The sequence below is a fragment of the Uloborus diversus genome, chromosome 8 (genome assembly GCF_026930045.1).
Source record: "Uloborus diversus isolate 005 chromosome 8, Udiv.v.3.1, whole genome shotgun sequence".
NCBI classification, from domain to species: domain Eukaryota; kingdom Metazoa; phylum Arthropoda; class Arachnida; order Araneae; family Uloboridae; genus Uloborus; species Uloborus diversus.
The window spans coordinates 24,358,582-24,419,529 of record NC_072738.1 but is presented as its reverse complement, the minus strand read 5'-3'; the positions used below and the strand labels follow the sequence as shown (position 1 = coordinate 24,419,529).

The following is a 60,948-nucleotide window of genomic DNA, read 5'->3' as shown; positions in this document are numbered from 1 at the left end:
AAACCGCAAATTTTGCTTATACGTACATTTAATTTTTTATCAAATTCTTCATAATGTCAAAATTTAAAAAATAAAACAGGAGCTTTTTACTTTTGCCTCACTCCTAGATTTTTATTAAATTTGCAACCTCTATTATAACACTCCAATATTTAATTTTAATTATTCTTATTTGTGAGTTGTTGCAAGTGTGTGAGACATAGCATTTTAAATGATACATGAGCAATCAAAAATGTTGGAAGCCTCTTTTATTTTTTTACAGATGAGCTTTATACACAATTTTGATAATATATTACAGTCTATTTCTAAACACAATTTGAATCGCAGGTTTGTGCTTTTTTTTTACAGCACACAATGCTTGCTACATTTTCGAAAAGATGTGTCATGATCTTGGCTTCTAAAAATCTGCTTCTTCAGCTGCAAAACAAACAAAATATATTCGCAAAAGTTATGGCAAACAAAATAACATTGCAAACATCACATTTTCATGTTACCTAATAGAGGGTTTTTTTTTTTTTTTTTTTTTTTTTTTTGATGTACCAGATTTTTCTTTTTTTTATTTATTTATTTATTTTTTCTAATTTAGGGAAAGGTAGCTTAGTGGAATGACACTTTTTTAACAGAGTACAAAGTGTATTTATTTAATCATTTCTTTAAAAGAGTGAAAATTTTGCATGCTAACAAAAAACTATTTGCATCTGCTTGAAGGAAAACATTTAGTTTAACTTTCATACAAAAATGTATATCATTAGGGCTACCTTTACAAGGAGCATCAAAAATTCATTTTCACTCACATCCAGATGGCTAAACAGAGATATATATATGTGTATGTGTGTTTAAATATTTTCATCTTTTATCATAGAAAAATTAAGAGCTTGTTCCATATATATTTAATATTTTTGTAGGGAAAGTGCAGTCTATGTCTGATACAGCAATGGTGTAGAAAAGAAACGTTCCTTTTAACTTTGATCATGACATACCGATACTTTGAAACATTAAATAATCTTGATAGGTAATATTACAATTACAGGTTTTTCAGTGTTTTTATTCCAATTTTAAGCCCATTTTCTGCAGAAATTTGATAATGAGGGGAAGAAAAATTTCATTCACATTTTTAGGTTTTAAGTCATTGGAAATCTTGGAATTTTCTGCATGAGAAGAAGTTTTAAGCTCGAGAATAAAACCAAAAATTAAAGATGGAAATTCTTTTTGAAACGGAAAATAAATTTGTATGGTACCCATAATTATGTCTTTTGTACCTTTTGATTGTTTTGTTTGTTTCTCTTTTTTTTTTTAGCATTTTCAAAAGCGTGCTTATTTTGGTGATCAATCCTTTTCTTCCTTTATTAAAAAGGATTTAAATTAAAGTATTTTAATTGTTAAGAAACAGTCATTTGCTTTTATTTTCTTAGTTTTTATGGAATTACATTCAATAAATTAAAATGTTAAGTTACATTCTTCTCTCTAGAGAGTTTAATTTTGGAAAAATGTCTTTGTTTTATGTTTTAAATAAGGAGAGGAAACTTTCTTCCTCTTTTAAAATATTTCTAAGGCTTTTGTTGGTTTCTGTTAAGCTACATGCTAAGTTTTCAAATCTTCCAAAAAAATATGAAGAGATCTCAAAAAGGAAAAAAGTTAACACATCTTAGACATTAACTGTAAACATACAGGCTAACCAAAAGACCTTTTAGTACTCTACTATGGGCAAAGCCGTGTGTGTACCGCTAATATTACAATAAGTGATATATGAATTTAAAGAGAAATATATCAAGTTTTTATTCAGTTACAGATGCTCGAAAGACCTGTTACATGCCGTGTGTCGAATCTGCAATCCAGTTGGTCCCATACGCTGTGAATTTCATATCATAGAATTGTTTCAAAGACATAATTTACCTACCATTTATGCCAAAAATGCTAAAAAAAACTTTAAAAATGTATTAAGACCGCACTACGAATCATTGATAGGTGTATTTGCATTGGTACCCATTGACATCGATTCTGCACAATGATACTGTTCAATGAGTACCAGTGTGTGATACTCATTGACCACACACATTTGTGCTGACAAAAAATATGTGTGGTTCAAAAAGTGCCAATGCATTTATTTATAGTAGGGAGTACCAGTATATATTACTTAGTGGGTGTTTTCCCCCACTAAGATAATAGAAAAAACTTGAAACTTTATTTTTTATCAAAATCACTACAAAGCAATGTACTTGAAAATTAAAATATCATGTTTTTTGTACAATGTAAGGCAATTATATTACCTAACTAGTTGTGCTGTATTCCACGGAATACATCTTCGCATCTTTCACCTGCTCATTTTGTTGCCTCGTTTTCTTCAGGACTAGGGGGACTCCTGTCAAAAGGAAACACCCATTAGTATGTCACATGGCTTTTTGAAAAGAACAAAACTTAAAAGACTTAATGTATAGCCTCAAGCAAAGAAGAATCAGGGGGGTCATGATTCAGTTGTTGAAATTTATCAAAATGAAAGTTGTTAATGGGTTAAATTTTTGCACGGGAAGCAGGACAAGAGGTCATTGTTTTAAATTCAAATCTCAGGCTAACCTGGAAAATACGAAAAATTACTACCCTAGTAGGGTTGTGGGCACTTGGAACAGCTTACCGGAAGAGACTGTAATGCGCAAGGGGGGGGGGGGGGTCTGCTTTAACAGGGACATTGATCTTCATTTGGGACTAATAAACTGACTAGGATCAGCCTAGCTGGTCCCAGGGCCTGTTGCTGGTCATCACATTTGTATTTGTATTTCAACTTAAAGAACTGAGATTCAGCTATAAGATTTCCTTGCTCTAATATACTTTTACGATTTGTGGTTTTATTTTAATAACAGAGGATGTTTATTACTAGTAAATATTATCTGTCTGACTCAAGCAAAATAATTATGATAAACTTTCGATCTGATGTAGTACTAGGTAATAATTAGAAATGTGTAGAGGGAAAAGTGTAATTAAGTATATCTGAAAAAATTCCATTTCAACTCATCTGAATTTTAAGACCGCTCCCCTTCATTATGAAAGAAAGGAACGCTTTTGCAATGCCAAAACAATCGTAAACGATATTTAATTAAAGTCTCATTCTTTCTCTTTTCATAAAAAGTTGTGAAATTGCCTAATAAAGAGTTTCTGGTAGTAAGAGAACTTTGAAAAATCACTCCAAGAAAAAAGAGAAATTCGCACTAACTATGTCAAAAGTCACCCAAAACTCTTGAAACTCATTTCCACGAAATCCTCAGCTATTTTTATTTTGAAATGTTAGTTATTATGCATACCATAGCTGACAGTTTTTAAACACAACCGGTATGTATAATTTGACTGTAATTCTGCATCAAGATACCTTTAACGGTACAATAAGTATGTTAAATTATATATTTTGTCAATGCACCTCCAAAACCCACTTTCTGCAGTCATTCTCATTTTTCGTTTTTTCATTGATTCAGGGATAATTTCGCATTTAAGGATTGGTCTCGAAATCGGTCGCTGTATATTGGTTCTATGACCAAAAAATTCAAATTCTGCTATGCACATATTTTCAAAGGAATATGTGTCTCTTAGCCCCCTATGTGAAAATTAATGTGTGGAAATAACTGTCAAAGCCACTAGTGCAGCCAGAAATACCTTTTGGAGGAGGGTTTTTCATCGGAAATAACTTCTGGAGGGGTTTTTGATCAAAAATACCTTCTGGGGGGTGTTTTTTGATTGAAAATACCTTTTGAAGGGGGTTTTTAGATTGAAAATAACTTCTGGAGGGGGGTTTTTTGATTGAAAATACCTTCTGGAGCGTGTTTTTTTTATTGAAAATACCTTCTGGAGGTGGTTTTTCGATCAAAGCACCCTTAAGTATGTTTTAACTACTGCATTAGAATTTGCATTTATATTTAAACCAATGCCTCTGGGGCCACCGGTCAAAGCTAATTCATATCATGAAACACTATAAAACTGCAAAGACTAATAATAAATTAAAATTTTTTAAAAATCCTGACAGTCGAACTCATATTACGATGAATCTCGTGAGTTAGAACCATCGAATGAGGTGACCTTGTGCTAGCATGGGGTGATATTGTGCAATTTCCACATCATATGTACCAACATCAATATAGGGAAACCTTGTTGAAACGAACTCCAAAAAACCTTTGAGATCAATTCATCTCAGTGGCGCAGCAAAAGGGGATGGGGTAAAGTACCCCCCAGAGGCATTGGTTTTAATTTAAATGCATGTTATAATACAGTAAAAACATTTAAAAGGATTGTTTTGCAAGAAGGTATTTTTGATCAAAAAAAAAAAAAAACGCCTCCAGATGGTATTTTTGATCCCAAAAAAAACCCTCTAGAAGGTATTTTTGATCAAAAAACAAAAACCTCCAGAAGGTATTTGTGATCAAAAAACCTCCTCCAGAAGGTTTTCCTAGCTGTGCAGATATTCGTCTTAACCGTAGTTAGTCTTATCGAAACAACAGTAAACAACAAACAATTAAGACTGGGGATCGGAAATGTAGTTCGTCTTAGCAGTAATTCGTTTTAAGCTTGTCGAATTTATGAGTTTCGACTGTAGGAAGAGGTTAAGTAATGTCACGCGAGAGATAAAAAGCAGAGTGCAGCACATTTCAAACATTTTTTTTTTTTAACAGCATCCTATCTCTTATGATTATGCCAAATAGAAAATGACAGCAGTTAAAACTTTCTAGTCACTGAGCTTTCTCTCCTTGAATGCGAACAATGAAATCGTTACTAATGGCGTGAATAACCGCTTTGAATGGTATTTAAAATGTCTATAAAAAAAAGGTTACATTTCGCCTTTTACATAACTTGTAAGTTCCAAACAAATTTCATCATGAGCACAAAAATTGGTTCTTTCCGTTGGTACTAAAATTTTAAATGTAAGAAAAAACGCTCTTGATCAAGTCGCCATCGAAATAATTATTGCCCTCTTGTTTTTTGCGTCAGGGGTCAAAATGTGAAACCAAAGCTTCAAAACGCATAACGTTTCTTCTTCCTGAACTGAACGAATGCACAAACACAGAGCAGATTTGTGGGATGTGCAAAGACGATTTCTTACTTGATTTCAACGGGGATTTCCTTGCAAAGCAGCATTTCTTTGGACCGTCTGTCAGTCATCGTGAAGCGAACTGAGAGCTTGATCTGCAAAAGAATTGTGGAGTGAGAAATGAGTTAATACCTATATGTGCAACAAGTTACCATAAAACAACATGATCCAAGCACAAGTATTGCAAGAAGTTACAACTACTTGAAATATTTTTGCTTGGGTTGATAAAATGAATCATAGGTGTATGGAAGGGATTGGCTATCTTTAATAAGACCCTGAACTGAAAATGTAATATTGTGTATGGGCCCACCTCGCCTCCAAGAATTTAGAATGCGACCTTTGAGTGAAAAAGGTCAGTGACTCCTGGTCTATACTGTTGCATTGCAGACAATCTCGAAGCCAAGGGTTTTAGGAGTTGATTAATACCGTTATTAAAAAAAACGATACAATCAACTTCATTGTATCGTAAAAGCGAACTTACCGTAAACCGGGGCTACTTGAACCACGGAGAAACAAGTGTTTAGGTACTTTCTCCCCCTGACAGGTAGCAGTACTAGGCTGTTTTACAGCCTTTTCTAATGGATTCTCCCCGTTGGACCAAGAAGCACCAGCGTGGGGTTACTTGAACCCAATTTTTAAAAATAGAAAAAATACATAAAATGTTAAAATTGTTGTTTAAAAAAGGCTTAAGGTAGTAGCAGGAAATCTGAAAAGTTGTAAAAACAAGGTTATCAGTGCACATTATAGTTTTAATCAAAAAACCAGTGTAAAACTCGCAAAAATAGGAAATTTCGGGGCCAAGTTGCCCTAGTTTAAGGTACAATAAAGTCTCGAAAATTCGAGGTAATTGGGGCTCGCGCCACCTCGGATTACTGAAAACTCGGATTATCCGAAAAATTCTTAGGGCTACATAAGAACATGCACTGTTTACTTTTTACGCTATGAAAAGGAAATACTGTCTGAATACTGTCGAAATATATTTATCACTCAAAGTTTAAGATAAATTTATGTTTTAATGACCCTAAACGAATTTTGATTTTTTTTTCTTTATGTCTGCACGTGCTTATGTGTAAATTTGCCGGCAACCGAAAAGTGCCCTTTGATCGTTCTCGAATAAATTTTGATAAGTTTAGTCGTGACATTTGTGTCTATGTGTGAGCGTGCGTATGTACCTCACATAATACAAAAACGTTAATCATAGAAGAAGAAAATTTCATAGATACGAATCGTACAGCGCCAAGTTTTGCACTTCCTTTTTTAATTGCAATCGGTTATTCTAAAAGAGATGTTTGTTTGTTCTTGGAGGCAGTACAATGTTTTAATTTCAAATTAATTTGTGTATCAACCAACTTCTTACTTTCTCCAAGGCATTTCTTAATCCATCTCTAACAATCAATAAATATTTCTTGGCGACTATTATTGACATAAACCTTTCAATATCATGTTATTACCTTATTGTATATGTTGTTAGCAGGGACGTAACTAGAGGGGGGCAGACGGGGCTCGTGCCCCGGGCGCCAGATTTTGGGGGCGCTAAACTGACTTAATAAATGATTAAATTTAATTTTTAAAAAAAGGACAAGTTATTATAAGCCACCCCCCCCCTGGGAAAAAAAACACGCTGTGCAGGCGCTCGCAGAAAGTTTGCACGGTTTAATGTGGAGAAAGAGTGGGAAAGAGATAGACAGAGAGAGAGAGAGTAGGAGGGTGCAGTAAATAGCATGAATGTGTTTTCTCAGAGTGACCAATACTTGTTATATCTTATCTTATCTAAGAATTTTCCTCTCGGAGGAGGAAAATGGGAGCTAAGCTGAGGGAAGTACACACCAATACAAAACAGCGGAAATGCTCAAATGTCCTTTTTGCACAATTAAACATCATAAAGCTGTCAACGTGATGTCTTTCTCTCAGCTTTTACAATGACGAGAACTTGTCTACCCCACCCCAAGGACTAAGGGAAAATAGTTGCACTGTTCCCTTGGCCATAGCCCATGACTTAGGAATTGGAGCCACTATCTTTGTCCAACAGAACCATTCTCTAAAGAGTATCTTCTCCAGTTCGTACCACGAACTTTTTTTCTGCTTTTTACTCCGTTCTCAGGATATTTTTTACTCATCTTGCATAGTTTTAAATCAATTTTAAGATAGGTCGAAAAAACTATTTGAAGTTGAATTCAGAAAGAGAGCGAAAGACCGCGAAAAAGAGGCCCCTAACAATCTTCATCTTATCATCGTGGTTAACTGCTAAAGACGTTAGGAGAGTAGCTAAGGCATTGTTTATATAATTTGAATGATGTAATACAAATTTGTTGAATTTTATAATTTTTCTCATTCTTGGAAAAAAATTTCGCACTATAATAATGGAGATTCAATTTAAAGTTCGGGAGGCTGCCAATTTTCCTTTAGAAAATACTAGGGTTATTTTGAACTAAAACAATAAATTTTCGACTTAGTTTCAATACATTTTTTTCTACCCACACAATGTTTTAAACAATGCTTAAATCATCAACGTCAATCAATGTGTCAGAAATCAGCTATTTTTTACGACTCTAAACTTATTGAACTTTGATGCATAGTTATAATTACAGTAGAACCTCGTTTATCTTGCTCCCGTTTTTCCAGATTTCCGGCTTATCCAGATCAAATTTTTAAAGTTAAAAAATATATTCACTGAAATGATATAATTCTAAATTATGATAGCCGGAACGAAACTGTCAATGTACCAAATATTTGCTCTTTATTTTGATTAAATACACAACTCCTGCATAGGACGTGCAATAAATTATTGTCATCTTATAAACAACATGGCATATTTGGAGTGTCATTCCTACACCAACACAGCCCACAGCAGCTGAACTATAAATGATTAAGCGTTTGCGAGTAACAATCCTATGTAACTTTAGTTCCCGTAATTTTGCTACAGCGTTTTTTGCAGTTATAAAAGATAAGTCTGCTTATTTACGAATTTGTTTTACAAATTACCCGGATTTTCGTTATCCGAATTGCCTTTGTCCGCGCTAGTTCGGAAAAATGAAGTTGCACTGTAAATGAAAATAACTTGAACGGAAGCGCACTGTAAACATATAAGAGTTTTGATCTCAAGTACATTAGGTTTCTGTTTCTCTATTAACTGTTTCTCAGATGTCGCATTTATAAGACTCATATCATTACAGGCAGTGGACTCCTTTATCACTGCCTAATTCAAATAAGGCATCCGGTGAAACGGTTCAAAAATGATACCAAATGGAATGTTATTTATCTATTTGTTCTACTGGTTAAAGAGTACTCCATCACGGTGTAACGAAAAGTTACATTACAAGACATGTATAAATTGCAAATGCATTTTGTGTAAAATTCGTCCTTGGCTCATATGACTCAGTGAGAAGCAGAGGGATGCAAGTGGACATTTTCAAGTTTTGAGTAAAACGCGTATAGCCTAGGTATAGGCTTTCATTGATTTTTTTTCTAAATCATGCTATACAGCAGCACCAACCAGGGCTACTAGTACTATCTCTTGCCCCAAGACAGAAGAGGGGGTTCCCCTATCATTTGCACTAGTTATCTCCAAATTTTTAATTTTCATTTTTAATTTTCACTCAAAACATTTTCAAGTTTAGAGTAAAACGCGTATAGCCTACGTAGGCTTTCATTGATTTTTTTTCTAAATCATGCTGTACAGCAGCACCAACCAGGGCTACTAGTACTATCTCTTGCCCCAAGACAGAAGAGGGGGTTCCCCTACCATTTGCACTGGTTATCTCCAAATTTTTAATTTTGCCATAGTGTTGACATTATGAAGTCTCTCGGGGATTTTTTTTTTTTTGCTTTGTTTGTTTTGTATGGGGGGGGGGGGGGCGCCGAAACGAGGTCTTGCCCTTGTTCGAAAATGACCTAGTTACGTCCCTGGTTGTTAGGAAAGTTCTACAGAGCAAAATTTTTCGATTTCAGATTAAAGTATTTTTTGTTTGTAAAAAGATACCCTAAAATTATCAACCAATCACCTCGAATTAAGCGAAACCTCTCGGACTTTTGGGACTTGGATTTTCGAGACTCTACTGTACTTTAAATTGAACGCAATAAAACTTTTGGCGATTTAGAAAATTGAGGAAATTGCTGTGGAAAATAAACGCTTCCGCAGCAAGGTATCTTACCTTGGGGTAGGTTTTGGCGACGGAAAAGATGGATTCATGACGGTACTGCTTTCCCGTGACGAAACCTCCGAGCTCTGTGCAAGTTGTTCCATCCACCACGGCTCGACTGGGCTCGCAGGCGTCGGCCTTGCCTTTGTATGGCACGCTGAATTTAGGGAACAGTCCGTAAACACGGAAGTCTGTCTTATTCAAGAACGGACGGGTGGGCTCTGGAAAATTAAAATATATTTAGCCTGATGAATTTAATTTATCTTCTCCTCGCACTCAGCCTTTTTTTAAAGCTCCCATTTCAAGAAGCGATTTTTTTAGTTTCAAAATATCCAGAAGCCCCCAAAGGAGGGAGGGGGAGGTGTACTCTTAATTCCCCTTTTTTCGGAAAATAACAAAAATCACGTCCACTTTTAAGTGAATGTTTGACTTTTCAAAGTCGGGGGGAGGGGGGGGGGGGCTTTAATCACCCGTTGAAGCTCCTTAAATACGAGCCTATCTACATATCTATACGATCTATGCATATCTACCTCTGATAGTAACTAACAATCTTTTTCTTTATGCAAAAACCGCGCCCTTTATTTACTTAATTAAAATAGTACAAAAACTAGTATGTTGTGGCCATTACGAAACTTTCTTCTATATTTTTCTTCTTTTTTTCTGATCCCTCCTCATGCTTGACGAGGAAGCAATATTCCCAACAAAAACAAAATTACATATGCAAAAACTTGACGACCATCTCAATGTCTGAATTATTGCAAAATCAAAGCAAAAAGCGAAAATTGAAAGTTATTTTAAAAGCCTTGCTTGAATTAATTACAAATATTTTATTTGTTAACAAACATAAGATGGCAACAGTTAAAAATTTTAAATCATTGAGATAATGTTTCCGATCATTTCCATATAATTAAAATCACGAGATATACGCAGACGACAATCTACTACGATTTTTACTTTCTTCTATATCTAATATATAGAAGAAAGTATTGGATTCGTGTAAATTTTCGAATTTTGATGGATTCGAACGTTTTGAGGTGTGCTGAGTCCATTTCGACTATTTTTGGAAAATGTCTGTCTGTCTGTGTGTATGTGTGTGTGTGTGTGTGTCACGTCTGTGTGTGACCAGTTTTTTGTGGCCGCTCTACAGCAAAAACTATCGCATGGAATTGAACGAAATTTGGTACACATATGTGCCCCTATGTGAACTTGTGCCCATTAGTATTTGGCGCGAATTCCTCCAAGAGGGGTGGAGCAATGGGACGTTTTTTGAGCTACGCGTGCTTGCTATTCCTCAGGAAGTGACTGGCGGAATCAAACAAAATTTGGTCCATGTGTTGCCCCTAACAGGAGCAGGTGCTGATTCAATTTTGGTGTCAATAGCTCAAACGGGGGTTGAGTTATAGAACGTTTTTTGTCGTCAATTGTGACTGCTGTATCTCAAGAAATAACGAACGGAATCAAACAAAAATTTTTTGACAAGTAGCCCTTAGTGGGTATAAGAGCTGATTTTATTTGGTGTCCACAGCTAAAAAGGGGGTTGCGCAATCGCCCGTTCTTTTTTTACATTGTGAGTGCCCTATCTCAAGAAGTAATGCTACATTCTGGTTGAAATTTGGAATATATGTGAATCCATACGTAAACAGGCTTTGGTTCAATTTTGACTCCAATCGCTCCAAGAGGTGTTGATTTTTTTTTTTTTTTTTGCGAATAAAAATAGTTTTATTAATGCAACATTAAGAAAGATAAATCGTAATAGATTGTCGTCTGCGTATTTCTCGTGATTTTAATTGTATGGAAATGATCGGAAATATTATCTCAATGATTTAAAATTTTTAACTGTTGCCATCTTATGTTTGTTAATAAATAAAATATTTGTAATTAATTCAAGTAAGGCTTTTAAAGTACCTTTCAACTTTCGCTCTTTGCTTTGCTTTTGCAATAATTCAGACATTGGGATGGTCGTCAAGTTTTTGCATGTGTCATTTTGTTTTTGTTGGGAATATTGCTTCCTCGTCAAGCATGGGGAGGGATCAGAAAAAGGAAAAATATAGAAGAAAGTTTCGTAATGGCCACAACATACTAGTTCTTTCTTATTGCATTAATAAAGCTATTTTTATTCGCAAAAAAAAAAAAAAAAAAAAAAAAATCAACACCTCTTGGAGCGATTGGCGTCAAAATTGAACCAAAGCCTGTTTACATATGGATTGACATTTATTCCAAATTTCATCCAGAAGGTAGCATTACTTCTTAAGATACGGCACTCACAATCAGAAAAAAAGAACGTTTGATTGCGCCACCCCCTTTTCAGCTGTTGACACCAAAATAGAGTCAGCACTTATACCCTCTAGGGGCTACTTGTCGATAAATTTTTCTTTGATTCCGTTCATTATTTCTTGAGATACAGCAGTCACAATTGACGACAAAAAACGCTCTGTAGCTCAACCCTCGTTTGAGTTATTGACGCCAAAATTGAATCAGCACCTGTTCCTGTTAATGGCAACATATGGACCAAATTTTGTTTGATTCCGCCAGTTACTTCCTGAGGAATAGCAAGCACGCGTAACTCAAAAAAGTCCCATTGCTCCACCCCCCTTGGAGGAATTCGCGCCAAAAACCAATGGGCACAAGTTCACATAGGGGCACATATGAGTACCAAATTTCGTTCGATTTCATGCGGTAGTTTTTGCTGTAGAGCGGCCACAAAAAACTGGTCACATACAGACGTGACACACACACATACATACACACACAGACAGACAGACATTTTCCAAAAATGGTCGAAATGGACTCAGCACACCTCAAAACGTTCGAATCCGTCAAAATTCGAAATTCGAAAATTTGCACGAATCCAATACTTTCTTCTATATCTTAGATATAGAAGAAAGTAATAAAAGCACTCTTTTCCCTGTAGTGTGCAATAGATTTAAAAAAAAAAAAAAAAAAAAAACTCACTGCTTTTATTTTATTGAATCAAATGCACACAAATATGTAAAGTTAAATAATATCAGCAAAATGTCGGGGGGGGGGATGAAAAAAAATCCTAAATGGAAGAAAAAGAAAGCAAAAGCAAGCGCTGCAGTTGGATCACGTTGCCATAACGTAATGCCCATAGTGTATTGAAGATTGTTAAAACTAGAACCCCTGTAATTTAACTAAAGCCCCCACTAAAGGGACCTTAGCTAAAACTTCGGCTATGCTTGGAAGTCGTGCCGTGCTCCGCATTAAAAAAAAATGTGAAAAAAAAAACTATTACGTACGTACTTTTGAAAACTTTTTATTTTTTTCTGAAGAGGGTGAAATATATATTTTTTTTTACTATTATATAGTTAAATTTTAGAAAAGAGGCCTTTACACTTTCTGCGGCATGAATTCAGAAAAAAAATTAAACCCTGAAAAAAATGCGAAATAAAGGTGTTTTTTTTTTTTTTTTTTTTTTTTTTTCAAAAATTCATAAAGAATACAAAAATTGCTCTATCTGCAAAACCTTGTTTTTCACCATACTTAAAATTTAATTTCCTACATTTTAGTACAAAAACTTTTTTTCAGGCGAAATTGATTGCGGACCTGTGGGGTAAAACCATGGATGTAAGAATAACAGGATGGAGCACAGGGGGAAATTCTGGAAGCGATAACCGTAACCGGCCGCCATCTTGGGTGTATCGAGAAACTGTCTGCAATGTTTAAAATACGGAAATTGTCGAACTTTTTTATCGAGTTTCAAACGGATTTCGACTTTATGACGTCTTGTGTAGCCTTTAACTGCACTAATAATGCACGTAGGAAGGAGATTCCTATCTAATCTTAATATATAACTAGTATGTTGTGGCCATCACGAAACTTTCTTCTATATTTTTCCTTTTTCTGATCCCTCCCCATGCTTGACGAGGAAGCAATATTCCTAACAAAAACAAAATTACACATGCAAAAACTTGACGACCATCCCAATGTCTGAATTATTGCAAAAGCAAAGCAAAGAGCGAAAATTGAAAGTTATTTTAAAAGCCTTGCTTGAATTAATTACAAATATTTTATTTGTTAACAAACATAAGATGGCAACAGTTAAAAATTTTAAATCATTGAGATAATATTTCCGATCATTTCCATACAATTAAAATCACGAGAAATACGCAGACGACAATCTATTACGATTTATCTTTCTTATTGTTGCATTAATAAAACTATTTTTATTCGCAAAAAAAAAAAAAAATCAACACCTCTTGGAGCGATTGGAGTCAAAATTGAACCAAAGCCTGTTTACGTATGGATTCACATATATTCCAAATTTCAAACAGAACGTAGCATTACTTCTTGAGATAGGGCACTCACAATGGAAAAAAAGAACGGGCGATTGCGCTACCCCCTTTTTAGCTGTTGACACCAAAATAAAATCAGCTCTTATACCCACTAAGGGCTACTTGTCAAAACATTTTTGTTTGATTCCGTTCGTTATTTCTTGGGATACAGCAGTCACAATTCACGACAAAAAACGTTCTATAACTCAACCCCTGTTTGAGCTATTGACACCAAAATTGAATCAGCACCTGCTCCTGTTAGGGGCAACATATGGACCAAATTTTGTTTGATTCCGCCAGTTACTTCCTGAGGAATAGCAACCACGCATAACTCAAAAAACGTCCCATTGCTCCACCCCCTTGGGGGAATTCGCGCCAAAAACCAATGGGCACAAGTTCACATAGGGTCACATATGTGTACCAAATTTCGTTCAATTTCATGCGATAGTTTTTGCTGTAGAGCGGCCACAAAAAACTGGTCACACACAGACGTGACACACACACACACATACACACACACATACATACACACACACATACATACACACGCACAGACAGACAGACATTTTCCAAAAATAGTCGAAATGGACTCAGCACACCTCAAAACGTTCGAATCCGTCAAAATTCGAAATTCGAAAATTTGCACGAATCCAATACTTTCTTCTATATATTAGATATAGAAGAAAGTAAAAATCAATGTCCTGAGATAACATATATACATATATATATATATATATATATCAACGCACAGCCGAAACCGCTGAAGCTTCAGACTTGAAATTTGGCAGACATGTCCTCATGATTACGAAAGTAACCACTAAGAAAGGATTTTTCGAAATCTCAATTAGTTCGGGAGAAATTAATTAAAACCCCTTAATTTCTGCGAAATTAAAACCTGTCATTGAAATTCAAATCCCTTATTATCGAAGGCTTTCCTCCATTCAAATCATTATTCAGTACTTCATCTCAACTTTTGGTCGTAGCGAACTATAAATTTGATATTGTTTTTGTTTCTCACGTGATTCTTCGAGGCTTTTCTCAAGTCAAATCATAATGTTTCTGTCTTTTGCTTTCGTTTTTTCAAAACTAGAAACAAAGTTTTTAAGAACATCATCACAGGCGGACTATCCTTTTGAATTTAGAAGAGTGCAGTTTCCTGTTAAAGTTTGCTTTGCAATAACCATTAATAAGTCACAAGGACAGACATTAAAAGTAGCAGGGATCGATTAAAGAGAAGACTTTTTTTCACACGGCCAATGTTATGTAGCTTGCTCCAAAGTCAGTTCATCAAGCAGCTTAATAATTTTAGCACCAGAAAAAAAAACTAAAAATGTTGTATACAAAGAAGTTCTTGCTTAAACATAGGTACTATAACAATAAAATGTGGATGGTCTGTGTTTGCAAAGATAATCAATACTTTAAAAGGATCGTTAGTAACAGTTAAAGATCGTCTAAGGACAAGGGCATATATATAAGGAGTCCAGGGGCCCCGGGATCCTCCCCAAATTAAAAAAAGTTATAGGTAATAAGTAATTATTATAGGGGATTTTCGAAACTAGGTGCACCAAGCACTGTTAACCTCTTTTAATTCCATTACCCGAGCAATGCCGGGTACGGGAATGGTAGTGGTGTATAAATTGATACAGTTCTAGCTAAACCTTATTTTGGGGGGAAATTGTGATTGTAATTGTCCATTTAGGTAATTTTATAATGCCCGGAACTTGATTGAATAATAATAACACTGCTTGGCTAGTTCTGTATAAATGGATAAATAATTTCTCCCATAATATATGATTCAAAAACAAATAATGATGGTAACATATAGTGTCATAAATAATCCTACATTTATCTTACTTTCAAATACAAACCCGAATTGCTTAAAATAGCATTACAAATTCAAATTTATTACTGTGATTTGTTGCTACTCTTCGGTAACTTATAAACAATTCTGTCAATAAAATTGTGAAATAAAATTCGAAACATTGCCAGATGCTTTCATTTTTTCTAATTAAGTGTAAATTAAACTTTGATTACAAAGATTAATTTTAAATAGGTTGTATTTTTAAATCAATATTCATTATTTCATCTGGTGTAAAAATTAGAAATTAAAATGCTACAAAATTTAAAATCCAAGTGCTTATCTTTTTCTAAAAAAACAAATATTAGCTGGATATTTTATTCATGGAGGTTACAGGTTACTACATCTATGATTTTAAGTAAAAAAATTAGCAGTTAATGCAATCTAGTAATAAAACTGACATTATGGATTTTTTCTGGTTATTGTGTCATATTTGTTTATAATAGTAAAGCTAATGTAATGTGTCAGAAGATTTAATTAACACTGAAAAGCAACAAAATTTAAATGTAAAGTCTGAGCGTTTTTTCAAACATTAAAATTAATTTAGATGTGATAAAATTAATAAGAAAGAATTTTAATTAATATTGTGAAATGGTACAATTACACTAATACTTTCATTCATTGCATGAAATGTTTCTTTGGGAATTTTCGAAGTTTTAAATTTGTTTACTATTTGGATGCCGAATATTGAAGTACTCTGCCAAACCAAATATTCGGTTTGCCTGCCGATATGCAGTATACCAACCAAGTATTCCATGCATCTCCAAAAAAAAAAAATAATAATAATAAAGAAAGAAAGAATGAATCATCAATATTTAAAGAACTGGATGGGTAGGTTTTCAAGAAGTTGTTTAGAATGTTATGCTATTTAACATTTATGTCCATGTGATTCCCTTTTAAAAAACTATATCTAAATTTTGTTAGTTTTATTTTAGTTTTATCCTCATTCCATCAACTTTATTCAAAATTAGTTTTCATTTATGTTATTCCTTTATTTGTCTTTGTTGATTTCTAGCTGCTTTCTTTCATTGTGCTGTATTCTAATTTCATAATCTGGACATAGGCTGCAAAGTTTTGATAATTCTGTATTCTTATCTATGGGAAAGTCATTTTGTTTCATTAATAAAATTAGTATTTTAAAACCAGTTGATCATTCATTTGTCACTAAATTAATTTTAATTAAATAAAGACATTAATTATGCAATTAGTTTATTGTTTGGAAATTTAAATCTTAAAATATAATTGTGTTATGCATTACTTTTTCATTTATTTGGTAGGCAAAAAATACTTTCATTATCAATTTGAGAGAGAAAAGTAAAGCTCGAGAAATTTTCGCTCGAGTAATACGAGTCTTCTTTCCCCTTTCACCACCCAACATGGCTGCCGCTCTCTCACAGTTACTTCAAACGCGACAATGGGAGTAGATACGGCATGTTCCCTCCTGTACTCCTACCTCCATGGGTAAAACGTGCTAAAAATCACCTAAAACATTGAATAACTTTTTTTCTAATTAAAATATCTATGTAAATAGTTAAAGCCTGTAGTCTTCATCAATAAATGAACTACTCAACACAAAGAGAATTTTTTAGATTGAAACAGTCTTTCCTGAGATTAGCGCGTTCGAACAAACAAACAATCAAACAAACTCTTCAGCTTTATATTATTAGTATAGATGACAGCAAAAAAATATGTTTTGTAACAAAACTACATAATACCTTTTCTTTCAAATACTGTAGCATTTATAGTTCAGCTGCAGTGGTGACGGGCTGACGCTTTAAGGTCGCCATATTGTTTGTCAAATTAGTACACTACTTTATTGTACGTTCTACGTAGAAGTTGTACGTTTAATCAAAATAGAAACCGGACATTTGACGTATTTATAGTTGCATTCTTGCAATTATTATATAAGTAAATATATTTTTTAACTCCACAAGTTTGATCGAAGATCCGGATAAACGAGGTTCTGCTGTATTTGATTGTAATGAATAAATTTATATTCATACTATTGTTTCTGTATTGTTTGTTTCTGTATTATTTGTTTTTGTATTGTTTCTCTAGAAAACATTTTTGTTCTTAATAAACAATGATTTATTTGTGGATGCGGCTGTACTGTCAACCCACAATGTGTGCAAAACACAATTCATACACACAGAATGTATTTTTCAGAAAGTTGAGACTTTTTGACATAACGGGGCTATAAATTCAAATGCATTAAAATTGAAAACGAAAACTCAAACTTCCCGGAATAAAGTACAAATATGTGCGTCAAAATGCCACACCCGTGCAACTGAATTGAACAAGTAATAAAAGAAAAAAAAAGAAATATTTTTAACATTCTACAATTTATACTTTACTAAGGAATTTTTCAGGGTTTTCAACTTTCTTATGCATTGCTATCTTAATTTAGAAATATCTGTCTTTTTAAATTATTTTTATTTTTTTTACGACCAAGAAATGACATAAACCTGGTAAATATTCAAAGAATAACATTTTTTTTCTTTGAAACTGTCCTATAAACATTTCAAATAATGCACCGAATCAACTGTTACAAAAATCAAGTATTATGTTGTAAAAAGGAAAGAAAAAAAGAAAAGAAAAACCGCCCTGTTTTATTGCCTTGTTGCCTATCCTTCCATTTAATGCCTCTGTTAGTTGTTTACTTAGCAAAGATAGTATTGAAAAGGAGAAACTAGTTTTACGTGCAGCAGGTATTTTTTCCCTCACTTTCACCGAGGTTCACGTGATGAAAAAAAAAAAAATGCTTTTTGTAAAACTCCTTGTGTTTATCTTTTCTACAGAATTATGTGTAGAAAGTAGAATTTCGATTATTGGTCCCTCGTTCATCTAGAGCTCCGGTTTATCCGGATCAATATATTTTTTTTCCAGCCTTTAAAAAAATTTCATATTCTCATAGATAATTTTAAGTGGTGATAGCAAGAACGGAACTATAAGTACACTACATAGTCGCTTTTATTTTGATCTATTTATTATGAAGCATATGCGTGACTACGCTTCGTTCAAATGTCACACATGTTTGAAACAGAAGACTGCGTGGATTTTTGTTATGAAATGATGTGAAAAATTATTTTTATACTAGTATGACGGGTGAAAATTGCTTCTACATTTGAACGAAGCTATTGCCTGATTTTTACTAATATTATAAAGAGAGAGGGCGGATTTTTGTGTGTTTATATGTTCGAGGTAATCTCCGGAACCACTGCACCTATTTGAAAAATTCTTTCACTATATGAAAGGCGCTTTCTTACTGAGTAACATACAGTGGCTCACAAAAGTCTTCGTACACTTTATAAAATGTCTATATATTATTGAAAAATCTAACTTTTGATAAAGTTATTAATTAGTAGAATATCATGCATTATCAACAACACCTTTTAAACGCCTGGGAATAAATTTCATTCTTTTTTATGGCTTTTTTTTGCGTAATTTCTGAGTAAGTGTTCAACCACACTTCGAGTCTTACTGTTTCTAGCTCTCTTTTCGTTTCAAAAACGTATTTTTGTAATCTAGCTTACAGATATCTCTAAATGTGTTACATTAAGTTCAAATCTGGAGATTGAAGGGGTATTTTCTAAACTTTAGGACAATTTTTGAGGCACTTGAGGCAAACGTTGAAACACGTGTGCTTCTTATCGTTATCTTGATAAAAAACAAAGTAATTTCCGATAACCAAATTTTTAGCTAACAGTTTAAAATTGGTTTTTAAAACATTTAAACGAATAGCATTATTCATTATTTCATCAAAAAATTCCAAACTACCAAGTCCTAATGCTGATATGCACCCTCACGCAAGAACTCCTTCACCGTCCTGATTAACTGGTCCAACTAAGTTCTTAAGATTAAGTTCCTAATTTTTTCTTCTACTTACAATTATACAACAATTTAACCAAAAATGTTGAATTTATTTTTATATGCAAGTACGACGTAATTCCCAAACGTTTTGAGCTTATTTATCATTGATTTTGCGACGAAAAGCGTAAGGTTTCTGTTTTTCGCACGGCTAAGAAAATTTCTGCGGGAAGAGGTCCCCTTTAACCCAGCTAATCAGAGAACTTGACGAACAATTTTAGGGAAAAATTAAATGTAAAAATTTTCATTTAACTCTGCAGAAACTTTTACAGCACTCAAATGTGTATTTTTCATAAATTTTTTAACTGTAAATCTCCGATCACGCTTTGTCAACTTTGCTGGTTGACCTTTTCTTACCTTATTTTCGGTCCGATTCTTTTCTTTATAGCATTTTATCAAGCACTTAACTATAGAATGGAATAAAATAACTAATTTAGAGACATTTCAAACCAATTTAGCGCCACTGTGATTAAAAAATTCAAATTTCGAATGGTGTTTGTGGTTTTTTACGAATACCAGCCATTTTGAAGTAATAAGCACAAAAATAAGGAATAAATAAACAAAAAATTCAAGTCAAATGACTTTTAAGGGTCAACACAATGCAAAAATAACAAAAAAAAAACGACATATGATAGTTTTAATCACGAATACATTCGAAAATGTTTGAGGGTACGATGAATTTTTTGGAGTATTATTTCTCTGTCTTTTCGTTTTTTGGCTCATTTCAAAAAGAAGATCCGCCAATATTTTTTAAAAACTACAGGGTTTTATTTAGAATGACATAGGAATGATGTAAAAAAATATTGGACTTCATATTCGAATTCAGTTTTCCGTTATTTTGGTTTTACTAAAAAATTTCAAAGTGTACGAACACTTTTGGGAGCCACTGTAGGCTATAATTCGAAAAAAATCCGATAAACAGTTCTTTTTTTTAATTCAAATTTAGGCCCAAATTTCACGTAAATTGCCTTTTATTGGCTATTAAAGGGGTGAAAAATTACTTGCACATATTAATATTATGTATCGTTGAAAAGGGTAGAATTTTCTGCGTTCTAAACAATTTATTTCAATGCTCTAACTTAATTACGGCGGAAGTAATTTGCATTTTTAGCTCGAACTTTTATAGGCTTAGCTGAAATTTAGGCAATACTTTCTTCATTAAATCTATCAGTAAAAAGTGGAGGAATTGTCTCACAGTTTTCTTTTTGACAGCATTGGAAAAAGCGACATTTTTTACTCCAGATCTCTCTCGACCAATGGTCAAAAAAATTAGCCTCTATCTTCAAAGGAAGAAAAGTTACAAGCGTTTTTAAATCAATTTCGAAATATGTCATTTTGATTCAGGTTGTCAACCATTTTATTTTCGCGTTTCCATGGTTACGCTTTTTGAATCCATCTTTCGCATTTTAATTTCTTAAAAGTATTTTAATATCTGCCGTCATTGTTTGGAAGGGTAATTTTTGAATGTTCCACGGGATGTTTTTTTTTTTTTTCGTTAGACGGATGGATTATGACAGCGTGGTTGCTGGGCAAGTTTGGCGATAAACAATAGAGCTGCGGAATTATTTTTACATTTGAAAGATATTATTTGATGTCTTTTTTGCTCATTTGGCGAAACATTTTAAATTGCAGTAAAAGTCGCTTCACTTGCTAAATAGAGTTTTAAAGCAACTGTAATTCTAATTTATTGATTTGACGAAAAGTTTTAAATTCCAAAGAAACTTAAATAGTTTTTTTTTTTTGAAAAGGTGTGTACGCATTTTATACAAAGAAAAACGATCATTTCACATCAGAGGGGAGGGGGGCGTCAATTTTTTTATTCAACGGACTTTTATTGAATTTTTAGCACGGGCATCGCTGTGCGGATAACGCTAGTTGGTGATATTTTGATAGTTGAAATTGCAACCCTTACTCGAGTGGATGACTAAATTCCAGTAGGTAGCGTTCATTGTTGACCATTTTTTCGTTTCTTCATTCCCATGAAATGCCAGTCTTACCAGTAAAACAGTTAAGTTGTCGGATATCGAGTTCAGCCTTGTCACAATAAAGCCTTTCCCTGCATGTTAAACATTACGAAAACACAATGTCAAATTATCATGCCGTGGTGCGAGTTTCATTGTTGAAACACGGGGGTTACTCGATCATCGGCAATTATATATATATATATATATATATATATATATATATATATATATATATATATATATATATATATATATATATATATATATATATATATATATATATATATATGAGGATGTTCTTTTTTTATTTTCCTGTTATACATGGGTTATCCAGATTTTCGACTATCCGGATTGTCCTTGATCCCAGTTAGTCCGGATAAACGATATTCTACTGTTCTTAGTGAACTGATTTTATGGATTTTATTTCTTTTGATACCTTGACACAAGAAACATGTTTCAAGATGCTTGTTACAAGTGAAAAGGGATATTTTTTTGTATTATGTACAATTTACGTATTGCTTACTCCATTTCAGCGGATGTGACATTTTTACGTATTTATATATTTGCATTTTATTCCTGGAATTTTTAACCTTGACCATCAGTTATACAAAAAATAGTATAATGTAAGGAGCCATTATGTACCATAATCCAATGAATCAAATTTCTAAAATAATGGCTTGTGATTAAAAAACAATGATTTGTACCTGTTGCGGGTATGATTGTGCGTACACACGTATAAATAATAATTTTGTATTGAATCAATCAACTAGAAAAATTTGTGAAAATTCTTTACGAACGATGAACCGTCACACACTAGCATAAATTTCCCTCAATCCGAAAACGTAGCAAATAAGTTCTGTATCCTTCACAGCTGATATATATATACTAGCTGCGTCGCCCGGCTTTGCACGGAGCACCTCGAAAATAATAGTTATGTCTAGTGACGCGTGTTCAACAATCAGGCTTGAAAAAAAAAATCAATAAAATTTTGTGGCAGATTGCGGAAAAATAACCAAAGAGTAAACATTTTAAAACCCCCGATTGCAGGAAAAGCCTCAAAACAAAAACCAAAAAAATTTTTTGTTTATATTCGAGAAAAAAAAATGGCACCAAATCTTTCATTTAATGATTTTCTTCACGCTACAACTACAAATTTTAATAAAAGCATTGTTGCGGAAAGTTGAGATGAAGCACTGAATAATAATTTGAATGGAGGAAAGCCTTCGAAAAATTGGGATTTTATGTCGAAATCCAAGCTTTATAATAATTAGTTTTTAATTGATATCTGCGCTAATTATTATCGGAGGATTATGTTAAATAGCCAAACATGAAGACGGGAAGATTGCGAATCCATCGATACCTGGTTCGATGGTCAGTTCACTGTCGTTCGGGAGAAGAAGCTTGGACATAGATAGATAGATACTCAGATTTTATATGTACAAGATATATATATATATATATATATATATATATATATATATATATATATATATATATATATATATATATATATATATATATATATATATATATATATATATATATATATATATATATATATATATATATATATATATATATATATATATATATATATAAATCTCGTGTCACGATGTTTGTTCGGAGTAAACTCCGAAACTACTGAACCGATTTTTATCAAATTTCATACGCATCTGTAATTTAGTCCAACTTAAAAGATAGGATGGTTTTTATAATTTTTTATTGCAAATATATATATATATAAATCTCGTGTCACGATGTTTGTTCGGAGTAAACTCCGAAACTACTGAACCGATTTTTATCAAATTTCATACGTATCTGTAATTTAGTCCAACTTAAAAGATAGGATGGTTTTTATAATTTTTTATTGCAAATAAAATGTTTATTATACATTAATAATGTGTACTGATTGTTTGGTTTTGTAAATTCTTACTAGATGGCGCTGTAAGTCGATTCATCCTCAAAAATTTTATTCTTAAGTTAATTAAAAATTACAAATGATACTATGTTACGGATATTGATAGTTATCAACAATATCGCCGTAGAAAGGAGTATAGAGGCCACACTTTTCAATCTAAATATCAAATTCTACAAATCAAGTTGAAATTGTTAAGCAGCGGGTAGTTCCATACTCACCACTGCTTTTAAAACCGTATGAGGCTTATATAAATTTCGAGTTTTTCAGTTAACTGTAATCCATTAAATACTTTGTCAAATACGTTATTAAAGGTCCTTATTAATTCGCATGTGAAGTACGAGATGTAGACAAAATTGATGAATTAACACAGTGAGCGATGAGTGGATATGACAGCAGCAACGAAGCTATCTCGCATAATTTCGATTCCCCATATACGAAAGAGACCCTTATGCACAACATTTTGAAAACGGTCAACAAGTATATTTTACCGAAGATATTTTCTATGAAGAGAACTTGAACCACCAAAAACGATCTTGATTTTTTTTTTACATTTTCAAAAATCTTATGTGTAATGCCCGATTCTCAGAAATAAAATTATTTACCACTGTTCCACGCTATTTTACATGCACTGTAAAAAAAATCCGAAATGTCATTGATTATTTCCGTGGAACATGTTGGAATTTCACAGGTCCTCAATAATTTTATTTGGAAGTCAAGTATCTGGGTCAAAAAGTTTCCCGAATTGCTACAAACGTCATGAATGCAGACTTCTCATTGTAGCAAAAAATATTTTTAGCACCCAGTTTAAAGATTAACTGAGCGAATTTATTAAGTGTATCCGCTTCAGGTCAAGTACGTTCCTATTGCATTGCCTAAGCTCCGATAGAGAGTGAATGAACCTCTGGATTCCGTAGCTTTGCAGGAATCGCTGACCACTCACGCAATGTGATCTTGCTTAAAAGTCTGTCTTACCTTTCGCAATGCTCGCTAGCATTATTGCTGAAGCTTTTTTGGAATTATTTCGCCCATTATTTTTCAGGACGTTTCCAAATTGTTTTTACAGTGTTGAATAAAAAAACAAAATCACGGAAGCCACGCAAACAAAGAACACAACATTCATCAATCTCGGGCATAATTAAAAAATAAAGATAAGACATTAGGAGCAAAACTCCATTCAAAACAAAACTGTGCATCAAAAACAAAGTGAATGCTGTTTTTGCATTTGTTTTCGTTTAACAATCACGAACAGACGGGAATATTTGTGGACCGTTAATTGTCGAGTGTTTAATACATATATCACGATGCATTTCGCGAATTGTAATTATTGGTAGCACACAATCATTGGGAGTTGCATTTTCTAAAGAAGGTTTTGCATAACGAGAAACAGTATTCTTCAAATGTTTAAGATAATTTTCACGACACACATAATATCCAACACAATCATAATTTCTGCGGGGGAACTATATAAATTTTATGCTTGAAGATATACTCCATAGAGTTAAACAAACACACCGATGTCCAAATCTAGATTTTACATATAACAAAGCTTTAGTGTTGATTGAAGATTTATGCATTTCAATTTCAAATTTGGTTTTTAGTCATTATGGTGTGATATCACCAGATCGATTGGTCACCTACTTAGTTGACGCTGATTTGCAACGAGAAAAAACGGTGAAATGACGGTGTCTTAGCTACGAGTATTCTGAATAATGAGCCATTACTGACAGCTAAAACAAAAATCTTAATCAGATTGTGTTGACCGTTGATGCTGAACAAGGCAATACAGTTGTCGATGGAAACAAAGCCGTGAAAATTCCAACTGCATTTTCAAATTCTCTGGTAATACCAAGAATGCCAATAGACGATTTCCGGTTGAAAATTGGCTCCCCATTTTTTTTTCACAGTTCAAACCCAACTAGATTATGCAACGGTACACGTTTCTTCATCAAAATTTCAATAATTTTAACGGGAAATTTAAAAGGAGAAATTTTTGTGCTGCCACGCAAGCCATTAATGGCGTCATGATTTTCAAACACATTTGAAAGGCTTGATAAATAGATCTCAAGACCAAACAATGTGTACTTTCGGTTTGCGCTTGAAACATACATGCTTCTGTCATGGGGAAATATCTATCACCTACTTACAAGTGGGAAAGTTATACCTATTGGCGTTAGCAAAAGACAGGTCAAGCAAGAATATTGTGCACAACTCAGTGCTTAGATAATTTTCAGCTTTCAAATAACAGAAACAATAGATCGAAGTCAATGTTATCTACCTCATTTATAAAATTTAATTTTTATATGTTTTTAATTTAGTTAATGTATTTTGTAAAGAAGTTATTGATAACAAACTATAGGGAAATCTGAGATAAATAAAATGTAGTGAACATTCTAAAAGTGTATGTTGGTTTATGCTTAATTTCCACATTCCGATATTTTACAATCAGATTCGATATTTACTATCACTTTCAAGTTATTTTGATTTTACTTTTGGCCGAAGTTATGCTTGCAAAATTTACTAAGGGTGCTTGATAAATTTACTATAGTGCTTTTACTATTGAAAATTTAGTTACTACTTACTCAATTCAATAAGTACTTAATTCAGCCGAACACGCCCATTATCAATCTCATATGTATTAAAATTGGTTAGACTATTTTAAGCTTTACTAAAACTATTAATTAGATTCTATCAAAATATTAAGTAAAAAAGAATATTTTAATCCAACTACTTCGCCACAGCAACGTGTGGCTGGGTCAGCTAGTATATATATATATATATATATATATATATATATATATATATATATATATATATATGTATATATATATATTGGAGAGCAATACAACTCTCGCACATGCAAAATCTAAGTATACTTTCATACTTTTGAGAAAAAAAAAGAAAAGAATACTAAAATTGATTTTGAATCCAGACATTATTTTCTAAAGAACACTAAACGGGAAAAAATGTTGGAAAAACATTTCAAGAATGTTAAATTAAACCATTAATCTCAGTATGGAAATGGCACTTGTAAATAAAACATCAACGCCACTTAGCATTCTCCTCCAGATCAACCCGTCAGTCATGATATCGGGCCAAATGATAACGCTATCTGTACTTACTCATACTTATCTTTTCACTATTCGGCGTCAGATATTTGGCGGCTTTTCCAATTATTGTGGTATGATCTTTTTTAACAAAAAAGTACTAAATCAACTTTGGATATACAAATAACAATAAGAATTGTATCCACGTGTTTCAGGGTGACAGGGGATCCTTGTATCAACATAGAAGCTGTAAGTTTCCAGATGTAAAGGAAGATGAAAACCCGAGATGAATCTCAGATTCTTCCGGGTTCTTTGTAACCACGAATACACTTTTTTTTTGCTGTTTACAGATTTTTATTTTATTTAATAATTTATTTATTTATTTATCTTTTCAATTTTGGCAAAGGTGTAAAATTTGTGTTTCTTAAACCAGGACTAATATTAAATTATTTTTTTTTAAATATTGACTCAAATGAATCATAGCTAATATTAAGAACACTTTCGATCAAAACACCTTTCAAATAACAACAAACCACATGGAACAGCTTTACAGAACCTATATGACTCACGGGCCGTAAGATAAGCAAAAGATTGGGATAGAAACACTCACGAACTATCAAAATCGGTTCATGCGTTTCAGAGCTACGATGCCACCGATGGATACATAGATACACATGTTAAACTGACTACCCCTTTTCCGATTCGAGGGTTAGCAAAAATTTTTTGCATTAAGAGGTTTTTCCTAGAAATCTTTTTGAAAACGAAAACCCTGCTCGAAAAACAAAAATTTAACAAAATCTCATAGTGATTAAAAATATCTAACACTTATTAACAAAATAAAAATTGAAAAGCAATGGGTTTGTTTCCATCGGTCAAAAGTACTACTTTTAGTCACTGAAGTAGATAGAATGAGCAAAAAAAATTTCATGGAGAGAGAATTTTTTTTTTTTTCAAAACGTTTAATTTTTAATTAATTTTTTTAAATGTACGATTTTTCAAATAAGGAATGGTCTTTATGACGTCACATGTGATGTAGTTTGGCGTGCTATTCCACTGGCGCGCTGAATGCTCACGCTTGCTGTCTACCGCGTTTCCACGATATGATAATGAAGAGGTGAAGTAAATATTGCACTCTACGTTTGCTATGAACCATATCGTTGCCAGCACATGTGAGTAAAGAAGCAAATTAAATATTGAGCTCTGCGCTGAAGGCATCAGTGAATGGCGTTTCATCAATTGTGATGTCATGTGCAGAAGCATGAAAAATGAAATTGAATCTGCGCATCGATTAAAATAATTGTTAAAAAATATTAAATTTTGTCAAATTATTTTAAAACTAGAAACTCCCCCGTGAAAATATTACGGATTGAAGGGTGAAATTGCTTCTACATTTGAACGAAGCCATTGCCTGTTTGGTAATATTTTGATAATTGAAATTGTAACCCTAACTCCAGTGGATTAACCCTAAACTCCAGTGGATGGAATTAATTTTCAACCACTTTTTTGATTCTTCATTCCTCTAAAATGACTGTCTTAACTGTAAAGCAGTTTAGTGACCGGATCGAGTTCAGCCTTATCACACAATAAAGCCTTTCCCTGCATGTTAAACATTACCAAAACATGTTATCAAATTATCATGCCGTTGCGCGATTTTCATTGCTGAAACGCTCGCGTTACTTGATCATCGGCTATTATATATATGAATATGGTCAAATCCTTAGTTTTTAAGCGTGCCTTTTCAGAAAAAAAATACTTTTAAAGTTTTGGAAACGACCTCCTGCTTCCCACAGGGGCAAAAATCTCACCATCACGTGACCCGCAGCTATACTGTGGCACAAAAAAAAAAAAAAAAGTGTGGGACAAACGACTCACCAAAAATGAAAACGACGGTGTGGTTGTGTCCCTGCAGTAGTGGACATCTTTCTGCGTCAGTGTCGCAGCCGGAAACTTCCATTTGCACATCCTTGCTATGAGCGGTCGTATCCTTACCTGAAACGAACAAAATCGGGAAAGGTGATCAGTTGGGGTAGAAAGAAAAATGGGCTAAATGGTATGGAACTCTATTGCCACACTTGTGGTAATTTTTGATACTAAACTGTTGCTGGGGAAAGATTAAGTAAAATATAGAAAGATTCTGCCAGTTCCACGTGTTTCCAAATTATAGTGTAGGTGTCACCATTGTTTGAAGAAGACACTGAAAAGAGATGTTTTTTAAAATTTAGTTATCTTACATTCCTTACTCTTAATAGTCTTCTCCAGCACTTGAATAAATGCCGAGTAACTGATTTCAACTGGTTTTATTCCTTGCTAGTGGTACCCGCACGGCTTTGCCCGTAATAGAAAAATTAAAAGGTCTTTTGGTTCGCCTGTATATTTACAAATAATGTGTGGTGAATTTTCTCGCCAATTGGCTCGTACCCATGTTACGGTTCCACGTTATGATAATTTTGTATCTCGCCAATTGGCTTGTGCCCATGTTACGGTTCCACGTTATGATAATTTCGTAATTTACTCGTCCATCTTATGATATTTTTTTTCTTAAAATTGGAATGGAAAAAGAACAAAATCGAATTTTCAAAAAATTGCTTCGAGGTGCACACCTCCATGCTACAAACTAACTTTGTGCCAAATTTCATGAAAATCGGTCGAACGGTCTAGGCGCTATGCGCGTCACAGAGATCCAGACAATCAGACATCCTACAGGCATCCTCCGGACAGAGAGACTTTCAGCTTTATTATTAGTAAAGATGGTGAAAGATTACCAAAGTAGTTTACTCCATAATTTTACCTTTCCGGTTGTTTTTGTTGTACAGTTTCGTTGTTCCATTTACGACATAAATATAAATACTGCACTCTGGAGTGAACGGCAACAACTAAGGTTGTCATTTTTCCTATTTTTGGTACATTATCTTTTGATATAAATTGCTAGGGAGCTCCGCCCCCTGCTCGATGCCGCTCACCAACCCCCAAAGACTGCTTCGCAATCTGATTTGATTCGCAAAGATTTAAAATGCCTGTTAAAAGGAATCAGTTGCAATACGCGTTACGATTAGAGGGGGGGGGGGAAATCACGCTCCCTTTCCAGTAGAAAATTGAGTTTTTGTAAAACGCTCATTGAACATAGATAAATATTAAAATCCCACTCCAACCTGAAAACAAAATGAACTTAATCGAAATACGTTTTTAAAAATTGTTTTTAAAGAAACGCTTCAAACAGCACCCCTCCTCCAGGGTCCAAACTAACTTGTACCAAATTTCGCAGCTTAAGGACCTCCTGAACATACAAAACGGTCGTTTTGTATGTTTGAAAAGTCGCTTTCAAATTCGTGGTTTCTGGTAATATATTTTGCTCCTTATCTCCGGGCTTGAATTGAGTTCAACCTAGGACTTTTTGCTGAAATAGAAACCCTTATATCTGCTGTTCTAATTAAATGAGAAAATCGAAACAAGCTTTATTTGATGCAGAAACAAAATCTCTTTCGAGCGACATAGAATGTGAAGGGGGTGGAAAATCTTTCAAACCTTTAATAAGCAACTTACGCAAAATTTGAGCTTAAAAAATTAATTACAAAAGCACAAATTCGAAATTTTTAAAAAAAAACCGGGTGCAAAGGCTGGAAGTAATTTTGTACAAAATTTCAAGGTTGTAGGTGCTATAGGGTCTCCTGGACGCAGGCCCGCCACACATTTCCTTTCACAATTTCTTTGACTTTTTTTTTTAAATGTATAGAGATACTTTCATGTGTGTTTTACACAAATGTAGCGCGTAATAACAATTTTATGCGATTTTTCTTTTTAAATGATTTTAGATTGCTATTGAAGGATTCAGCTGATCGCACGAGACTTATGGGAAGCAGTTTCAGTATTGTAGGTAGGGGCGGATACAAGGAGACGGTCATAGAGGTATTGTAGGTAGGGGCGGATACAAGGAGACGGTCATAGAGGTCGTGACCCCCCAAAACCGTCAACAATAGCATCTGTCCACATTATAAAATTAAGTTCTAATACTTAAGGGATAAAGGATAATTAATCTATTTCATAAGTATTTGCAAATCGTTAATTATTTTTAAAAGTAAATAACTTTCATTGCTTTTGAAATTTATTAGAAAAATCTTATGCCCAATCAGGTGCCTTATCCCTAGCCGATTTGGTGCTTTTCACTGACACCCTAGCAGTTTCATCTCATAACCAAAACCGTACTGTCTGACCACCGATTGAATGGAAAGGTAAACATCTGGTTCACTGGCGGAAATGGACGCATCTATTAGTTTTCAAAGAAGCCAGCTTTTGCAGATGTATGTTAGACTCTAAATTAAGCAGAGTCACGTTCAAATAAACGGAACGCGCGCATCAAACTTTTACTTTTCTTCCTCATTCAGATAGACTCCTCTTAACTGGACGTTTGCGAGTTCCACATAATCCGTGGTTAGACTGTAGGTTCACTCATTGGGAGAGGTCATTCTTCTGCATGACGTCTTCCCCCCCCCCCTCCCTAAAATGGTAGTCTGTATCTGCCTCTGATTGGAGGTGTAGAATTTCTTAAGCTTATGAAGTTATTGTGTATGTTGTGATTATCTATCTATCAACCACATTGGGGGAATAAATCCGTTTTCATTGAACCTTAAGTCTCTGGGGCCAATAGAAATCTGTTCTGTGTCATACGATACTTTTAAAGCGGTGAAAGAATGAAAACCTAAATAAGATTTTGTTCGCCAACAAATTCATAAAATCAACATGTATAGGGCGATTCTCGAAAAAATGTCCCGTGCGTAAAGCTAAGTTTTTTATTTTTTCCAGCAAATCGAAGCCTTCAAAAAATAATGCTGTTGGGGAATAATACATGTTTTAATCTATATATATAAAAATGGAGTTTGGTAAATTTGTTCCCTAAGATCTCAGAAACTACCCGGCAGATTTGGTTGAAACTTTCACCGTTTGTTCAGTTTGGTATTGGGAAGGTTTATAGACTAGTTCGAAAAAAATCCCATTGATAGTTCCTTTTTTATTCTAATTTGTCCAAACTTTCGCACAAATGCCCCAATATGGGGGTAGAAAAAAACGGGCACATATTAACATTATGTGTCTATCGAAAGCGCTAATTTTTCTGCTGAAGATAGCATCTGTTCGAAGTTTCTAAGTGGTATAAAAAACGAGTAATGAGCTTTTTTGTTCCCTGTTCGAAGGCTTTCATCAATCCAATTCATTATTTAGTAAATCATCTCAACTCCCAGTCGATAGCTAGAATTGTTGTATTGTTGAATATTTTTTTGTTTCGTCTGACTTTTTGAGGCTTTTCTCAAGTCAAATCTTAAAGTAACGTTTTTCCACAAGATTGGCTAAAAATTAATAGATTTGGCTGATCATTTTCCATTTAAATGGAACTTAAATGTAATTAATGGTTTTTTTATTATTATTTATGCCGATTGGACACTTACTCACTATCCGATCAATCAGCAGAAATATCGCGAAAATTTTTGCAGAAAGCTTCACTAGCTGATGCATTTGGTAGTTTTTCCAACTGTCGCTGTTTTTGAAGCCAAAGGCTAGGTAATAATGTTTCTCAGCTTACACCATTAAACAAAATATCGCCAATCGAAGAATCTTTTTTAAAAACTTTTTTTACTGTGTAAAATAATCCAGCAACTAAATAAGGCAAATCCATAAAGAGCAAAATAACTTCCATAAATTTTTATTTTTGCACAATTTCAAACAATCGCCAAATTTTCCTACTTATTTTGGAAACATTTCGGTTGAAACCGTGTAGCGCCATTTTATTTTGACCAAAAGTATCTCTGCATCTGACGACAATATTTGTATAATAAAAATTAGTAAGAGGGGGGAGTATTATCGAAGGTGTCCCAAAATGATTCTCGCAAATTTGGTAACATTTTAAACCGCACCAAGTGCCCACAATAATTGAAATTTCCCAAAAAAACTAAAGCAAGTGTAAGGGGAACACGGGCGGCTACATTTTTTAAAACAGTTCGTACATCAATAGCCATACAGAGAAGGTTTTAGATGTAAAAAAAGTACTAACAGATAAATCTTTTTAAACATGTAAAGTTTAATTTCATATTTCGGAAATTCTTCAAATTTGTATGCGCTTAAACGTCGTGCTTTCGTTTCTAAATGAATACTATTTTGTTCTTTATACTTACTGCTATTTTAGTTTTATGAGTAAGGAAGAAGCTCGATTTTTAATCACGTCAAAAAGGTTTGTTTTAAATTCTTTCGCTTAAAACAGAAAACAAGGGCAAGTAACGATTGTTTCTCATAACTATTACAGACCCAGGCAACGCCGGGTATTTTTGCTAGTATACTATAAAACGTAACAACTAATAAAATATTTAATTAACAGTTACTAGTTATTCTAATAAAATAAAAAAAAAAAAAACTTAGCATTACGCTCGGGACATTTTTTTAAGAATCGCCTTATACATTTTGATGGTGATAAATACATACATATAATATCAGAAATTTAAATAATAATGAGTTTTTTAAGTGAGAAGTTGTCAATAACTATGAATCTTGGAAACTTTGATAAGAACCAAGATATTTTTTATTGATCTCACTTCGAGCAAAGCTGAAGTCTATCTTTCATGCCTTCTCGATTTCTGTTGTCTTCGTAATTAGCCAAGCCAGTCATATGACCTTTTTTGATTTCGTTGAAGAACTAGTGCACAAATAATGACATAACCTTTTCTTTTATGTTAAAAATTCATTGGAAATTTAGTCCTATTTTTTTGGCAAAATAAGTTTCATAAAATTCTGTTAAGAACTTCCGATCATTTTGAAATTTTTATCATTTTCAAATTTTAGCTCAAAAAAAAAAAGCTATTTCTACCACGCCATCAAGCAAAGTTAATCTTTCTTCTATAATATCTTTAATTCCCCCCCCCCCCCGTAAAATCACCCAAAAATACATTATAATTCAAAATTTCGATCCATCGACACATTTAAGTTTTAGGACGATATCTCAATTTGTTCTCAAGTTATTTAAAGAACTTCAATGCTTCGACGGAGTACCATTTTGAACTTTTAAGCAGGGGTGCCCCCCTAAGGGCAAGGTCGCACCTCCCAAATATCGCAAATAGCCCCCAAAACAAGAGCCCCCAAAAAGTAAAAAATACCCCTCAAAACATCCTCCCTAAAAAGGTCAATGGTACAGTCTGCGCCATACCCCTCCCCCCCCCCAGGTGAGTAACCCTGGTTTAGATACAATAATTACGAATGAGGCTCATTTACTTTAACACGGTTCCTTGTTGAGATTAGTGATAAATAATAGAGTTGGCGGCTCTCGACTGAGGAATCATCCTCTGCTTGGCGCACTTTTCAAAAAAAAAAAAAAAAATTGGAAAACAAATTAGAACAACATACGAGAAGCATACTAAAGCTATTTAAAAGCATACTGGATTTGGCGCAAAAACATACTAGAAACAAACTAGAACTATTTAAAAACGTTCTAGCTTAGGCGCAAAAAAAAAAAAAAAAAAAAAAAAACTTGAAGCACACTCGAACCATTCAAAAACTTACTAGATTAGACGCAAAAACATATTAAAGGCATATTAGAACTATTCAAAAACATACTAGATTTAGCGCGTTATCGCAGCTTAGCAAATAAGGGTGCGGTTCCTCATATTATTCCGGTTGGTGGGTTGTTTTATATCTTAATGGAGCTTTTAATGTTTTCAACGTTGTTTTTTATTTACCGGATTTGGCGGATTATCTTAGTGACTTTATTTACTTTCCTTGTCTTTTCTTTACGTTATTTTTTAAATACGTTTTAAAAAGGTTATCCCACCAAAAACACAAAATGTACAAAAATGCAAGTATCACTTCCACCGTAAAAAGTACATGCAATATGCCGACAGCCGGATTATCCCATTCAGAGACTGCAGTATATATATTGCATATAGTTCTGTCTTAGTCCTGACCTAAGGGCGGTAACTAACTGCTCAGTTGTTTTTTGTCAGTATCTTTGGAAGCACTTATTCGACAACTTCGTCATAAATTGTTTCCTAATAAGTTACCTTGCAACATTTATAGTCACCGTATCAATGTTAGACATCTTTATTTCAATTATAAACATAATGGCTTTGGGATTGCATTCCAAAATAAAAGCGACCTGATCACTTTATTCGTGCTTGCTTACATATTGCATTAATTAGGAATGCTAGCTCCTAGGGGATATTATCATAACGTGGAAAATGCCAAATTACGAAAAGAAATTCCCGTTGCTGAAACAGCTGTTGCCACTTTTGCCCTTCACACTTTAATTTTACATTTTGATGGAACTTTTCATGTTTTAGTGACTAGCTTTCTTTTATTATCTTAATTTTATGCTTTAACAGCTTAGTTAAATTAGTTGGCGATTTTTCTTTCATTTTTAATTTAGCCTTTAGTGTCGTTGAAATGATTGGGAACTACTTTGATATACCCCCCCAAATCGGAAATTTGGCGACTTTTTTTGTTTTTGTTGACATAAAACTTTGTTGCCACAAAAATTGTTATCACAAAACTTTAAAAAAAAAACTCAAAAAATTGTACAAAATACAAGAAAATACTAAATTTGGCAACAGCAAAAACCTAAAAGCTGAAAAAAACTAAATTGGCAACACCAAAATAAGAAACAGCAACCCTAAAAAGTCCGTAGGAAATGCCAGATTTGGCGCGTAATTTTTGGGGGTGTATATCAAATTTATACCAATGATTGTTTTGTTAAAAGGTTTAATATCTATTTTTTTTTTAGATATGCTGATTTCTGAAGAGTTTGACAAGCAGTTAAGCTATTTGTTTTGATTAGGTTGGCGGAAAACTTAGAGAAATTTCGCCAAGTGCTCCACGTAATGATATTTCCTCCCAACCTATCCCGTAAGCACCAAATGTAAATTTTAAAAAAAAGTAAGGGAAATTGATTATTTTATCTCAAACCTAGTTTCATAAGAGTAAAAGAGGAAAAACTTGAACTTGCAAGCAGTTTACAATGATTCTTAAAAAGTCTTTACTTCCACTTGAAAATCCCACAAACATCGATTAATGGGTACTTTGGGATCATTCTGAATTCCTTTAATAACATGAAAAAGTTAAAGAAATGACAATTCCGTTAAAACGTTTTCTGAGTTTTGGCAAAAACAATTGCAAAACTCGATTTTCAATTTGGTAAAAGTAATCTCTCGATGAGAATCATACTTACAGTCAACAGTATTGACGACCCCCGCTGCTGCGTATGAAACGCAGATTGAAAAAACGACCAATAGTTTGAGAAACATATTCCAGAGGTATCTTCAGTATCTTGCGAAGAAATAATACGATGTGAATGTTTTAGTAGCAACGATCAAAAGCAAGTGTTCCCAAACGGCAATTGAACTTTTATTCGAAGGCTCGCTCTCTCGAGAAGAGGAAGATTAACTAATCCAAAGCAACCAATCAGGAGGAAGACTAAAATAAACTTTTATTTGTCGTCTGCTTGCGATAAGCCTCAGATCTCAGCATGGATTAGCTATAGCACAAATCGGGAGAAGATAGTTTTTTTTTTTTTTTTTTTTTTTTTCAATCAATCTTGCAACATCAGACTATAGCGTAGTGTATTTTTTTTTAACAAGCTGTTTCCCGAGCACAGATGAGATCTCTGTGAGGAAGCTATCCAGTTTCCGACTTTTTTTTTAAGGTTATTCTCAGAAACACGTGTGTGTTTGTGTGTTTTGTTCCATCAACGCATCACGTGCAAGATTTGTCTGAGTAGGCAGGCTGTGGTAGAATTCACGTGAGGCGATGACAGATTCGGAGAGTTCAAAATGGCATTTTCTACCCGATTCCAAAGCTAGCTTGTTTTTGAAATTTTTTTAAGTGGATATTAATTATTTTCCAAATTTATAATTTAAAAAAATTGCTGTGTTTAAAATTTCGTCAGATTTAATTCATACCCAGCCTCTGCATCCACTAAAGGCCTCAGAGTGAGCACAGAAATTTTGGAACCTGTCACTAATTACTTTAATGCCCCCACCCCCACCCCATATTGTTGACCCCTACGTCCCCTACATATATTTCACCCCTCATATTAAAAATCTCGGTCTCCCCTCCCCCTTCAGGCTCGAGTTCGGCCAACATGTGTCCTTTCTACTCCATCTAAATACCCCCCTGAGTGGCCTTAACCATGGTCGATCACTAAGTAGCCATGCCTTAACTCAGCGAATACGATTAAAGCGTAGTGTCGCCCGAGTTAATTTTACTTTTGCGAATGCAATAATTGATACTGAATTGCAACGAATGAAAAGCAAATATTCTTAGCACTAACAAGCGCTGAAGGTATAAAGCAGGGACCAGAGGATTTACCAATAAATTTACCTGAAGATTTGCCAAATCAAAATCAGTAGTATTTCAATTTATATTGAAACACTTTGCTCGCTCAAGGAACTGCCAGAAAGTCTGTATATTCCATAACTGTGTTCAACTTCTGCAGTTTAACTTTTTATAGTTACAGTTGGCTCTCGGTTCGCTGATTGCTGTTCATTCTCGTTGCTTTTACCGGATGTCTTTACATCCAAAAGCTCACCATTTTGCATTGAAAAGGAAGTTAAGCCCGAAACACGTGTCATGCAGTAATCTGCTAATTTTCTGCGTTAAAACATTGTTGATTACCATTAGCGTTCCACCGTGAAAGAAAAGAAAATCCAGCATCCAGCAGTTATTTGAATTTTGGCGCCTTAAATTCAAACTATTTTCCACTATCTTGAATTGGCGATAGGACCCTACTCGTTCCGTTTCTGGTTTCTACAACTGGAATGGAATGGAAATGGCTAAGAAATTTATCCCGGCATATTATGACTGTTGATTTTCTAGAATAGGTAATACGAGACATATCCAAAAAAAAATAGTGATTAGGATACGGTAAAAAAAGATGTCATGATTATTATGATCGATTCAACCCCATACACTTATTCTGGAGATTATATGATTATATTTACAGCGTATATCATTACGGTATTTTTATTCTTACCAATCTTCAATGGCGGTAATTAGTATCTGGACATTTTGTATTTTGACGAAGTTTTGCTGTTTTCCCCCCGAAAAGACGTAATTTTACACGAAAAACCCTTTTTTCAATGTAAAGCCTGCTTGGGTTAATCCCTCAGACGATTTGCAATTATGACGGAGAAAGTTTCGCTCTCTAAATAAATATTGAAAACATCCGTCATCATGGTAATCCAAAAAATCACAGCTACATCAACTTTAGCCAAGTGTGGATACTAAAAAATTCGTGATTGCTGAAAAAAGTTTAAAAAAAAAAATCTAGAATATTCTTGTAAAATAATGCTTAGCTAGTGTGCCCACTTCTGCCAGTAACATATCTGGAAAAAAAAGAAAAGTTTTCCAGTGGAAGTCAGCAATCTTCGTGAAATGAACGTAAAATATTTCTGCATAATTCAAAAACCTTTCTGATAGATGAAAGTCACGATTTTTGAATAAATCAGTAACCTTCCAAATGAACCATGTTTACTGTAAGAGCCTAGCAGCATCCGGATTTCCCAGGAGTGTTTTCAAAAGAAATTGGCTAATATGACTGGAGCTGAGGCAGAACTGCAAGAAAATTAGCCTGGCAATTTATTTGCCAGCAATACCCGTCCAGAACGACTAAGCTCCCAGTGAGAGCGAATAAGTCATTGGATTGCTACAGCTTTGCAAAACAAGAATTGCAGGCAAGGTATATCCTTGGTTCTTACTTGCTATTCTCGCATAACTTCGGCCGTGGTTGCTCAAATGCTTCTGGAGATGTCTTGGAAAATCAGGAAAGTTTTAATTAATTGCAGTAAAGCTATTTAATTTTTCTAGAAGGTTCCCGAGATATGACTGCTTTAATTGAGGAGATTTCCCAATTCTTCTGAAAGTTTCAAGGTTAATTTCAGAAAGGTTACTGACTTTTAGCGGAAAACGTTCTGATATTTTCTAAGCTATGTTACTGGCAGAAACTAGGCATATCAGCTGCATGTTATTTTCCAGGAACGTTTTCGAGCTGTTTTTACATTGATCCAATAAAGAAACTGAACCCTACTAAGAATATTTTAGCATAACAATGTCATTTTTGAAAACCTATAAAACTGTTAATAGTCTGCACTTTGTACAGTCGTGGAGAAAAAAGAAACACCCTTTCGTATACGAAGACTGTTTAGTCTTGAGCTCTAGTAATTTTGCTATCCCAGGCGATGGTGACAAATGCCGCCCCCTTCTTACTGATATGCACATATATATATTTTTTTAATCATCGAGTTTACTCTTACGTATTGCTGCAAGGAAAAAGTACTGAGGAACATAGTTGAGATTTTTATTATTTTTTGTCTTTTTTTGCCTCTTTACATTTCGCCATCATGAAATTTGGCGCCCAACAGGTCGCCTACCACAGTAGCCTGCGCTAGAAACACATGTATAAGGTGTCATTTTTTTTCTTTTGGTAATAATGTACTCTACATAATTTTGTCCTTTTATTGCTGTTTAGGGGTCGTCTTCACATTAAAATATACATTAACTTTAAAAATTTTAAATGAGAACCCTTCCCCTCTCTTTTACCACATATTTGTGATCAGCGTCATCAATTTAGCTTTAAATACCATGTTCTTTAAATATGATCAAGCCGTTGATTCACAATTAAATTGAGGGGGGAAAAAACCCCATATCTCCATCTTGAGTATGGCAAAATTGCTTTTTATATCACTACGGGGCTCCGTATGTAGAATTCAAACAAGGAGCTCTCAGAAGAGAAGTAAGAGAGGGTTTTAATTTATTCAAGGGACTTTGCTCCGGCATCGCCGTGCAGATACTGCCAGTGACAAATATATTGAGCGTAATCCCTTTTTTTTTATTTTCAAGTCATAATGATATCAATAAGAATTAAAGTATTTTCAAACAAGTGATATAAATGAGTAATAACTAAGCCATAGAAACTGTTTAGTTAAATACATTGAATGATATTTTGCGCATTAGAAAAGAATGAGAAAGAGAGCAACAATTTTCGATTTTTCAAACCTAACTCAAAAATATTTTCTAGCTGCGCCACTGCATTAGAATGGGAAGTCATTGATTGTGACCTCGTCTCCAGATCAAACCCCTCTTTATCCGCTGGAAATTGACACTTGACGTAAATTGGCTCTAAAAAGTTCCAGAATCAATTTTCTTCATTCTTGAAAAACGAAAATCCACGCAGTCCCAGTTCCTACGTCATTCTCAGTCAGACCTTGGAACTCTACGCATAAACACGCGATTTCTGATGGCGCCATTGATTTCCTCTCCCTTAAAAGGGATTGAATGCAATTTCCCTGACATTCAGCCGGCTGGAGGTCAAAAATGACCCGCACGTGATTCGGGTGACCCTTGGTCTCTCACGTGTCTTCTCGCTAATCAGTTCGGGGCGAGCCCTGAGAATTTATCTTTTGCATGAAAAAAAAAATCATGATAAATAAATAAATAAATAAATAAATAAAATAATGGAATTTCTATAGATATCAACAGGGCCAGAATAGTCTCTGCAGTTAGGGGAAGCTCAGTCTCCCCCCTCCTTCCTTTTGTTTCGGGAAATTTTCTGAATTCTACACTTTGAGATAAAACTCATCAATGCTGTGACATTTCTAAACATGACACAGCAGAATTCAGATTAAAGTTTATTCCGCGCTCTCGCTCCTCGTTCTGCGATGGAGATTTCAGTCATAATAATAGTAGTTCCACTTCAATTCTATGGTTAGATTTTGAATCACCGAATTAATAAAATGTTATAAGAGTAGATTGTAAAAAAAGGGGGGGGGGGGGGTCTAAATACTAATTTAATAATAGTTCTGGTACGGCACCACATTTTATGAAATTTGTCGTCTCCATATCTCAACTCTTCAAAAATTCTTTCAAAGTTCTAAAATGAACCAGTTCTAGTGTTTACACCTTCTTTAGATAGGCTTGCCAGACGTCCTGGTTTGAGAGGGACAGTCCCGGTTTTCAGATAAAATCCCGGTGTCCCGGCCGGCTTGCTTCACGTCCCTGTAAAAGAGAAATTTGGTGAGAGGTGACCAAAAAAGTCTAAAAATAATTGACTGTGAAGGATTGTTTAAGATAATCCTTATATATTATTTCTGTAGCCTGTTTTTGGTTTCTACGCGAGAATTTCCTCAATTCTTGATCGATTTCTTTGATTTACACCCTATTTTAAAGCTTATCGTGCTGGCTACTGACGAAAAATAGACCCACGGTCTGAAAATTGTTTTTTTTTTTCTGCCAAAAAACCTGTTTTAAAGAACCAGAATGAGGTTTTCGTTTAAATTTATAACTTTAACTTGCACGATGACTGACAGAGCTGAATAGCTTGATCGGCAGAACGTTCGACTGGTAACCAGGAGAAGGGGTGTTCGGGCCCACGTCCGGACAATCTGCATCAAAAAAAATTAGAGAAATATCGCGCATTACATAAACGCTTAATAAAGTCAATAACAAATATGAGGGAATAGAATAAATGAGAAGGAAACGCTCTTTGCTGTTATGAAGACTTGATGTAACGTGCTAAATTACTTCTGAATTGTAAGGTTTTTTTTTTTTTTAAGTTTTGGCTGCAGTAAGAAAATTAAAGCATAATGTAAGCGAAAATATAAGTATCAGGTTTAAGATTTCAGACTACAATGGAATTGTTTTTTGTTCAGAAAAAAATAATAAGTCGTATATTGAAATATAGATTCTTCTAATAAGTTTTTGACTCTTTGTACAAATAAAAAAAATTACTACCTCAATTTGAAGGGTAAACCACATTTTTTTCTTCTTTTTGTAAAAAACAAATAGCCTATCACATTTTTACTACATTCGAAAAGCTACGCTTAAAAAGAGCTTAGTTCAAATTATTTTGTATTTTAACCGTGCTGTTAAATGATGAACACGTGCTGACATCTAAGTCATAACGGTTCAAGCCGCCTGCGGTAACAAATTGTAAAAATTTTCAAAAAAATAAAAACATTTCTCTTCAATATCTTATTTTATGTATTATTCCCCTCTCATTTTAAAACTTTTCAGGCTGGCTAATGACGAAAAATAGACTTACGGTCGAAAAATCAAGTTTTCGGAAACGCCCCTTGCTGTTTCAAAACCTTGATGCAGCCTGAAGTTCTTATGCAGATTTTTTTTTTTTTGGGGGGGGGGGGAGTTCTAATACAATTTTCCAATTTTTACGTCGCTTTCGGCAAGAAAAAAAATAACCTGTGTGTGTGTGTGATTTTTCTTTTTTCTTTTTTTATTAATAAAGCTTAAAAGCACTGGACTTAGTTGTTCGGTTAAATTGATAAGTTTTTTTTGGTACAGCGTTCAGCTATAAACTAACTGAACTTCAGGCAAGCTCAAGCTGTCCTACATAATAGCAAATTTTGATTAATATTACACATTACATGTACTCATATCATACAACAGATAACACACGTAATAAAATAAATGCAATGAGAATGCTACTTGGTGTTTCGAGTCCTTTATGCAGGCTACAGTTATCATTCGGATAAGTTGACTTGTTAATCGAAGGGTGTTCTTCCTTTTTTTTAAGCTTTGACTTCATCCTGACCACTCAGCATAATGTAAGCATAAAAAAGTATTAGATTTACCTCAAAGAAATCTTTTTTGTGCAGAAAAACATTTTCATTGTATGCTGAAATGTAGATGTTTCTAATAGCAGTGTTCGACCTTTTGTACAAATGAAAAAATACTACGCCAAATTAAAACTACGAGTTTCACCCAGTAAACCTTTTTTTTTCTCGCGAATACGATATAAAACATTAAAATTATTATCAACTTCATTAGTAAGAAATCATTTTCTACTCCTCTGCTTTCTGCTGAAAAAAAAAATACATTTTGTCTACTTTCGAAAATTTACACTTAAAAAACGAACTCAGTGCAACTGGTTTTGGTTTTGAATTTTAAGTGTTCGATTAAAAGAGAAACATGTGCGGGCATTTAAGCCGTAACGGTTAAAGCAACCTTCTATGTGAAAGAGTTCAATATTCAAAAATAAAACACTTATTTTCAATCTAATTTATTACTTCTCTAGAATGTTTGTTTCAATCGCTGCGTGAGATCTTCGTCATTCTTTAATCAAATTCCATGCTTTACGAATAATTTTAAATCGTATCATGCTGGTTAATGACGAAACATAGAAGCATGATCTTATTATTTATTTTTTTCGGCCAAAAGCTTTTTTGCTGTTTTTTACTACGCATTCCTTTAATGAACAGCTTTCGTAAAGGAAGGCGCAATTGCTAGGTTTGTTGGGGTGTCGGGCTGTTAATCAGAATGGCACCAATTCGAATACGTGCCAATAAATATCTCTTTAATGTTTCTTTTTTTCCCGTCAGGTGCTCACATGGGCAGGACTGTATTTGCCACAATCTGTTTTTTTTTTTCACATGTACAATTATTGCTTTTTCACGAGTCACTACTCAGCCACACTTTTAATGATATATATGTTTGCATTGCAAATACGTACAACCAAAAGGTGAGCGATGATCAAATTATCACAACGTTGTATTTAACGAGGTTTTGTTACTGATGTCTTTAAATTACATGCCTTCTCTTCTGCACTTATTTTTGTTCGGTTCTTCTTCATAATGTTCTTCCTTTGAAATGTTTAAAGAGCGAAATGCCTTATGAAACGATTCGAAGCACAGTGCGGAGTTCCGCACGGGTCGACTAGTTACTTTGTTATTTGTAACATTGACTTGTAAAATAAATATTGAATTAGCTTCAAAAAGCTTTTACAACCAAAAAGGACTTTCTAAAAACAATCCTAGCCAATAAAAAGTACGTGTTTCTTCTTAGTAAAGTAACTTCTAAACATTAACATGTAAGAAATAAAATTATTAAATTCATCTGCGCATGTGTAATTTATTACTAAGGGTTTAGATTCTTAATTAGTAACCGTTTCTTCATAGCAATGAGAGTGCAAACTACCCTCTAAAACACTCCTGTAGCCTTTCGAATACCCGCGATGTGGGGGTGGGAGGGGGCATTCTGGTGTCCCGGTTGAACTTTTAATAAATCGGGTGCGCTTATCGTTAGAAATTTATTTAAAAACGAAAATTGGAACTTTTAATAGCTGTTTTCAGTCTTTTTTTAGCCCTCTGAAAATTTTGAGCGGGAATTTAAGTTTCCCGAACCTTTTGGATGTACTCAAGCCAGATCCTGGATTTCATGACAAAGTACCAATGATGTAAATTAAACTAAGTGGACCTTACCCACACTGCAAAAGTGCAAGGTTACCATGGTTAATCGGCGTAATGCTGCACAATTCTAGAATAAGTCGTTTTTTTTTTTTAATCAAACTGTTGCAGGAACCTTTCACCATGGTTTGTGTGCCTCACCTGCCGTCAAAAGTGCTTCAAAAATTGCGCAGCGGCCGATGTCGTAAGCCCGTAATTTGTCGTAAATGAAAACAACATGAGTGATTGGGTGATACTTGTTGTGAAGAAGCCGGAAGATGATCAAGGTTTTTGACATGAAGTAAGTTATTTCCTAAGAACTTTCATCATAAAATATCAATGGTTATAACCTTGTCAGAATGATACTTGTAAGAAATCTTGTGCGTATATTTCGCAGCTCCAATCTTTGTTAACCTCTCGGAATTTTATTCGACTTAGCTGGCTTCCTGTTGAAATTGGATCCAAAGCTCTATAAAATTGTGTGATGTGGAATGTTTTAAATTTTATTTCTTCTGTTTTGAACTATTTTTCCATGATTTGCAAAGAATTCATAGGTAATTGTTTTACACATTGCTATTTCAAAATTACAAACATAAATTACTTACTTTTGAGGCTTGAAATGTTTACGATAATTTTTGTATCAATTGAGACTAAATAGTATATTCTGCGTGTCTTAGTCAGTGGCGGATCTAGCTGATCATTTTGGGAGGGGCCATCCAAAATTTTTGAACAAACTCTCGAGAAACTTTATCAAAATGAATGATTCTAAAGGGAGAGTGTGTGTGTGTGTGTTTGGAATCCCTCCTTCCTAGAAATATTTTACCTAAGAGGCTCTAAAAATCTAATTTTAAGCTTTTTTTGTGCGTATTAGAGAAAGCGATGGAGGATTTGTGAGCTCTCCCTCCGAAAAATTTCGAAATTAAAGTCATAAATACGCAAATTTAGGCTCTCTTTGGTCTCGTGAGCAATAGGTGACTCTGAGGACAACAGCATTTAGAGAACGTCCAAGTGTCTAAAATTGGAATCAAGATATGATGTAAACGAAGGAGCAAAATTTTGGGAATGATAGTTCTTTTTCAAGGAGAGGGATATAATTTCTCTCCCAAATAAGGCCGAAATTTCTTTTAATGTAAAAAACATGTCTTAAAGTTTGTTATTTTCTCATAATAGTTTCGTTATTTTATTTTTCTTTTTAAACAAATCCTACAATCACAAGGCTTTGGGAGGGGCCATGGCCCCCATGGCCCCCCTCTAGATCCGCCCCTGGTCTTAGTAGAATGGGGTCGTTTCCAAAATTTTAAAAGCATTTTTTTTCTGAAAGAACATGCTTAAAAACATAGGATCTAACCATTTTTTAAATAATTTGTTTAAGTTTAATATTTTAAAAAAAATACTTAAAACGTTCCGCTTTCATTGTTTATATTTCTTGCCGATGACATTAAAAATGATGAAATACCATTCTGTGTTGCCATTCACAGAGCAAAGTATTTAATTCGCATCTTTACTCACGTGTATTGGCAACGATATGGTTGATAGCAAGCGTAGAAAGCAATTTTAATTCGCTTCTTGAGCGGTACAAAATGTGCCAAAGAGCATCATTTGTGACGTCATCAAGACCACGCCTTGTTTGAAAAATCGGGCATTTTAAAAAATTAATTAAAAAATAACTGTTGGGAAAATAAAAGAAATTTCTGGGTCCATGTTTTTTTTTTTTTTTTTGCTTGTTCTATCAATTTCAGTGACTGAAAGTAGTACTTTTGACTGAAGGAAACAACCCCATTCTGTGGCAGAATGATAGCATAGCAAATGTTAAAACAAAAAAGTTAAGGTATTACATTTAAAAAAAAATAATTTCAAAAATACTTAAAAAAATTAAATTTATTTCTAGAATGTATCAACCATGTCTCGTGGTATTTAAATATATTGTTTTAAATTGACATACTAAATTATGACTGTTTTAAGTATTTTATAAAGGCATAGCATTCACATGGCTATAAAGGGGCCGCCCCCGCCCCCAAAATCTGAAAAAAAAAAAAAACTTTAAATAAAGGTAGTTTGCTCACAAAAATTTCCCAGTTTGAAAAAATTGAATAAAAGAATAAGTAAATTATAATAGTGATAATAATAAATATAATATGTTAGATAAGAGGTTCAACTTTTAATTTCTTTCAATTTTTAATTCAATCTTCAACCTTTTTTTCTTTCAATTTTTAATTCAATTTCAACCCTTTTTTTTTTCTTTCAATCTTCAATTCAATCTTCAACTTTTTTTTTTTTTGAAAAGTGAGTAAATTGTATGCCTCAGAATAATTTATCTCCTAATAGTAGCGAAAATGCTACTGTATTTCAAAGATAATTTGTACTCACTACAAAGAATGTAAACTTCAAACCTTTCGCCACAGTTGCCTTCTTGAATGTTGTCCATGTCCATAGGCAGGTCATTAAGGGAGACCGGGGTTAGTTGTGCCAGGGACAAGCTGTTCCATCGACCCTCCTGACTGAGGCAATAGGTTTCAGCAGCAGGTTGATGGTCTCACTGTCTTGTGTAAGTTTGGAAGTATAGCGTTTGATTGTTTTCAAGATTGAAATATTTATTCTGTTTTCGACAGCAAAAGTAAATTTTGTGACCTGCGTTGGAATTGTCATAGCCACTAAGGGCACTGAGGTGTGAAAACCTTCCTAAAATCGTTTAAATACTTATGTTTCGAGGTTTCATTCTATGCATTTCATTTGCTGATCATGATACTACTTTGGAAACTATTCAGTAAAGTTCAAAATGGCGTAACATGGGGTTAGTTGTGACAAAGTCAAGGAGGCAGGTTGTGACATGTCCCTACTTGCCCCGGTCCGTTATCCATCAGAGATGAGAGCGTTGATGACGAAAATGATAGTGAAAATAATAAATATGAAGCTGTCATCAAATCCCACAGTTGGGCAATAAATTTAGTCAATAATAGTAAGAATGTAGAGAAGTCTTCAGAGCAGAGAAATCTCATTGAATTAGATGAGTCTATGGCAGTTGGCATTAGCATTGCAACAGCGGTACGTTCAATAGAAAAAAAAAAGACGACCATCTAAAGCTGGAAATTGAAATTGCAAGCACTCCGCTCATAAATGTTTTAAAACCTGTTATTCTAGCAATCGCACCTAAAGAGAAATTTCGAGCAAAACAAAAAGCAAGTGAACGAAAGAAACAAATTGAAGAAGAAAAAGCAAAATTTAAACTGTACGGAAATGCCAAAAAAGTGCACAAAAAATTACACCAACGTTATTTAAAAAAAAAAAAAAAAAATGAGGAAAAAAGATTCGAATAGCCCTAAAATGATAAAAATTGATCATGTCTGGTTTGCTTGGAGCAATACAAAGTTACTAAACCCGTAGAAGACCGGGTACAATGCATGACATTTAAAAACAGGGCTCATGTCAAATGTATAAAAAATAAATAAATAAGTAAAATAAATAAATAAATAAATAAACCTTATTTCATTTTCATTAACAACACATCGGATGTTGAAACAAGCGATGATAATGAGTGATTATAAAAATAAGTAGGTTTGAAGAATATGGGCTTACAACATTGTACGAGTCAAAGATTAATGTGGCCAAAAATTAATGCTGGTCTACGTTTTATCTTTCTCGATTACCGTAAACCGGGGTTACTTTAGACTGACGGGGTAACTTTATAAAAACCTGTTTTTTATTTTTGAACCGTTATTTCACAATTGGCGACCCCCTGGTCTCAGGATTTCAAGAATCACTTTTCAGAGTGCGCTGACATCGCCAATTGATTGAAACAGTAAAATGGTTTTGGCAACACTGATTTATGTGTTATCCGTGATATCAGTTGTTTTCAGTTTGTTGTCCTAACCTCTTCTGGTGCCACCAACTGAGCAACCTTTTGAATTCGGGCGAGTTATTTTCTGATTACAAAACTATTTAAGATGATTTTGTCTTTTTTTTTTTTTTTTTTTTTTTTCTGTAACTCAATTCTACGATTTACTATGAATTAAAACATAAAACAACAGAAGTTGAAGGGGTAACTTTGATACATGGGGAATTCTGAATCTCGCCGCATCTGCTGCAGGATTCGAATCCCAAGGATCATACCTGGAGAGAATGCACTGTTTTCAGTTGACTTGAAGCCATAGATCAAAGACTGCTGTGAGTGCACCTTGGATAATGTTCACGATATGAGAAAGATCTCATGTGCCTCATTTATTTTAAAAAGTTTGTGATTTCTGTGCCTTATTCTTAATTTCCTTTCGAGCGTTTATAATTTTTGAATCTATTCTTTTCAAGTTCTAGTTCAAGTTTTATTTTATTCTAATCAAGTAGTTACCTTGATATTTTTTATTGTCGAAATGAAGAAAAACATTACGATGGCTGTGGTTTTACATTTAAAAAACACGCTTGATGTGGTTTCAAGCTTTTTTCAACTGATGTTTTATAATAAAAAAAGTTTCCTATGAATTTCTCTCTTTTTAGTTTGATTCAAACCTGATTCCTGCTAGATGAGCATGCTTGGAGTGGTAGGAACCACTCTACGTGACTTAAGAACCATTTTTCATTTAAAACCAGCTTTTTAAACCCAAAAAAAGATGGAAAAATTGAATTTTGTTATTAAAAAAAACTCAGGCTATCTTTTGGATGGGGTAACTTTATTACAAACCACCGAAACAGTCGTTTTAGATGGAGAAAACACGTTGTTACAAAGTAACCCCGGATGATGGGGTAACATTAATTTAAAAAAGAAATGACCCCCCTCCCTCCGTATTCAATATATCGAAAAATTTCAAACGGCAATTTAAAGCTGAGATGTTAAGCTATCGTTTGGTTCAAGAATTGTTGAAATATCTTGAAAAATGAGGGTGCTACAATACAAAATATGCGAAACCTGTATCAAAGTAACCCCGGTTTACGGTAACACAGTTTTTTAATGTTTCTCTAAAACAGAGTTCACAAGCGTTAATAATTTAACTATTTTATTTTCATTTCGTTTAAAGTGTTATTGGAAACATGAAGGTGTTCTTTTTTGTGTTCAGAGCATCATAAATGAATAATTTTTTCATTTAAAATATGAAAAAATTATTCATTTATGATGAAAAATTAATTTCATTCTTAACGTAAAGTATCCCATTAAATTGCATTTCTTACATAATGTGTACATGTTACAACGTATTTGTACGCGTTATTTGGGTGTCAAAATGTGCCTCAAGCATGTCACTACTAGCCGCGCAACGGGGCAAGTTGAGACCAACTTAGAGGCAACGTAAATTCCATTTTATGTCATGAAAAACGTCTAGAATGTTAATAATTGTTTTATAAATATATTGCTCAAGGTTTACTCTAATGATATGATGCATTAAATGTTTCACAACAGTTCAAATCTTACGGTAATATCAAAAATGACAAAAGTGTCACTACTAGCCCCGGTCTCCCCTAGTTACATTACTCAATTGCATTTGAGGCAGTGAGAAGCAAAGGGATGTAAGTGATAAAATTAAAACTTTGCAGATAACTAGTAGTACAAATGATAGTAGAACCTCTCGTCTGCTTTGGGGCAAGAAATAGTACTAGTAGCCCTAGTAGGTGCTGCTGTACAGCATGATTTAGAAAAACTAATAAAGCCTGTTTAGTATGTGAACTTTAAACGCGATTTACTCGAAACTTTAAATAGTCCATTTACATCCCTTTGTTTCTCACTGCCTCATTTGGTGAGGATCAAGTTTATTTTCGCGTTCAATTAGACTTTCTGATAGACGCCTATTTTATTTATTTATTTATTTATTGGATTATTGTACTTTCCTGTGTCTGATTAGGGCTTCAATCACAACCCCCCCCCCCCTGAACCTTTTCCGAGCATTTGTAATTGCAGTTTATTGAGCTCCATCAAAAAATTGAGCAAAGATTGAAAAAACGTTCGTAAACAAATGAAATACAATCAAATCCTCTGAAATATTCAATGGCAGTTTGTTTAAACTTAACTGCTGCTAATCGACAATAAGTAATAATCTAAAATCTATGCAACATATGCTAGCGTTTTCTAATTAGACCTTAAATTAATATTTTGTGCTGTTTAAGAACTTCTCTTTTTTATACCTTCAAGTATTTTATTTAGTTTTATTATAAAAGTAGCGGTACCCGTACGGCTTTGCAACGTAGTAGAAAACCAAAAGGTCATTTGGTTCGCCTGTATATTTACGATGATGAATTTCTTGCCAATTCGCAACTCCAATAAACTATAGGGGACGTTGCAACTATTGTCTAATGGCGGATGAAAAAGGTAAAACAAAAAAATGCCGTAACTTATAACTTGCTTTGACGCTTAGTGAATGGCAGTAATTTTTCATCGTGTTTGTGGGAAGCTTTCTTTTTCATTCTTCTGAAATTACATTACCCCATAAAATGTCTGAAGCCTGTAATTTACCCCAAGGAAAACACGTGGAATGGAATGTTTTACATATTTTTTAGTATTATTTATCACCGCAAGGTAGCGTATTCGAGCTCTGGAGTTGCGAATTTGCTGTGTTCATTTGCTCGTACACGTTATGATAATTTACTCGACCATGTTATGTAATTTACTCGTCCATGTTATGATAATTGCTCCGTAAAATGTTCTTAAAATTGGAATAGAAAAAGAACAAAATCGAATTTTCGAAAAATTGCTTCGAGGGGCTCATCCCCTACGTTATGAACTAATTATGAGCCAAAGTTCAAGAAAATCGGCCGAACGGTCTAGGCGCTATAGGCGCGTAACAGACATCCAAACAGAGATCCTGAGATCCAGAAACACAGACTTTCAGCTTTATTATGAGCAAAGACAACAACTTAATTTGGTTACGGAATGCAATTCCAACTAACGTTGACTTATTTGTGAACTTGGAAATGTTTCCCATGTTCATGTGAAAAATCAATAGATCATAGAACACGGCGATTCATCCAACTCTTTGTTGCCTAATAGGCTGATATCCTGAGTTATCTTCCTGAACTTTTGACTTTTGTGAGTAAAGAAACTCAGTAAACAGCATTGACGGCCAACACCGATAAAACGATTAGTCTCTTCGATGCATAACAGAATGGGTTTCTCAACTTTCACGCCTGAAGAAGAAATTCTAAAATTTCAAAACAGCTGGAAATAGTAAATATTTATGTATATTTTCTTTTGACTGATGTTTAGTATAGGAAAAGAATGAGTTCTTTATTGTTTCCAAGGTTTATTTAAGGTCTTTTTCTGCTCCCCCCCTTTTTTTAGTTAATTTTCGAAATATAGTACCCACAAAAAAGTGCACCCACATAGAGAATTAGAACATACAGAATTATTTATAATTTTGAAACAAAACTAATATTTCATAAATTGAAAACTAAGAAATATTTTTAAAATATTGTCACATTTTTCAGTGAGATACTCGAGTAAATTATTGTGTTTGAACTGAAAATTCAAAAATTAAACTACTGAAACGGTGTTTTAACATTAAAAAAAATATTCTTTTCATAGTTGGGTCATTCTCATAAAAAGTCATTTTGAGCTTATTAAGTTCAAAAAAATTAAAGTGGATGGAATCAGATGAAACTGGTTATAGAAATAGATATATGTCAAATCTTTAAAAGAAAAATAATGGTCCTGTAAAGCAAAAATATTTTTTGAATAGCATTATCACTTAAACGTCATTCCCTCACGGGTGAGAGAATGACTGCGAACCTTAAAAAGCAAATTCAGTTGTATCGAATTCATCGTAAATAGGTGACACAGTACCTGATACAACTTCCGTTCTCCAAAAAGGAAAAATATGGTGAACCTAGTACTCAGGCTAGATCAATTAAATAACACTCAGTGAACTGGAATGCGCAGTATTACACCTCAATGGTAACACTCTTAGGAAACACTCGATTTCCGTTGGATACGTGAGTTTTAACTTTCGCACAACAGATGATGCAAACAACTACTCTCTCCGTTCAGATCTTTATTAGTATTTATTTTCAGCAAAGGAAGGCAGATGCCAAATTATTTTCTCTCATTTTTGTTAAGCATATGGCAGACTACTTCACCGATTTATTTGAATATGGAATCGACAAAGGGTCCAGCGAAGGTTAAATTCTCCGAGAACCTTGCATTTCAGCCGAATTACCAATCCTAGTAATAAAATACATCAAAGCGATATACCAGACAGCCAAGTTATCACTTCCTGAGAATGCAGCATCGTTCCTGTTACATCTCCTCAGTCAGAAATAGTGAATAACCGAGCTGGAGCCAGATTTCATATGACATATGCCTGTTTTCCCATTAGATAATGATATGGTTCCATGTCATGTTTCTTTCAAATGTTAATTTCATAAATGAAAAATTATCATATAAGCTTTGTGCTACAATATGATTAAGGTGAAAACACAACGTAAATAAAGCACAAATATTGGAGAAAATACAGCATATAGCTATTTCAACGCTACAATGGAACCTCTTCATCAGTGCAAAAAGCTCACCAACACAACCAGAAGTTGCGAGAGAACTGACAACAGGGGGAGTCAACATTTTGCATTTGGGCCTGTGGTGCTTTCGCATCTTTTCCTAGATTCACTGTATAGAAGAATGGGATGGGAAAGGAATGGTCATCTGAATCAGCCTCCAACCATTAGGTGGTTGGGAAGAAGCTCAAAGTAAATCCTACACGCGGAGAAAGATTTTTTTATGATTTTTCAATTTTTTTTTTAAATAATTAATTACATATATACATATTTACAAAGTGAATGAGGCAATCCCATGATGGAGGGTGAAATTGCTAGTTAGGGGGGGGGGAGAGGGTGTCTTGCAGTGCTAAGAGAATTAAATTTGGGATAGCGACTATGGTCGGGGTAGGGGTATCTTTCGTTTAAGTTGAAGTAGGCAGTTTGGTTGGCGATGGAACTATTTTGATGGGTTGAGAGTTTGTCGTAGAATTTTATTGCAGATTTTTTGATGTACTTTGTGATAGGGTCGATTTTTAGGTCTTTATGGATAGTTTGGTTTTTAATATACCAAGGGGCTCTGAGGGCCCTTCTGAGTGTTGAGTTTTGGATGCCCTGCAGTTCTTTGATGTGGGTTTTGGCCGCGTATCTCCAGATTTCACAACCATACATGAATATGGGTCTAATGAGTTGGGTGTAGACAAGTTTTTTATTTTTTATAGTTAGATTGCTATGTTTATTTAGGAGTGGGTAGAGTAATTGTAGCCGGTCTTTGGTGCTGCCTACGACTTTTTTGATGTGGGCGTTGAATCGGAGCCCTCTGTCAAGGGTGATTCCGAGATAGTTAATAGTGGGGAAATACGGAATTTCAGTATTGTAGATTTTTATTTTGGGGGGTCGTTTGTTGTTCTTTTTACCTTTGGAGAAGATAATAGTTTTGGTCTTTTTGGCATTGATCTGAATGCGCCACTTTTTGAACCAAAAAAGTAAGTTTTTAATGTGTTTCTGAAGTCTGAATTGTGCGTAAATATTGCTATGGTCTTTAGAGAGGAGACAGGTGTCGTCAGCGAATTGGACCATGATGATGTGTGGGTGTGTGGGAATGTCCGCTGTTGATACCAAAATAAAATCAGCTCTTATACCCACTAAGGGCTACTTGTCGATAAATTTTTCTTTCATTCCGTTCATTATTTCTTGAGATACAGCAGTCACAATTGACGATAAAAAACGTTCTATAGCTCAAACCCCGTTTGAGTTATTGACACCAAAATTGAATCAGCACCTGTTCCTGTTGATGGCAACATATGGACCAAATTTTGTTTGATTCCGCCAGTTACTTCCTGAGGAATAGCAAGCACGCGTAACTCAAAAAACGTCCCATTGCTCCACCCCCCTTGGAGGAATTCGCGCCAAAAACCAATGGGCACAAGTTCACATAGGGGCACATATGTTTACCAAACTTCGTTCGACTTCATGCGGTAGTTTTTGCTGTATAGCGGCCACAAAAAACTGGTCACACGCAGACGTGACACACACATACACACAGACAGACAGACATTTTCCAAAAGTAGTCGAAATGGACTCAGCACACCTCAAAACGTTCGAATCCGTCAAAATTCGAAATTCGAAAATTTGCACGAATCCAATACTTTTTTCTATATAGGAGAAAGTAAAAAGAAAAAAATCCCTTTTTTGAAACTGCAAAATGCTACCCCCGCCCCCTCCCTCCCCTTAAGAGAGGCAAGAGGCAATATGTTTCATTTTTTGTTATCATAATTTTTTTTTAAATTAAGGTTTCTGCTTGGATGGAACGTGATTGCCCGACTTACTCTATATTGCTATTTCTGGGGATGCATTAGCTCCATTGTTTATCACTCCATGATATAATGAAAAACAGGTTCTTTATTAAAGATTTACGATGTGACTCTGACTATGCAAAACGAGATATTTTCAATATGCTTGTTTATTTATTTATTTTTTTACAATGAACATTTTTTTTTTGGACATGGGGCTTATAGACGTGAGCCCTATACTCTTTTATTGCAAAAAATTAAGTTAAAAAAATGTAAAAACATTCCCATAGAACACAGAAACAAAAAAAAAATGGTTTTGATGATTTAAAAAAATATTTCAAGGGGGAATACCCCCATGAGTCTCCGAACTTGCTCCAAATGCTCATGTTTTGAACAGTGTACCTCTCTAGACCCTCAGAAGAGTGTTAATGGCTGATATAATATTCTCCTCCCCTCTATATAAAAATAATAACGATGAAACTGTCGAAAAATGAAAAAAAAAATTTGGAGGCAACCATTGTCAAAAGGTGGCACTTGATTGAGGAAATTAGTGGCTAAATTAGAATTGGGTGGGTCATTTAACATAATAATCATATACCCCGTTCACGATGACAACACAATTATTTTGCGTTGACGCTATTTAGCAAATTTCAAACACCAAACTCGTTTTGAAAATCTAATTTAACTCTATCACATTGAAAAAATAAAGTAAAGTGAGAAAAAAAATTAATTGTTAGTTTACAACAGTCCCATATTGCTAAATAGGTTATCAGAAATAGATTACACCGTGCAGTTTTCGTAGGCTCGTGGGCAAAAAATGCAGAAATTTCTTGAGCATATAAATATCTCCTATTGTGCAAAACATTTCTACCTTTATTTGATTTTGCAAACGTCAAAGGCATTTCGCATTTCCGCAAATATTTTCCACTGCAAGACGAGGTAGAATACAGCAATGAACGTCTGTCGTCAAATGCAACGAAGAGCACTCTCACTAGTCTTCTTTTGGCGGTAAAAATGTAGTTTTTAAAAAAGCGCATGAGCACTTAACGTCAGCTTCTTATTTTCCTCTGCAGTTTAGATAGCATGAACGCACCAAAGAATTAAAATATTAAAACCTGAAATTCACTTTTAGCGATAAGAGAAAACAGAGAAAAAATCTCCCGTAAAAAATTCAAAATTCAGTTTTTAACTTAAAGCGCCAAGAAAACTGCAAATGAAATTAAAAATATTTTAGTGACGCCATCTATTAGCTAGCTGGTTAACTAGAGCCGCACTATTGTAGGGAGTTGGAGCAATTCACAAAGGCAATGATGTATGACTCTTGTTAACTAGTTACTTAATAGATGGCGCCACTAAAACCCTTTCTTAGTTCAATGTATTCAACCAAAATGCTGCTAAAGTTTTAATAAATTGCATAAAATGATAAAAAACTTATATAGCATCTCAATTTTGTTTATACGGGACTTTTTATCATAGGGGACGCTTTTTCCAGGGAACTTTTTTCATGGGGGACGTTACTTCCAGGGACTTTTCTTCCGGGGACGTTATTTCCGGGGACGTTTTTTCCTAGAACCGTCGCCCTCCTCCTTCTAAAAAATTGAAATTACAAAAAAAAAGTGGGGGGGGGAGCTAATCTTTGTTATATGGACCCCCTCCAAAATAAAAACATATATACGCCACTGAATACAACAGTAGAATTCTAAATATTTACATCTTTTTGTCTACCAATTTGGAGATCACAATCCGTTTCTAAAGACACCAGAAGTTTCTTCCCTCTCTATGGGTTGGCAACTCAAGTTGTAGTGCTACTGCTCGCTGATATTGGTCGGTCGCTGATAATAAGGCAAGTTGTGATGAGGCCTTTGACGTTGAGGTAGTAACATAAAATGATATTGAAGGCAAAAAATTTAGTGGCATTTCTTTGTAAAGGAAATGTGCAGTTAAGTCTCTAGCTTCTGTTACGATAGTAGTTACTATCGGTAAAGATGTGAAAACTCAAATCATCTTTTAAACCGAATAGTATGTACAGTAAGGATGGAATAACAAATTGTTTAAAACTTACAGTACGAGTTATGTGCTGATCCTATATCAATATTCGATGAATCAAGCTTCATAAGGAAAGAAATCCTGAATTTTTAAAGTGTTATTACCTGAAGCAAAGGATCCATCCACCATCACAAATCAAACAGCTGGTGTCATTTATGTTATTGATGGAAGATACCTTCTCCATCAGGTTTTTTCCGTAATGATTTGCAAGATTCAAGGAAATGTGCCAGATGCGCAGTGCATATGTCACTTGTAAATACGGGAAAGTTAGTGTCATTTTTGATGGGTACAAAGAAGGAGAAAGCACCACAAAAATATCATCTGCGTCCTATTACCACAGCCAAGCCTCCTGCTCTAGAAGACTTTCTGCGCCTCAAATCGTGTGCTTGCTCTGAGGGGTTCATTGGATAAAATGAATGTTTGAAAAGTCTGAAAGTGGACTGAAGTGGTCAACTATACGCACAAACTGTGTTAGGCATAGCTGTAACAATAACGATTTTGCTGAGGTCCTAGATTCCAAAAAAGATCTTGATAACAACGACTTTTGTTACAAGCTTAGGAGAAATCATTTGAGAGCAAGAAACAGTTCAGCGTAATTTTTCTGACCATTTAATCAAATGTGCCATCAGAAAGAGGGGGGGGGGAATTTTTTTGCATATAATTTCGTTTTGGGAAATGAGCTACTGTTCTTATAGAGTGGACAGTCCTGATTTAATGCATTTTAGATTTGCATATATAATACTTCTACTTGAAATGGAAAAAAGGGGGGGGGGGGGTTGAGGTATTATTTTATTTGGCAGAGGGGGGGTAGCTGTAGCTTTGGGAGGAGGTGCACCATCGCACTTGGAGGATGGACACACTTGACTTTTAACTTTAACTTTGCATTAAATAATATTTCCAAATAAAAGGTATGGAGGGGGGGAGTTCTGGGGTACTGCTTCGTTTTACGGGGATAGGAGGACTCTGTAGCATTGGTGGGTTATGTCATCTTTCTTGGAAGGCAAACACCTTTAATTTCATGCTTTTAAATTTAGCATAACATATAATATTTTCACTTTAAATTTAGTCTAAAAATTCCGGAAAAATACCCAAAACAGCAGTTTTTAGACGACCCCCATTCCGAAACCCTACGCACAATGCGGTGGGACTTTTTACCTGTTCTTATTGGGAGGGTAATAAACAATTTGCACCAGGTTTAGTCTTTTTTTTTTTTTTTTTTTTGAAAGATTGGGCCCGACCCCTATTTTTACTGTACTATAATAACATTTTACGGAAGCTTCGCTTTTGGTCACCAGTATATTGTAAAAGACTTATAATATAAGTTAGAGCTACGATATTCCTCGTGTACCCTTGAGCAGAAGTATTAATTCAAAATTACATAATGGCCTTTCACTCGCTGTTGAAGGGGCTAGATATGTTGTATTTGAGGCCTCAAAATGAATACCCGTAAAAACTTTTAGGTCCAGAGAATTTCTCTTTAGAATCTTGATCTGTAGGTTTTCTAATGTGGGAATATCTTGGGTAGACATGTTGAATCCTGCGTAAAATAATATTACAGGCCATTGAAGATGGCGGTCATTTTGCTTCACTTGCTCATTACGTTTCTCGCAACGTGCGCATCTATAAATTTAATTTAAGTTTTAAACTGAGATTTTTGGAGTTTAGAAAGCCAATTAATGTAATAGTTACGTTACAAAAGCCGCTCTGGCTATTTGCCGTTTTTAAGTGAGATATCTCTGACTTTTTTTGTTTAACCTTCTGGTTACTAAAAAGTGAACAAAAATTAATAACTCCTAATGAAACCAAACGATTTTAAAGTGTAAAAACCTATTGTGTAATTCAATATTTTTCAAGGTCACTAGCGCAGCAATACATGCTGGAGGGGGATCTTTTGATCAAAAATATTTTCTGAAGGGTTTTTTTTTTTTTTTTTTTTTTTGATCAAAAATACCTTCTGAAGGGGTTTTTCCGATGGAAAAACCTTCTGAATGGGTTTTTGATCAAAAATACCTTCCGAAGGAGTTTTTTCGATCAAAAATACTTTCTGGACGAGTTTTTTCATCAAAAATACCTTCTGAAGTGGTTTTTCGATGAAAAAACCTTTTAAATGGGTTTTTGCGATGAAAAATACCTTCTGGAGGGGTTTTTAGATCAAAAATACCTTCTGAAGAGGATTTTTTGATCAAAATACCTTATGAAGGGTTTTTGTTTCTCAAAACAGCCTTTTCATATGCATGAGCTACTGTATTAGAATTTTCATTCATCTAAAAACCAATGGTTCTGGGGGGTCCCCCCCCCCCCTCGCTGCGCCAAATATCGTCTGTTATAAAAATAATTATCTTCGAGTAAAAATATTCCGCAGTTGCAAAAACTTTTTGTTTCATTTTTTCTGTGGCAATAACTATTTAAGCAATGGCTGATATTTCTAAACTCAGTTAAGAAAACTTTGGTGTACAATTGAAGACATCTGAAGACAGTTTTGACAAACGAAAATGTATTATATGTCAAAAGGAATCAAGAGAAAAATTATATTCTCTGGACAAAAACTGTGTTCGTGAAGTTGCTGAAATACGCAAAGACGCAGTATTGAAATACGCTGCAAAAAATATAGTGTGTCATTGCAGCAACCAGTGCTGCAAGAAATACGCGCGAGGAAAAACGCAAAAAAAAAAAAAAAAAAAAAAACAAAAAAAAAAAATGGCAGAAAAAAATGCACAGGCAAGTTATCTTGAAAGTGAAGACAAAGTTTTAGAAAAATCAGAAAGTACTGAAGGATCTCCAAATCAAGACGAAGTTTTTGACGGAGTAGCAGATCTCAGCAGCGATATAAATGTTTCTGTGCGATTTCATATGCACATCCAAACTGTATAAGTTCTTATATTCGAAAGTATGAGCGAGAAACCAATGCAAAGTCTGCGCAACATATATCCTCAAAATTTGAACTGCTTAAAAAGGAAAATGAAATATTAAACCATCTTTTAAATGCTGGGCATAAGTTTATTTTTTCAGAAATAAAATAATTGATGCCAATGCTCAATGTAGATGAAAATGCATTGGTTTATATTAATGAAATAAAACTATTTCTCGTAACAACGAATAATGAAAGGATTCTTTTTCTGTGCTTCCGAAAAAAAGAATGAACCTTTGTTGGTTTTTTCTAGTCATTTATCAAAGTACCTGCTGCTGCTATTCGCTCGCAAGAATCAGTGAAGACTGCAGAATGCATCTTGAGAAAATCATTACAAGATGTTGATTTTAGACTACAAGAGAAGTTCTGCGATGTGAGTAAAGATGGTCCAGGATGCTCTTGGCCTTAAGGATGAGAAAAAAAGTCAAATAATGATTCAAGCGCTATGCACAAATATTGAAAGCTGGAAAACAGAGTTTGAAGTTTACGTTAAGGGATGTAGGAACAAATCGGAACTGCGCAGGTATTGGGAAGTTTTTCGTTCACTGGTATCACTTGTAAAACACTTGATTATTGCAGACCGCCAAGAAAGTTACAAATTGTACGTTCAAAGTGTTGAGTTACTGTTTCCAGTTTTTCGTGAATTTCACTGCATTAATTATCTACTATTTATGCAACATGGGACATAAAGAGGATAAGGGCGCTAGAAAATGAGCGTCCCTACCTGTAGGAAAAATTCATTCAAGGTAAATTTTTTGTTAATAAAAGAATGGTTAATTCAATGCTGTGAAGCCAGACATGAAGCTGGAACAAACGATTCAACAGTCACAGAAAAGTGCGGGGGAATTGAAGGGCAGACGAGAAAAAGTATGTTGCCGAGTGACATTCAGAGTATCATGGAATTTTAATGATATGCAATGCGTTTCGTTGTCTTACTAATTCTCATTTAATGGATCACTGTGAGAGTGTCTCGCATTATTATCTTAATCGGCAATAGTTGCCAGTATTTTGATGAAAATGTCAAGAAACTTGTTTATTTTATGTATCAACATATAAATCCCTATCAGATTTCTGAAACAGAGCAACTTGACAGCTTTCTCACTGAACAATTCGTGAATGGTAGTGTCAAGATTCGCCTTCTCAGTATCATGAATCATTGATTACCGCCAGTTTAAACAGGAGATATTTGTTTCGAAAAGTGTCTTGATTTCCTTTCGAAAGTCGACCTACCATGCTTTGATGCACACAGTTCTTCACAAAGTATCACTTTTAAACTAATGGGAAAGAATCAACTTTAACAAGGGTACAGAGACATGGAAATAGCAAAAGAAAGGGGAGAATGCATTTAAAATATATTAGCTCATGACTTGCTTCCAACGAACATATTATGTGCTGGTGATTCATTCACCTACCAAGCTAGATATTATCCTTGCACAATTGCAGAAATATATGTTGCTCATTTTCTATTTAGCAAAGTATCCCCGATAAAAACTGCCCTCGTTATCTATTTCATATCACAAGTCCGCTAAATAAAGAAAATTTTTGGAGAAGTTATGAGCAATGTTCTGCACGGATCCATTTCTGTACGCTCTTTTCATGAATTTCATGTTGTGGTCGATAGTTATTTGCAGTATTTTGTGAAATAATCTGAAAGGATGAGAAGAGAATCAACTAAGGGCACAATAAACCTTGCTATAATTGTCAGAAAAACACTAGTGGCTATGCAGGTAGAAAATTCTGGTCTTCAGTATCAAATAAGAAAATTTACAGTAACTAGCACGCAAGGAAGTAGAAGAAATGTTCAAAAATGCTACATTTTCAGCGATTGGTAGCGGTTTAACAGTTAATGAAAAAGCAATCTGCAATACTTTTCATAGGAGATTTGAGACAGATCATTGAAGAACTTAATTAGAATAACTCATTAGAAGAAGCGGATCTATGAATTGTTCCACACATAGACTGTGCTGATAAAAATGTATCAAAAAAGTGGTTGCGGCATGAAATGATACAGACGTCGTAGTGCAATAACATGTAATGCAAAAACAGATCATAACCTTTTTTAGAAGTAACTAATCTTGTATTTTTCGTTTATTTTGTTGTTGAAGAAACATGTATGTGATAAACACGAGTTTAAAATGAGCAGTCTGAATTATTAATTAATTTTTGTACACTTTTTAGTAACTAGAATATTCAACAACAAATGTCAGAGATACCTCCACGTAAAATTGTGGGTACAGCCAGAGCGGCTTTTATGACATGATTAATGCATTAATTGATTTCCTAGACTTCAAACACTGACAAAACTAAAACTAAAAGTAAATAGTTAGTAATAGCTAATAGTTAATAGTAAAAAAGGTTCAAAACTAAAAGTAAATTTGAAGGTATCCCCGTTGCGAAAAACGTAATGAGTAAGTGAACCA

General features: G+C 34.2%; 1 protein-coding gene across 1 annotated transcript; it reads right to left on the bottom strand.

The window, feature by feature from the left end:
- Positions 1-228: 228 nt before the first annotated feature.
- On the bottom strand, positions 229-35,509 carry LOC129227656 (uncharacterized). The gene is made up of 6 exons (XM_054862247.1): positions 35,338-35,509; positions 28,017-28,133; positions 9,214-9,422; positions 5,075-5,157; positions 2,265-2,356; positions 229-414 (listed from the first exon to the last, which is right to left on the bottom strand). The coding sequence occupies exons 1-5, from the start codon at positions 35,411-35,413 to the stop codon at positions 2,317-2,319; spliced, it is 525 nt and encodes a 174-aa protein (XP_054718222.1). The 5' UTR covers positions 35,414-35,509; the 3' UTR covers positions 229-414; positions 2,265-2,316.
- Positions 35,510-60,948: the final 25,439 nt, after the last annotated feature.

What these genes read in the sequence shown, in the direction of transcription:
- LOC129227656 (XM_054862247.1), bottom strand. Translation starts at nt 35,413, where the DNA reads ATGTTTCTCAAACTATTGGTCGTTTTTTCAATCTGCGTTTCATACGCA. An exon ending in CACCGTCGTTTTCATTTTTG is followed by an intron (nt 9,423 to 28,016) that starts GTGAGTCGTTTG and finishes TTAATTTTCCAG; the next exon opens with AGCCCACCCGTCCGTTCTTG. An exon ending in TCGCCAAAACCTACCCCAAG is followed by an intron (nt 5,158 to 9,213) that starts GTAAGATACCTT and finishes ATTCTTTTGCAG; the next exon opens with ATCAAGCTCTCAGTTCGCTT.